This window comes from Chiloscyllium punctatum, chromosome 20 (assembly GCF_047496795.1).
Source record: "Chiloscyllium punctatum isolate Juve2018m chromosome 20, sChiPun1.3, whole genome shotgun sequence".
NCBI classification, from domain to species: Eukaryota; Metazoa; Chordata; class Chondrichthyes; order Orectolobiformes; family Hemiscylliidae; genus Chiloscyllium; species Chiloscyllium punctatum.
In genome coordinates this window covers 71,334,165-71,406,253 of record NC_092758.1, presented here as the reverse complement: position 1 = coordinate 71,406,253, position 72,089 = coordinate 71,334,165, and the positions used below count along the sequence as shown (strand labels likewise).

At 45.6% G+C, this 72,089-nt stretch overlaps 2 protein-coding genes across 3 annotated transcripts in view; one reads left to right on the top strand and one right to left on the bottom strand.

Annotated features, from left to right (window-relative positions):
- Positions 1–17,164: 17,164 nt before the first annotated feature.
- LOC140492189 (hexokinase-1-like) lies at positions 17,165–47,210 on the top strand. Its single transcript, XM_072591049.1, has 9 exons — positions 17,165–17,458; positions 17,998–18,146; positions 21,015–21,131; positions 21,295–21,390; positions 22,017–22,116; positions 30,052–30,241; positions 34,854–35,009; positions 35,209–35,439; positions 44,744–47,210. The coding sequence occupies exons 1-9, from the start codon at positions 17,251–17,253 to the stop codon at positions 44,865–44,867; spliced, it is 1,371 nt and encodes a 456-aa protein (XP_072447150.1). The 5' UTR covers positions 17,165–17,250; the 3' UTR covers positions 44,868–47,210.
- Positions 47,211–66,441: 19,231 nt separating this feature from the next.
- The window catches only part of grk6 (G protein-coupled receptor kinase 6), a 44,866-nt gene continuing 39,218 nt past the window's right edge, over positions 66,442–72,089 (bottom strand). Inside the window, exons 13-16 of one of the 2 annotated variants that reach the window (XM_072591047.1) lie at positions 70,980–71,117; positions 70,437–70,574; positions 69,941–70,075; positions 66,442–66,595 (exon numbers count right to left, since the gene is read on the bottom strand). In XM_072591047.1, the coding sequence (XP_072447148.1) occupies positions 66,452–66,595; positions 69,941–70,075; positions 70,437–70,574; positions 70,980–71,117 (555 nt within the window). In that variant the 3' untranslated portion in view covers positions 66,442–66,451. Of the gene's footprint in view, positions 69,117–69,940; positions 70,076–70,436; positions 70,575–70,979; positions 71,118–72,089 lie in introns of both variants that reach the window. The other variant, XM_072591048.1, reaches the window with a different exon arrangement.

The following is a 72,089-nucleotide window of genomic DNA, read 5'->3' as shown; positions in this document are numbered from 1 at the left end:
ACCACCTGTATTCACCTATCCTTACCTCATCACTCCGCCTCTCTCTGCATAACCCTTCCCCACCTACCTTTATGTGGAGCTCCTCTTACCCCCACCTTCATTCCTGAAGAAAGGTTATAACCCAAACGTCGACTTCTCTACCTCCTGATGCTACCTGGTTTGCTGTGTTGTTCTGCTTTGGATTCCAGCATCTGCAGTATTTTTGCCCTTATCAGAGCAGCACTCAATAGTTGCTGATAAACTGATGCTGAAGAATCATGCACAAATGGAGCTTTGGTTGACAACAAGTAGCTGATTGGTCTGTGGACTTGTGACAATGACAAAGGTCCTCTCCTTGTCAATAGCTAGATGATTAGTTCTCATGTAGCTGAACTGCTTGGGTTTGTGAAGAAGATACAGAGAAGCATCTACTGTTCTGAGGCTCACTCTCTGCTCTGTGCTGTAAGCCACTTTAAGCCAGAACAAAAAGTCAAACTTACTTTCTGCAGTTGATGTTAGGCCATGACATTTTACTGAACCAAAAAGCTCTTATAAGTGAACAAACCACCTGTGCCTCTTGCAAACCAGCAGTAGCATCTAAGAAGGGCAGTGGGAAAGCAGCATTCTGACCACCACAAGAATTATAAGAATTGTCTCTTGTGAATGAGAACCACTGAAGTGTGTGTGTGTGTGTGTCTGCGTGTGTCTGTGCCTGTGGATGTATTTGAAAGGGGATTAGAGTTTTAATTATTAGTGTTTTTGGCCAATGGTTTATAAATGTATTTCTGTAATTAGAATTAATTTACTTGTAAAAAGTAGTAATTCTAATTCAGTACAGAAACCTGATCAGTGCTTTCTGTCAACTTGGGTCTGAAAGTCAGGTGAACTCGGCAATTTTCTGAACTTTAACAACTTTAACTTAGAATCATAGAGATATACAGCACGGAAACAGGCCTCTTGGTCCAACTTGTCCATGTCGACCAGATGTTCTAATTTAATCTAGTCCCATCTGCCAGCATTTGACTCCTATCCCTCTAAAACCTGCCGATACCCATATACCCATCCAGATGCCTTTTAAATGTTGCAATTATACCAGCCTCCACCACTTCCTGTAGCTCATTCCATACACACACCACCATCTGCATGAAAAGGTTGTCCCTTAAATCCCTGTTATATCTTTCCCCTCATTTCAATCCTATGCCTTCTAGTTTAGAACTCCACTATCCCTTGTCTATTTAACCTATCCATGCCTCTCATGATTTTGTAAACCTCTATAAGGCCACCCCTCAGCTCCTGATGTTCCAGGAAAAATAGCCCCAGCCTGTTCAGGCTCTCCCTATAGCTCGAACCCTCCAATCCTGGCAACATCTTTGTATATCTTTTCTGAACCCTTTCAAGTTTCATAACATTCTTCCTATAGCAGGAAACCAGAATTGTACACTAAAGTTCTGTACACATGCAACATGACCTCCCAACTCCTGTACTCAATGCTCTGACCAATAAAGGCAAGCATGCCAAACGCCTTCTTCACTATCCTATCTACCTGCGACTCCACTTTCAAGGAACTATGAACCTGCACTCCAAGATCTCTTTGTTCAGCAACACTCCCCAGGACCTTACCATTAAATGTATAAATCCTGGCCTTTCCAAAGTGCAGCTCCTCGCATCTATCTAAATTAAACTCCACCTGCCACTCTTTGGCCCATTGGCCCAACTGATGAAGGTCCCTTTGTAATCTGCGGTAACCTTTGTCGCTGTCCATTGCACCTCCAATTTTGACGTCATCTGCAAACTTACTACCCATATCTCCTATAGTTACATCCAAATCATTTAGAAAAATGACAAAAAGCAGTGGACCCAGCATTGATTCTTGTGGCACAAGGATCTAGTTTGAAAAACAACTCTCCACCACAACCTTCTGTCTTTTACCTTTGAGCCAGTTCTGTATCCAAATGGCTAATTCTCCCTGTATTCCATGAAATCTAACCTTGCTAATCAGTGTATCATGCTGAACCTTGTCAAATGCCTTTCTGAAGTCCAAATAGATCACATCCACTGCTCTTCCCTCATCAAACCTCTTTGTTAAATCTTCAAAAAATTCAATCAAGTTAGTGAGACATGATTTCAATCATTTCAATCCTATGCCCTCTAGTTTAGGACTCCGCTATCCCTGGGAAAAGACCTTGTCTATTTAATCTATCCATGCCTCTCATGATTTTGTAAACCTCTATAAAGCCACCCCTCAGCTCCTGACGCTCCAGGAAAAATAGCTCCAGCCTGTTCAGCCTCTCCCTATAGCTCAAAGGTATGTTGGCTATCCCTAATCAGTCCTTGCCTTTCCAGATACATGTAGTTCCTGTCCCTCAGGATTCCCTCCAACAATTTGCCCATCACTGATGTCAGGCTCATCGGTCTATAGTTCCCTGGCTTTTCCTTACCACCTTTCTTAGCCAATCTCCAGCCTTCCAGCATCTCACATGTGACTATCAATGCTACAAATATCTCAGCAAAGGGCCCATCAATCACTTCCCTAGCTTCCCATAGAGTTCTAGGGTATACCTGATCAGGTCCTGGAGTCGCAGGTAAACTGGATAGTGAAGAAGGCGTTTGGCATGCTTGCCTTTTTGGTCAGAGCATTGAGTACAGGAGTTGGGAGGTCATGTTGCATGTGTACAGAACATTAGCGTTCAATTCTGGTTTCCCTGCTATAAGAAGAATGTTATGAAACTTGAACTTTTATGCATTTAAGACATCCAGTATCTCCTCCTCTGTAATATGGACATTTTTCAAGATGTCACTATTTATTTCCCCATATCCTCTAACTTCCATATCCTTCTCCACAGTAAACACTGATGCAAGATACTTGTTTAGTATCTCGCCGTCTCCTGCGGTTACACACATAGGTGGCCCTGTTGATCTTTAAAGGGCCCTTTTCTCTCCCTAGTTAGCCTTTTGTCCTTAATGTATTTGTAGAATCTCTTTGGATTCTCCTTAACCCTATTTGCCAAAGCTAGCTTATGTCCCCTTTTTGCCCTTTTAAGTATATTCCTATTGCCTTTATACTCTTCTCAGGATTTACTTGATCTCTTCTGTCTGTACCTGACATATGCTTCCTTCTTATTCTTAACTAAATCCTCAATGTCCCTAGTCATCCAGCATTTTCTACATCTACCAGCCTTGCCTTTCAACCTAACACACCCTGTCTCTGGACCCTTGTAATCTCATTTTTGAAGGTTTCCCATTTTCCAGCCACCCCTTTGCTGTGAACGTCTGCCCCAATCAACTTCTGAAAGTTCTTGCCTCACACTGTCAAAATTGGCCTTCCTTATATTTAGAACTTCATATGGATATTGGCTCTAAAGAGCTCCCCTGCTGACCTGTCTCCTGTCCCCTGCTCCCCACTTGTCCTGCCTTATTTCCCAAGTGTAGGTCAGGTTTTGCACCTTCTCTAGTAGATGCATCCAGACTGCATGAAACATTTCTTGTGCACACATGACAAATTCCTCTCTGTCCAAGCCCTTAACACTATGGCAGTCCCAGTCTATGCTTGGAAAGTTAAAATCCCCGACCATAACTACCCTGTTATTCTTCCAGATAATTGAGATCTCCTTACAAATTTATTTCTCAATTTCTCACTGACTGTTGGGAGGTCTATAGTGCAATCCCAATAAGATAATCATCCCTTTCTTATTTCTCCGTTCCAACCAAATAACTTCCCTGGATATATTCCCAGGAATAGGCAGAAGTGGGTACTGCAGATGCTGGAGATCAGAGTCAAGGTTAGAGTGGTGCTGGAAAAGGACAGCAGATCAGGCAGCATCCAAGGAGTGGGAAAATCGACTTCGGGCAAAAGCCCTTCATCAGGAGCTGATGAAGGATTCCTAATGAAAGGCTTTTGCCTGAAATGTCGATGTTCCAACTCCTCGGATGCTGCCTGACCTGCTGTGCTTTTTCAGCACCACTATAATCAGTGTTCCCAAGAATATCCTCCCTAAATGCAGCTGTAATGTTATCCCTTATCAAAAGTGCCACTCCCCCTCCTTTCTTGACCCCTTGCCTATCCTTCCCATTGCATGTATACACTGGAACATTAAGCTGCCAGTCCTGTCCATCCCTGAGCCATGTCTCTGTAATTGCTATGATATCCAAGTCCCATGTTTCCAACCATGCCCTGAGTTAATCTGCCTTCCCTGTTATGCTTCTTGTATTCTATGCCAACTCCAAGAATTGTATGGATTGATTTTCAGCACACTACCCCAGTAAGGCTTGACAAAACTAGTGATGAAACTTAATAAGGCCATTAGGACACAAAAGGTGAATTTCTGAAAGAGAAGGGAAGGCTTTGCTGAACTTGTTCTTAACCTTGGTTACAACATATGCACAGTATTCTGTCCAGTTCTGTTCACCATGTTGTAAAAAAGATAAAAGGCCCTGCAGAGAGTGTGAAATAGATTGACAAGAGTGATATCAGAGCCTAGGTAAAATCAATGACTGCAGATGCTGGAAACCAGATTCTGGATTAGTGGTGCTGGAAGAGCACAGCAGTTCAGGCAGCATCCAAGGAGCAGTAAAGTCGACGTTTCGGGCAAAAGCCCTTCATCAGGAATAAAGGCAGTGAGCCTGAAGCGTGGAGAGATAAGTTGGAGGGGGGTGGGAGTGTGGAGAAAGTAGCATAGAGTACAATAGGTGAGTGGGGGAGGGGATGAAGGTGATAGGTCGGGGGGTCGGGGGAGGGTGGAGTGGATACGTGGAAAAGAAGATAGGCAGGTTGGACAAGTCATGGGGACAGTGCTGAGCTGGAAGTTTGGAACTAGGGTGGAGGTGGGAGAAGGGGAAATGAGGAAACTGTTGAAGTCCACATTGATGCCCTGGGGTTGAAGTGTTCCGAGGCAGAATATGAGGCGTTCTTCCTCCAGGCGTCTGGTGGTGAGGGAGCGGCGGTGAAGGATGCCCAGGACCTCCATGTCCTCAGCAGAGTGGGAATGGGAGTTGGAAATGTTGGGCCACAGGGCGATGTGGTTGATTGGTGCACATCTGCTAAAGCACTCTGCTAGAAGGCGTCCAGTCTCCCCAATGTAGAGGAGACCGCATCGGGAGCAACGGATGCAATAAATGATATTAGTGGATGTGCAGGTAAAACTTTGATGGATGTGGAAGGCTCCTTTAGGGCCTTGGATAGAGGTGAGGGGCGATGTGTCGGCGCAGGTTTTGCAATTCCTGCGGTGGTAGGGGGAGGTGCCAGGATGGGAGGGTGAGTTGTCGGGGGGGTGTGGACCTGACCAGGTGGTCACGGAGGGAACGGTCTTTGCGGAAGGCGGAAAGGGGTGGGGAGGGAAATATATCCCTGGTAGTGGGGTCTTTTTGGAGGTGGCGGAAATGTTGGCAGATGATTTGGTTTATGCAAAGGTTGGTAGGGTGGAAGGTGAGCACTAGGGGCGTTCTGTCCTTATTACGGTTGGAGGGGTGGGATCTGAGGGCGGAGGTGCAGAATGTGGCCGAGATGCGTTGGAGGGCATCTTTAACCACGTGGGAAGGGAAATTGTGGTCTCTAAAGAAGGAGGCCATCTGGTGTGTTTTGTGGTGGAACTGGTCCTCCTGGGAGCAGATACGGCAGAGGCGGAGGAATTGGGAATACGGGATGGCATTTTTGCAAGAGGTAGGGTGGGAAGAGGTGTAATCCAGGTAGCCGTGGGAGTCTGTGGGTTTGTAAAAAATGTCAGTGTCAAGTCTGTCATCATTAATGGAGATGGAGAGGCCCAGGAAGGGGAGGGAGGTGTCAGAGATGGTCCAGGTAAATTTAAGGTCAGGGTGGAATGTGTTGGTGAAGTTGATGAATTGCTCAACCTCCTCGCGGGAGCACGAGGTGGTGCCAATGCAGTCATCAATGTAGTGGAGGAAGAGGTGGGGAGTGGTGCCGGTGTAATTACGGAAGATTGACTGTTCTACATAGCCAACAAAGAGACAGGCATAGCTGGGGCCCATATGTGTGCCATGGCTACCCCTCTAGTCTGGAGGAAGTGGGAGGATTTGAAGGAGAAATTGTTACGGGTGAGGACCAGTTCGGCCAAACGAATGAGAGTGTCGGTGGAAGGGTACTGTTGGGGACGTCGTGAGAGGAAAAAATGGAGGGCTTGGAGGCCCTGGTCATGGCGGATGGAAGTGTAGAAGGATTGGATATCCATGGTGAAGATGAGGCATTGGAGGCCAGGGAAACGGAAGTCTTGGAGGAGTGGAGGGCGTGGGTGGTGTCTCGAACGTATGTGGGGAGTTCCTGGCAGGAGCAAGCTGAGACAATGGGTCAACCAGGGTGGTCGGGCTTGTGGATCTTTAGAAGGAGGTAGAACCGGGCAGTGCAGGGTTCCTAGTCTATGAGGTTGGAAACTGCGGGTGGGAGATCTCCTGAGATGATGAGATTCTGTATGGTCTGGAAGATGGTGGTTTGGTGATGGGGGGGGTGGGGTCATGGTCGAGGGGGCGGTAGGAAGAGGTGTCCTCGAGTTGGCGTTTGCCTTCAGCGCTGTAGAGGTCAGTGCGCCAGACTACCACTGCGCCCCCTTTATCTGCTGGCTTGATGGTAAGGTTGGGATTGGAGCAGAGGGATTGGAGGGCTGCACGTTGTGAGGGTGAGAGGTTGGAATGGCAGAGGGGGTAGACAGGTTGAGGCGGTTAATGTCCAGCGGCAGTTGGAAATGAAGAGGTCGAGGGCAGGTAATAGGCCAGCGCGGGGTGTCCAGGTGGATGCAGTGTGTTGGAGGTGGGCGAAGGGGTCCTTGGAAGGTGGGCGGGAGTCCAGATTGTGAAAGTAAGTTCGGAGGCGGAGGCGGCAGAAGAAGTGTTTGACATCACGGCGTGTATTAAATTCGTTGATGCGTGGACGGAGGGGGATGAAGGTGAGTCCTTTGCTGAGGACTGATCGTTCATCCTCGGTGAGTGGGAGGTCTGGAGGGATGGTGAAAACTCGGCAGGGCTGGGAGCTGGGATCTGGTGTGGGTGTAGAGCTGGGAGTGGGGGCGTGGAGCCAGTAACTGGAGTGGCTGTGATGGTGGGGGGAATGGGGGTGGAGTCATGAACGGGGGTAGTGTTCCTCTCAGGGTTCTGGGGGCCGGGAATGGTGACAGTGGGATCTGTGGGGGGCGTGTCAGCAGAATACAAGTGAGTGGCGTTGGTGGGGGCGGAGATGGTGGCAGACACGGCAGTAGGGGTGGCAGAAGTCACTGAGCGTGTGACATCAGCGATGATAACAGAGCCTGTCGAAAATGATTAAATCAGTTTGGTCTCTTTTTCTCTTGGACAGAGAAGGTTGACGGGTGACAAATTAGAGATATTTAAAATATTTTGTAATGAGTAGGTCCTGCTGGGCTGAATAGCCTCATTATGTACAAGATTTCTGATATAATATATAACTTAGACACACTCAGGGTCAGTGTGTGTTCTTTACAATCTCCAATATGCAGACTGAGTAATCAGAGTTATTAAGCCATATATCTATGGGATGAATAAGAGAAACTGTGATCAAGGACACTCATAAAGTCAATATGACACAGAGATGAGGATAGTTGTCATGTACGCAATAGATGATAGTGTCGTAAATTAGCTCAAAGTTTGTTTCAATAACCAACTGGGAAGAAGCAGTTGTGATGAAACGGAGAGGTATAGCATTATCTGTGTGAGGGGTGCTATTTCTGTTTGATATACACACTTGATCATCTGTCACACACTGAACACCTGGAGAGGTGGGCCTAGGGAGACCTCCTGCTTTTTGCTTCTTGAGAAACTGCAATGAAGATGTTTGCTGACTGAAAGACTCCAACTTTACCCTCTGCTGATGTTTCCACGATCTCCGTGAAACTATCTTTCTACACAAGGTAAGACTTCCTTTTATGTAGAGCCTGCCATATCTAGCAGACATCATGTGACATCTCAGAACTAAAAGGTTATTCGTGAATGACAGTTTCACCTTCAATTAGAAGACACAGCAACTCATTTATATAGAGCAAGATCCCTAAAACAGACTCTTGCTTTATTTTGACAATGGCGGAACATTGTAAAACACAGCATTAGCTCACTGCTTTTCCAACAGTGTGGTACTCCATCAGTACTGACCTCTAACAGTGCTGCACACACTCGGTACTGATTGTTCGACAGTGCAGTGCTCCCTCAATGTTAGCGCTCTAAACATTTCATCCCTAATTGGTCTGAGGTAAAACCCTAGCCTCCTGATGGACAGTGGAGGTTGCTCCCACTGTCTGGGCTTGGCTGTCTGTTACTCTATGGGTTTACATGCAATGTGCTTCATGTTGAGTTATCCAGAATTCCAGGCTAATGCTCTGGGAACCTAATTTTGAATCTCTCTATGGCAAATGGTGAAACTTGAATTTATTAAAAATCTGGAATTAAAAGCTAAAAGACCATAAGTGTGCAAGTCTGGTCTCCTTCCTATCGGAAAGATGTTGTGAAACTTGAAAGGGTTCACAAATGATTTACAAGGCTGTTGCTAGAGTTGGAGGATTTGAGCTATAGGGAGAGGTTGAATAAGCTAGGGCTGTTTTCCCTGGGACATCAGAGGCTGAGGGGTGATGTTATAGAAGTTTATAGAGGGACATGGATAGGATAAATAGACAAGGTCTTTTCCCTGGAGTGGGGGAGTCCAGAACTAGAGGGCATAGGTTTTGGGTGAGAGGGGAAAGATATAAAAGAGACCTAAGGGGCAACTTTTTCACACAGAGGGTGGTACGTATATAGAACGAGCTGCCAGAGGAAGTGGTGGAGGCTGGTACAATTGCAACATTTAAAAGGCATCTGGATGGGTATATGAATGGGAAAGGTTTGGAGGGATATGGGCCAGGTGTTGGCAGGTGGGACTAGATTGGGTTGAGATATCTGGTCGGCATGGACGTGTTGGACTGAAGGGTCTGTTTCCGTACTGTGCATCCCTATGACTTGATGTAACCACTGTTGATTGTTGTAAAAACTCATCTAGTTCACTAATGTCCTTTGGTAAAGGAAATCTGCTGCCTTTCTCTAGCCTGCATGTGACTTCAGACCCACTGCAACATGGTGCCCCTTCTCTGTAGAGATAACCAATTAATGCTGGTCTAATCAGTGATGCCTGTATGTCATAAGCAAATAAAGAAAGTCTTGAACATTGCCCCGTGTTAAAGTTGAAATGTTGCTCTGTTACAGGAATGCCACTAATATTTAATGTCTGATCTTCTCACCCGAGAGCGAGAGATAGTTCAGTAAAAACAGTGTCAGTTCACCGAATTATCAAGTCATACAGGAGACATTCAGCCCATCGAGAGTGTGCTGCCTTTCTGAATCAACTGCTGAATGAATCCCATCCTCATATTTGGTCTTCACAACATGAACTAGGGAACTATTTTAATGAAACGAAGAACTGCAGATGCTCAAAATCTGAACAGAAAACAGAAATTTCTGGAGAAACTCAGCAGATCTGACAGCGTTGTGGAGAGAGAAACGGAGTTAACATTTTGAGTCCAGTGATCCCTCCTCAGAATCTGATGCTGCCAACCATGCTGAGCTTCTCTAGTTATTCCTGTTTTGGTTCAGAGCTACTTTACCTTTGGCACCGGCACTTTCAGGGCAAGAGAATTTTTTGACTCTCAGAGCGACTTTGGAACTCTCTGCTTCAGAAGGTGGCGGGCCATTGAATATGTTGAAGATACAGATGGATTGATTCTTGTAAGGCAGGAAATCAAGAGTTTTCAGGGCTAGAGGGGAATGTGGAGTTTCAAGCACAAACTGATCAGACATGACCTTTATGAATGGTGGAGCAGTCTCAAGGTGCTGAATGAACTAATTAGCTCCGAATTTGTGTGTTCATAAACCAATAAATGCAGCAGTGAAAGGAAATAAGGCCATAAGAACACAAACTAAGGATAAGGTGAATTTTTGGAGGAATAGAATTGATAGGTTTGTTCTGACCTTTGGTTAGAGCATGCTTGGAGCATTTTGTCCATGTTGTAAACAGGATATAAGGACCCTGCAGGAAGTGTGAAATAGATTGGCAAGAGTGATAACAGAGCCTATCAAAAATTAATTAATTAATTTGGTCTCATTTTCCTTGGAAAGAGAAGGTTGCAAATTGACCAATTACTGATATTTAAAATTATGAAATGTTTGTTGTGAGTAGGGTCAAGTGGGCGGAATAGCCTCACTGTATGAAGTCTATCTGATAGTATTAGATATAACTCATACAATAGATACATCCAGGACCAGTGTGTGTACTTTACAATCAAATATGTAGACTGAGTAATCAGAGTCATTAAACCATATATCTGTGAGATGAATTACAGAAACTCTGATCAAGGGCACTCAAAGTCAATCTGACCCAGGGAAGAAGATCACTGTCATCTATTCAATAGATTTATTCAATGACAGTCTCAGTAAATCAGCTGAAAGTTTGATTCAATAGCCAATTGGGGAAGAAGCAGTTGTAATAGAACAGAGGTAAAGCAATGTATGTGGAAGGGAAGCCGAGTCTGTTTGACACTCCACACACTCTAATATCAGTTGGACACTAAATTTCAAAACTGGGGAATTCCTCCTGCTTTTTGGCTCCCTCACTCCTCTCTTCAATACCCTCACCTTCAGGCAAAAGGCTATTCGGTTTGAGAGATTTGCAGAAGTCTGCAGCCTCTGAATGGGACATGGCCCATTACCATCTGCACTGGTTTGAACAGTAACACTGAACGAGGTGTGGCAACTTTGAGTGTCTCTGTTACATATCAGACTTCACATTGGCCCAAATGAATAATCCCTCAATGTGGGCCAGATACAGATAGGCCTGTGAGTGCTGTAGTAAGGTTGATGCAGTGGTAATCAGTCCCATGTCACAGAGTAATGGTCACTAACCTTGTCAACCTGAAGAATAGTGTGACACTACAGCTTCTTCCATGTGTTCCTGTTTCTTCACTGAGTAAGCACACACTGCATAGAACCATTAACTACTCCTAAAGAAACTTTAGGAGAGGAGAGCACCTCAGTGACGCCCCATGAGGGTCAAAGGGATATTTGGGACACAATTCAAAAGTTCATTGGGAAGCTGGAAGAGGAATGAGCTTCATCCTCATATCAGGGAGAAAGTGAGGACTGCAGATGCTGGAGATCAGAGCTGAAAATGTGTTGCTGGAAAAGCGCAACAGGTCAGGCAGCATCCAAGGAACAGGAGAATTGATGTTTCGGGCATCATCAGCAACACTTTTTCAGCTCATCCTCATATCAGTAAATGAAACATTCGGTGAACGTTCCTGTCCCAAATGAAAGGTAAAATTCCTCATCAAAACATCAGTCTTCCCATTTAACCAGCTTCCTGAGTGTGTTGGGGAGAGTTGCATATTGAAGAGTGTTTGAGGGGTAGACAGTCGGATATTGAGAAGTTGGGGAGGCAGAGCGTCGGATATTGGGGAGTGAAAGAATCAGATCTTGGAGCGTATTAATGGCACATTCGGATATTGGAGTTTAAGGGACACAGAGAGTCAGATGTTGGGGAGTGAAAGAATTGGATACTGGATCATGTTGGCAAGACACAGTTGGATATTGGACAGTGTAAGGGGCACAGAGAGTAAGATGTTGGGGAGTGAGAGACGGGGATACTGGATCATGTTGGCAAGGCACAGTCGGATATTGGAGAGTATAGGGGAGGCAGAGGCTCAGATGTTGGGAAGCGAGAGAGTTGGATACTGGATCATGTTGGCAAGGCAGAATCAGACATTGGACAGTGTTGGGGAGTGACAGAGTCAGATATTAAGAGAGTGGGAGAGTCAGGTATGGGAATTGCTTCTTTGGGTCCCCAGCAGTTTCCTGGGTTCCCAGCTAAACTTTGACCAACAGCTGAAACAAAAACAGCTTGTGAAGACCAAACCAAACCAAAACCAAACCCTGAACCTGGCCACACCCCTTTCATTGTTTAAAAAAACACTTAAAAGCTTTTTCAAGTAGAAAACTCCAGACATATCAGAACCTCTGCTGTTATAACCCCCCTAAAAATAAACAAGGACAACATAACCTTGTTACAGGAGCAGTTTCGTCACAGATTTTGGGAGTGAGAGAGGTGGCTATTAGAGAGTGTTGAGACAGCAAATCAGATATTGGGGAGTGAGAGTTCTAGATACTGGTATACCTGGTCTGCAGACCGACTCTTAACTGCTCTCTGGGCAATTAGGGATGGGCAATAAATGTTGGTCTAGCCAGCAATGGCCTCATGCTGTGAGTGAATAATAAATGAAAAGATATTGGTGAGTGTCAGACTATTGAAAACATTTGGTATTGGAGAGTGTAGGGGAAGCAGAGAGTCAGATATTGGGAATTGTTGGGAGGCAGAGAGTTTGATATTATGGGTGAGAGAGTTGGATACTGGAGAGTGCTTGTGAGACAGAGAGTCTGACATATGGCAGAAATAGAGTAAGATATTGTAGTGATTCCTGGTTAGTGGGTAGATTGTGGCTGTGAGGGAAAGTGCCATGTTGGATGTAGATGATACAGAAGCCAGTGATCAGAAGGTAGACTGTGGGCAGAGGGTTTATTCCAGTTGAAGATGATCACAAATACTTCAACCTTATCATTTACGCTGATGTGCTGTGCTCCCCCATCACTAAGATGGGCTGTCTCCTCTCCTGAATTGTTCAATTGTCCACTACCATTTACTATTGGAGGACTGCAGAGTTTAGATTTCTTGGTTGTGGGGTCACTTACCTCTGTCTCTTTAAAGCTACTTATGTTACTTGGCGAGTAAATCATCCTGTTTTGTAGCTTATTTTGGGTATACCCGGTGCAGCTTCTAGTATGTCTCTCCATTGAACCAGGGTTCAATGTGCACTCCATAGTATGTGCACTCTCCATTGAACCAGGGTTAATTCCCTGGCTTGATGATAATGGCAGAGAATGGAATATCCCAGGTCATGTGCTGGAATTCTGCTGGTGCTGATGGCCCACAGCACCAAATAAAGGAGAATGTTCTCAATGTAAAGACAAGACATTATCCCCACAAGGACTGTGTATTTGATTCTATTGTCCTGTGTAATAGAATATAGAACAGTACAACACAGGAACAGGCCCTTCTGCCCATTATGTCTGCTGACCATGATACTGTTCTAAACTAATCCCTTCTGCCATGTGGTCCATATCCCTCAATTCTCTCAGATGTCTGTCTGAATACCTCTTAAACTTTGCTTCTACAATCTCTCATGTCTGAGTCTTCCAGGCACTTGCAAATCGTGATGTTAAAAAAATTGGTGGAGTTGTGGATATAGATCAGCTGGAAAATTGGATGGAGAAATGGCAGATGGAATTTGATCTGGATAAATGTGAGATGATGCATGATGGGAGGACAAATGCAAGAGGAAACATCTTGCACATCTCCTTTAAACTTCCTCCCTCTCACCAATGCCCCCTAGTATTTAACATTTCCACCCTGGGAAAGAGATTCTGACTATCCATCCTATCCATGCCTCTCTTAATTTTATATACTTCTGTCAGGTCGCCCCCTCAGCCTCTGACTCCCTAGCAAAAATAATCCAAGTTTGCTTAACCTCTCCTAATAGCTGACAAACTATAAACTAGGCAGTATCCAGGGAACCTCTTCAGCACCATCTCCAAAGCCACCATATCATTCCTATAGTGTAGTGACCAGACTTTGTACAGTACTCCAATTGTGACGTGACCAAAATCTAACAGTTGCAAAACGACTTGCCAACTTTTATACTCAGTGCCCTGACTGATGAAATCAAGCATGCCATATGCTATTTTGAAAGCCGCTTGTGATGCCACTGTTGGGGAACTATGGACTTGGACCCTGAGATCCCTGCTGTATCAATGTCCCTAAGCATCCTGCCATTTACAGAATACGTTCCTCTTGCATTTGTCCTCCCATCATGCATCATCTCACATTTGTCCAGATCAAATTCCATCTGCCATTTCTCCATCCAATCTTCCAGCTAATCTATATCCCGCTACATCCTTTGATATCCTTCCTCACCATCCACAACTCCACCAATTTTTATGCCACCTGCAGACCTATTACTCAGAACGCCAATGTTTTCATTCAAATCATTTATATACATTACGAACAACAGAGGTCCCAGCACTGATCATTGAGAAACATAACTGGTCTCCAGTCAGAAAAACAACCCTTTTTAACTATCCTCTGTCTTTAATGGCCAAACCAATCTTGATTCCAAATTTCAAACTCACCATAGATCCCGTGCAATTTGATCTTCTGGAACAGCCTACCATAATGGACCATGTCAAATGCTTCAGTAAAGTCCATGTAGACAATATCCATTATCTTCTCCACATCAGTCATCTTCATAACTTCTTCAAACAACTCAATCATTTGTTAGATAAGACCCCTCCTGCATAAAGTCATGCTGACTTTCCCTAATATGTCCATTCATCTCAAAATACAAGTAAATTCTGTCCCTAAGATTTTTTTTCCAATAATTTCCATACCACTGATGTAACACTCATCTGCCTATAATTTTCTGGATTATCCCAGATGCGCTTCTTAAACAAAGGGAAAAGATTGGTTATTCTCCAGTCTTGTGGGACCTTACTTGTGGCTAAAGAGGCTACAAAGATCTCTGTCAAGGCCTTGGCATTCTCCCCCTTGCTTTCCTCTGTATCCTGGGTTAGGTCCCATCAGACCCTGTAACGCACCTACCTTAATTTTTATCAAAACACTGAATACCTTCTTCTTATTATTGACATGCCAGAGAAGATCAACATGCTCCTCTCAAACATTACCATCATCAATGATTTTCTCCTTGGTGAATGCAAAGTAGTCATGAAAGACCTCACCTAATTCCTCTTGCTTCACACATAAATTTCCTCCTTTAAACTTGAATGGAGTTACCCTATTTTATTTGGTTAGAGGACATGGGTTTCACTGGCTGGCCAGCATTTACTGCCAGTCCCTACTTGTCCTTGAGAAGGTGATAGTAGCTGCCTTCTTGAACCACTGCAGTCTACATGCTGTAGGTTGAACCATAATGCTATTAGGGAGGGAATTCCAAAATTTTGACCCAGTGACAGTGAAGAAGTGATTATATATTTCCAAATCAGGATGGTGAGTGACTTGAAGGGGAACTTGCAGGTGGCAGTGTTCCCATGTTACTGCTATCTTTGTCCTTATAGATGGAAGTAATCATGGGTTTGGAAGGTACTATCTAAGGATAGTTGGTGAATTTCTGCAGTGCACCTTGCAGATTGTACACACTGTTGCTGCTGAACATTAGTGGTAGAGGGAGGGAATTTGACCCTTTCCCTGCTTACCCTCTTGCTCCTAATATATGTATAAAATATCTTGAGATTCTCCTTAATCTAACTTGTCAAGGACATTTCATAGCCCCTTCTCACCCTCCTAATCTTGTTTACATTATAGAGTCATAGAGTCACAGAGATGTACAGCATGGAAACAGACCCTTCAGTCCAACATGTCCATGCCGACCAGATATCCCAACCCAATCTAGTCCCACTGCCAGCACCTGGCCCATATCCCTCCAAACTCTTCCTATTTATATACCCATTCAAATCCCTTTTAAATGTTGCAATTGTACCAGCCTCGACCACTTCCTCTGGCAGCTCATTCCATTCACATACCATCCTCTGTGTGAGAATGTTGCCCCTTAGGTCCCTTTTATATCTTTCCCCTCTCACCCTAAAGCTATGCCCTCTAGTTCTGGACTCCCCCAACCCAGGGAAAAGACTTTGCCTATTTATCCTATCCATGACCCTCATAATTTTGTAAACCTTATAAGGTCACCCCTCAGTCTTCGACGCTCTAGGGAAAACAGCCCCAGCCTGTCAGCCTCTCCCTGTAACTCAAATCCTCCAACCCTAGCAGCATCCTTGTAAATCTTTTTTGAACCCTTTCAAGTTTCACAACATCTTTCCAATAGGAAGGAGACCAGAATTGCACGCAATATTCCAACAGTGGCCTAACCAATGTCCTGTACAGCCGCAACATGACCTCCCAACTCCTGTACTCAATACTCTGACCAATAAAGGAAAGCATACCAAACGCCTTCTTCACTATCCTATCTATCTGTGACTCCACTTTCAAGGAGCTATGAACTTGCACTCCAAGGTCTTTTTGTTCAGCAACATTCCCTAGGACCTTACCATTAAGTGTATAAATCCTGCTTAGATTTGCTTTCCCAAAGTGCAGCACCTCTATTTCCATCATTCTCCTTAAGGGATTTGTTTGATTTTTTTTTCCCTGAACCTCACACATACTTCCTTATTTTTTTCTCTCATCATCCAAGTTTCCCAAATCTTGCCATCCTTATCTTTCATCTTCACATGAACATACTAGTCCTGAACTCTGGTCAACTAGCTTTCAAAAGACTCCCACATGGATTTAATCTGAAATAGCTGCCTCCTCTCCAATTTTTCCAGTTCCTGCCTAACACTATTGTGATTAGCCTTCCCCCAGTTTATCACTTTCACCTGTGGACCAGTCATATCTTTTTCCATTCAGGGATTATGATCACTCTTCCCAAAATGCTCCTCCACTAAAACTTTGATCTCTTGGCCAAGCTCATTCACCAATACTGTACAAAGTCTATTATGGCCCCTTCCTGAGTTGGACTATCTACATATTGTTTCAAAACTCCCTCCTGAGTGCACTAAATAAATTCTGCCCCATCTATACCCCTGGCACTAAGGGATTCTCAGTGAATATTGGGGGAATTAAAATCACCCACTACCACAGCCATGTTTATTTAACTTCTTTTGTGATCTGCTTACATATCTGTCCCTCTATCTCTGACTATTGAGAGACCTAAAGTTTAACCCTTTCAGAGTCATTACACCTCTCTTATTCCTGAATTCTACCCATAGTGCCTTTTTGGATGCTCCCTCAAAAATGTGCTCTTTTAGTTCAACTGTGACATCTTTCTTAACCAGTAATGCAACTTCTCCACCCTTTTATATCCCTCTCTATTTTGCCTGAAGCATGTAAACCCTGGAATGGTGAGCTGCCAGTCCTGCCCTTCTCTCAACCAAGTTTCTGGAATGGTTACCACATTGTACTCCCATGTACTAATCCAGGTTCAGAACAAAGGAAGTGAAAGGTTCTTACAACTGCCTCTTTGGTAATGCAGTCATGCAGCCGATGTTATTGTTGAAGAAATGGTTTGAAACCTTGTTTGTGTTCCAGGTTCTCACACAACCTGATAGCTGCCTGCACAAACAGGACACCGGATTACAGCCTGAGGATCTAGATTCCCCGTTTCCAGCTGGGCCACTTTCATGGTGATGACCATGAGCTGTGGAGATACCACTGTGCACCCTGAGGTTGATCGAATCCTCAGTCTGTTCCAAGTGAGCAAGGAGCAGCTACATCTGGTGATGCACAGGCTGAGGGAGGAAATGGAGAGAGGCCTGAGCAGAAACACTTACCAGGAGGCATCGGTCCGCATGTTGCCCACCTTCATACGCTCACTGCCTGCTGGTAAAGGTGAGTTCCAGCCACCCTGAGGAGATGGTGCAGATGAGACTGAGGAATGGATGATGCTGGAGCAAAGAGCAATTCTGTTCAGGGACTTGGGGAGAGTTTACCCTGTCAACTCATAACCAACATTGGTTCAACACAGACTGTGATTTGGGGCGGTGAGAGAGGGCAATCATTGGGAAGTGAAGGTGATGAGACGGTGAGCATGATTGAGGGGATCAGGATAATTGAGGAGGACTGAGGGTGATGGCAGTAAGGGTGATTGAGGGTGGTCAAGGAGGTCAAGGAGGTGAAGGTGATCAAGGATTTTTGAAGCATTGAGGATGATTGAGAGAGAGTAAGGGTGCTTGAGAGGGTCAGAGTGATCTGGACATGATCTGAGGGTAGTGGGCATATCTGGGCTGGTGCAACCAATCGGAGAGCAAGGCCTAGGGTTGGTCACTGCATTCAGGGACTCTGAGCTGACCCATGACCCTGGCAATGGGTGGAGGAGAGATGCAGACCCAGAGTTGGTACAGACTTCAATTTCTCTCTTTGATCTCCAGTAAATGGCAGCTTCCTGGCCTTGGACCTTGGTGGCACTAATTTTCGAGTCTTACTGGTGAGGTTTGGTTCTGCATGTGAAGATGCTGAGCACATGGTGTCTGAGAGTTACAGAATCCCCCACAAACTGATGCAGGCTTCGGGACAGCAGGTATTCCTGAGAACAACGTCATGGCTGTTAATTAGCTGACTGGAGATCAATAACATCAAACCAGTAATTTACTGGAACCAATGACAAGAGATGTATTCAACCAGTAATGTATTAAAATTAAAGAATTCAGAGCAGCAGTAGACCATTCTGCCCCTTGAGCCTGCTTTGCCAATGAGGAAGACTGTGGCACTTTTGACTCCATTTTCTCACTGACTCCCCAACCCTTGACTCCCTCATCAATCAAAATTATTGAATTTCAGCCTTGACCCTACACTAAATGCCACTACACTTTGAGGATATGAATTCCAGAGACTTAAGACCCTCTGTGAGAAGAAATGTCTCCTCACCTCCACCTTAAGTGGGTGATCCTTTATCTTGACACTGTGCCTCCTAGTTCGAGACTTTCACTTGAGAGGAAGCACCCACTCTGTCAAGCCTTGTCAGAATCCTGTAGCATTCAATCCAATCTCCTCTCATTTTTCTAAATTGAATTAATGTTGGCCCAAACTACTCAACCTCTCCTTGTAAGAATGATCCTTATAAGATTGAAGGATCGAGATAATCAGTTCTGACAAAACCGAAAAACAGAAAGCAGAAGCAAATGTTTGTGGGATTTGTTTATAGAAATAGTAGAGAGAATGTTGGGCGCAGTATACATCAGGAAATTAGAGCTTTATGTAATGTGAGTAATACAGTAATAATGGCTGACTTCAATAAAATTGCCTTTGATTTTAGCAATTATGACATTATGTCAAGCAAATTCTTTGATTTGAGAATTGATCAAGTGGACATCAGACTTTTAATCTATTAGAATTCCTTCTTTGACATTTCTTTTACATTTTATCTTTTCACTCAGACAGAGAGAAGGGAGAAAGATTTTTTTTGGCTCTGGATGGTTCTAGCTGCACTGCTCCTACCAACCTGAAGCAAACTGCAGCTCAACCATTCTAAGGACCATTGTCAGGTAGTTTCTCCACAACTCAAATGTTTCTGGTGTGGTATGTTTTTTATTCACTCGTGGAATGCAGGCGTCAGTGCCTTGCAGAGAGGTTTTAAGGAGAAACCTTCTTTCCCAGAGGAAGGTGGAGATGTGAAATTGTTATGAAGATGTGGGTGTACTATACCTTTAAGAGAGTTCACAGCTGGTACAGCTACTTGACACAACATCAAGTATTCTCAATAAGGTAACAACGTAATACTTGGTCAAAAGCTAAATTAGCTGGTTGCCTGGAAGTGATAAAACAGATTTGAATTTGGTCAATCAGTTTCAGGGTAAATTATACCCCCAAAAAATACCAATTTCCAAACCAGTTTGAATTGTTTATATTGACAATCTTAAAGGCCAATGACACAATCCAATGATTTGGGGATATAAGACCAGGGAAAATTGAATAGTTGAGAGGAGAACAGCCGAGCCCTAGCAGGTAAAAAGACTGCCTGAAAATTAGCTCTCTTAAAAGATACCTTTATCAATCAGTAATCTGTGAAGCAGAAATCCCTAAGAAGGAGAAAAGAAGACTAGAATTCAGAGGAAATCAAAGCTGCATGGATTTGAGATAAGAAGTTTTGTTTCGTAAATCGTAATCTGGAGTTTTATTGGACTAGTATTAGAGAAGGGAAGGTAAAAGATAGGTTAGAGAAAAGAATTGTAAATAGTTGTTAGTTAATTATTTTCTGTTATACTTTAAGAAATAAAGTTGTTAACTTTTACTTTACGTAGTTCTTGGCCTATCGAATTTTCACAGATTGCTGCATGGGATAAATCCTTTCTGGTTGCTGGGTTAAAATTAAGCAGGAGGGTTTACCCCATGTCATATCAAAATGCATCGTGTGGAGTATAGACAAGGCAGGAAACTTCACAACCTTATTATTTGGATGAGCACTTGAAATATTGTAGCATTCAAGGCTATCAGGCTACATATCAAGGTCATATGTATCTCTGGTGGTGCAGACTTGATGGGCCACAACACTCTGCTGTACTCTATGATTCTAAGAATGTGATTATATCTTATTAAGAGAGCTTGGCAGGGCAGATACTGACAAGATGTTTTAATTGGATGAAGGGTCTAAAACTGGTTATGATAGTGAGGGGATGAATTCATTGTAAAATGTTTTCTAATCAACCTATTGTTGCAAACCTCTGACTAAGTGGGACTTGAACTTGGGCTTCCTGGCTCAAAGATAGGGGCACTACCACTATACCACAAGAACCCTTTTTTTCAACTGCAAAGTAGCAGCATGAAAGAACTAAATTCCCTGGTACCTAAAACCTTTGGCATATCTTACTTTTCCAGGATAATTGGAGGGACTTTTCAGGACCAGGAGTTGAGTTTGAGTATTATACAGTAAGAAATTATCTGATCAGGGCATCCATTATCTAACAAAATGGTTTTGACATCCCTATTTCATCATTAAGTTTGCACAGTGGAAATTTAACTAATTAATTCCCAATATGCTTGTTCCCTTCAGTATCTAAGAATTTAACATCGTACTAACAGGATTAGATATTAACAGATTGCTGCCTTTTCTTCTGAACAAAATTTAGGAAAAACAATTCAAAGGAAAAGATAGAAAAAGATAATACATTGATTGTGTAATTATGCAAAATATATGTTTAATAATCTTCATGTTCCATCCTGTCCTGACAAAACTCAAATAAGATTACAACATGAACATTTCTTGGTTCTTCATTAGAACTCAAGACATCCCTCTTTAGGGTCAAGTAACCATTTGTTTGGACAAACACTTCCTTTTGCAAAATAATCCAATGACTGATGATTTGCATTGGCTTCATGCTGAGGTGATTCATTTTGTTTGGAGCTGTCTTTATGTTGCTTCTGGGACAGACTAATCTCTGCTCTTTTGTAGCTCTTTGATTACATTGTGGACTGTATCATAAAGTTCCTGTCAAACCGAAACATCAAGGAGCCTCCTCCTCTTGGATTCACTTTCTCCTTCCCCTACCAACAGACTGGCCTAGATCAGGTGAGAGCTCAAGTGACTGATGTGTCTGCCTCAATTCTGTCTCACTCAGTACATTCCGACCTGTATCAAATTATATTCAGAGCTTTACATACACCCTCTAGGCTGGTGAACATCACATTTCAGATCAGGCTGTAATTAATTTCAACTCTGCTCGACTCTGTAGGGGATCCTGCTAAACTGGACCAAGGGATTCGATATTCCAGACTGTGTAGGAAAGGATGTCGTACAGCTGTTGCGAGAAGCTATTCAACGTCGGCAGGTAATAACTTTCAGTTCAGGTGCTCAGGGTGACAGACCCAGACTCTCTGACCAGCCACCCTGGTCACTGACTGACCCAGTATCTAACTGACCAGCCATCCTGGTAACTGACTGACCCGATATCTAACTGACCAGCCACCCTGGTAGCTGACTGACCCGATAACTGACTGACAGTGCTAACTGGCTGATCCATTACCCTTGTAACTGACTGACCTGGTAACTAACTGGTCCAGTAAGTGACTGACCTTCCTAACTGACTGATTGCCTACACTGATAACAGGCTGACCTAAGAACTGACTAACCTAGTAACTGACAGACCCTGGCAACTCACCAATAACTGACTGTCTAACCCTGGTAACTGACAGACATATTATCTGGCAGACTTGCTAACTGATAGACACAGTAACTAACTGACATGCAAACTGACGGACCCAATAACTTACAGAACTGCTAACTGATTGATCTACTATCCTGATAACTGACTAAGTTGTAATGGAATGACCTTGCTATCTGACTAACCTGGTAACTGACTGACACGGGTAACTCACTGACCCACTATTCTGGTATGACTGATATGTTTCTCTGGTAATTGGATGATGTTTTCCTTGTAATAAGTGTGCTTTGCAGGAATTCAACCTGGACGTAGCTGTCATTATAAATGATACTGTTGGGACACTGATGTCATGTGCTTATGAGGATCCAAAGTGTGAAATTGGTCTCATTGTAGGTGAGTGTTGGCTTGAATGTGTCCTAGAGTGCAAGGAATGATTGATAATACAGATTAGTCAAAGCTCAGGAATCAAACAATAGGTGTTTGAGGAGTGCTGGGCTGCAAGTCCTGTGGCTTGTGGGCATGTGGGAATGTGGGAACACTGATCCAAGGATGCTGGGGACCATAAGGCTGTAAGTGACACTGGCCTTTGAACATTGGGTGACACCAGATAGTGGGCACTTGACTTTAATGAGCAGCGGGTGCCAGGCGAAAGACAGTGAGTGATGGATGTTACTTTCTGGGCAATATCAGACATTGTGCTGTGGTTGATATTGGACAATGACTATTGGGTGACATTGAGTGAAGGGTGTTCAGTGACATTGCACAGTGGTGTTGGGTGACACTGTGCTGTGGGTGTTGGGTGATACTGGGCTGTGGGTGTTGGCTGATACTGGGCTGTGGGTGTTGGGTGACATTGGGCTGTGGGTCTTGGGTGACACTGTGCTGTGGGTGTTGGGTGATCCTGGGCTGTGATTGTTGGGTGACACGTGGCTGTGGGTGTTGGGTGCGATTGCGCGTTGGGGGTTGGGTGGCACTGGGTTGTGGTGTTGAGTGATACTGGACTGTGGGTGTTGGGCAATACTGGGCCGTGGCTGTTGGGTCAGACTGGGCTGTGGTTGTTGGGTCATACTGGTCTGTCGGTGTTGGGTGAGATTAGCTGTGGCTGTTGGGTCATACTGGTCTGTCGGTGTTGGGTGAGATTGGCTGTGGGTGTTGGGTGATACTGGGCTGCGGGTTTTGGGTGATACTGGGCTGAGGGTGTTGGCGACACTGGGCTGTGGATTTTGGGTGAGATTGACTGTGGGTTTTGGGTGATACTGGGCCGTGGGTGTTGGGCGAGATTGACTGTGGGTTTAGAGTGATACTGGGCTGTGGGTGTTGGGTGAGGTTGACTGTGGGTTTAGAGTGATACTAGGCTGTGGGTGGTGGGTGACACTGGGCTGTGGGTGTTGGGTGACACTGGGCTGTGGGTGTTGGGTGAGATTGATTGTGGGTTTTGGGTGACACTGGGCTGTGGATTTTGGGTGAGATTGACTGTGGGTTTTGGGTGATACTGGGCTGTGGGTGTTGGGCGAGATTGACTGTGGGTTTAGAGTGATACTGGGCTGTGGGTGTTGGGTGAGGTTGACTGTGGGTTTAGAGTGATACTAGGCTGTGGGTGGTGGGTGACACTGGGCTGTGGGTGTTGGGTGACACTGGGCTGTGGGTGTTGGGTGAGATTGATTGTGGGTTTTGGGTGTCACTGGGCTGTGGGTGTTGGGTGAGATTGATTGTGGGTGTATGGTGACATTGAGCTGCAGGCATTGGTGGTACTGGGCTTTGGGTGTTGGATGATACTGGTCTGTGAGTGTTGTGCGATACTGGTCTGTGAATGTTGGGTTATACTGACTTGTGGGTGTTGTGTGACACTGGGATGTGGGTGTGAGGTGACACTGGGCTGTGGGTGTTGGGTGAGATTGGCTATGAGTATTGGGTGATACTGGTCTGTGGGTGTTGGGTGACACTGGGCTGAGAGTGTTGGGTGACACTGGGCTGTGGGTGTGGGGTGATAGTGGGTTGTGGACGGGGCTGTGGGTGTGGGGTGATAGTGGGTTGTGGACTGGGCTGTGGGTGTTGGGTGATACCTAGCTGTGGGTGTATGGTGATTGGCTGTAGGTGTTGAGTGGTACTGGACTGTGGGTGTTGGGTAATACTGGACTGTGGGTGATGCGTGACACTGGGCTGTGTGTGTTGTATGACACTGGGCTGTCGGCCTTGGAGAGATTACCTGTGAATGCTGGGTGATACTGGGCTGTTGAAAAGTGTGGTGCTGGAAAAGCGCAGCAGGTCAGGCAGCATTCGAGGAGTAGGAGAATCGACGTTTCAAGCATAAGAAAGACTTATGGCCAAAACGTCGATTCTCCTGCTCCTCGAATGCTGCCTGGCCTGCTGCGCTTTTCCAGCACCACACATTTCAACTCTGGTCTCCAGCATCTGCAGTCCTCGCTTTCTTCTGATACTGGGCTGTGGGTGTTGAGTGACACTGGGCTCTGAGTGTTGGGTGATAATGGGCTGTGGGTGTTGGGTGACAATTGGCTGTGGGTTGGGTTAGATTGAGTGTGAGTGTTGGGTGATACTGGGATGTTGTTGCTGAATGACACTGGGAGTAGGTGTCGGTGAGATCGGCTGTGACTGTTGGGTGATACTGGGCTGTGGATGTTGAGTGACACTGGTCTGAAGGTGTTGGGTGATACTGGACTGTGGGTGCTGGGTCACATTGGGAGGTGGGTGTTGGGTGATACTGGGCTGTGAGTGTTGGGTGACAATGGGCTATGAGCGTTGGGTGACAATGGGCTGTAGGTGTTGGGTGATAATCGGCTGTGGGTTGGGTTAGATTGCCTGTGAGTGTTGGGTGATGCTGGAATGTTGTTGCTGGATGACAATGGGTGTAGGTGTTGGGTCAGATTAGCTGTGAGTGTTGGGTGATACTGTGCTGTGAGTGTTGGTGATACTGCGCTGTCAGTGTTGGGTGACCCCAGGCTGTGAGTGTTGGGTGAGATTGGCTGTGGGTGTTGGGTGATACTGGTCTGTGGGTGGTGGGTGATACTGGTCTGTGGGTGTTGGGTATTACTGTGCTGTGGGTGTTGGGTGACACTGGGCTGTGGGTGGTGGGTGACACTGGACTATGAGTGTTAGGTGACACTGGCTGTGGGTGTTGGGTGACACTGGGCTGTGGGTGTTGGGTGACAATGTGCTGTGGGTGTTGGGTGACAATGTGCTGTGGGTGTTGAGTGATACTTTATTGAAGGGGTTGTGTGACACTGGGCTGTGGGTTTTGGAGAGATTACCTGTGAGTGCTGAGTGATACTGGGCTATAAGTGTTTGATGATACTGGGCTGTAGGTATTGGGTAGTGCTGGGCTGTGAGTGTTGGGTAATAATGGGCTGTGGGTGTTGGATGACACTGGGCTGTGAGTGTTGGGTGATACTGAGATGTTGTTGCTGGATGACAATGGGTATAGGTGTCGGGTCAGATTAGCTGTGAGTATTGGGTAATAATGGGCTGTGGGTGTTGGGTGACACTGGGCTGTGAGGGTTGAGTGATACTAGGCTGTGGATGTCGGGTGAAATGGGGCTGTGAGTGTTGGATTATATTGGGCTGTGGGTGTTGGGTGATACTGGGCTGTGGGTGTTGGGTGAGATTGGCTGTGAGTGTTGGTGATACTGCGCTGTCGGTGTTGGGTGACCCTACGCTGTGAGTGTGGGGTGAGATTTGCTGTGGGTGTTGGGTGGTACTGGTCTGTGGATGTTGGGTGATACTGGTCTGTGGGTGTTGGGTGACACTGGGCTGTTGATGCTGGGTGATACTGGGCTGTGAGTGCTGGGTGATACTAGTCTGGGTGTTGGGTGCTACTGGACTGTGAGTGTTGGGTGATACGAGGCTGTGGGTCTTGGGTGACACTGGGCTGTGGATGTTGGGTGATACGGGGCTGTGGGTGTTGGATTATATTGGGCTGTGGGTGTTGGGTGATACTGGACTGTGGGTGTTGGGTGAGATTGGCTGTGAGTGTTGGGTGATACTGGTCTGTGAGTGCAGGGTGACACTGGTCTATGGGTGTTGGGTGATACTGGGCTGTGAGTGTTGGGTGATATGGGGCTGTGGGTATTGGGTGACACTGGGCTGTGGGTGTTGGGTGAACACTCGGCTGTGGGTGTTGGGTGACACTTGGCTGTGGGTGTTGAGTAATACTGGATTGTGGGTATTGTGTGACACTGGGCTGTGGGCATTGGAGAGATTGCCTGTGAGTGCTGGGTGATACTGGATTATAGGTGTTCGATGATACTGGGCTGTAGGTGTTGGGTGATAATGGGCTGTGGGTGTTAATTGATACTGGGCTGTATGTGTTGGGTAATAATGGGCTGTGAGTGTAGGGTGATAATGGGCTGTGGGTGTATGGTGACACTCGGCTGTGGGTTGGGTTAGATTGGCTGAGAGTGTTGGGTGACACTGGGATATTGTTGCTAGATGACACTGGGTGTAGGTGTCGGGTGAGATTGGCTGTGAGTGTTGGGTGACACTGGACTATGGGTGTTGAGTGATACTGGGCTGTGAGTGTTGGGTAATAATGGGCTGTGGGTGTTGGGTGACACTGGGCTGTGAGTGTTGGGTGATAATGGGCTGTGGGTGTTGGTGATACTGGGCTGTGAGTGTTGCGTGATAATGGGCTTTGGGTGTTGGGTGACACTGGACTGTGAGTGTTGGGTGATAATGGGTTTTGGGTATTGGTGATACTGCACTGTCGGTGTTGGGTGACCCTGGACTGTGAGTGTGGGGTGAGATTTGCTGTGGGTGTTGGGTGATACTGGTCTGTGGATGTTGGGTGATACTGGTCTGTGGGTGTTGGGTGACACTGGGCTGTTGATGCTGGGTGATACTGGGCTGTGAGTGCTGGGTGATACTAGTCTGGGTGTTGGGTGCTACTGGACTGTGAGTGTTGGGTGATATGAGGCTGTGGGTCTTGGGTGACACTGGGCTGTGGATGTTGGGTGATACGGGGCTGTGGGTGTTGGATTATATTGGGCTGTGGGTGTTGGGTGATACTGGGCTGTGAGTGTTGGGTGATATGGGGCTGTGGGTGTTGTGTTCCACTGGGTTGTGGGTGTTGGGTGATACGGGGCTGGGGTGATGGGTTATAATGACTTGTGGGTGTTGGGTGACACTCGGCTGTGGGTTGGGTTAGATTGGCTGTGAGTGTTGGGTGATACTGGGATGTTGTTGCTGGATGACAGTGGGTGTAGGTGTGCGGTGTGATTGGCTGTGAGTGTTGGGTGACACTGGGCTATGAGTGTTGCGTGATAATAGGGGTTGTGGGTGTTGGGTGTTACTGGGCTGTGGGTGCTGGGTTGCACTGGGAGGTGGGTGTTGAGTGATACTGGATTGTGGGTGTTATGTGACACTAGGCTGTGGGCGATGAAGAGATTACCTGTGAGTGCATGGGCGATACTGGGCTATAGGTATACGATGGTAATGGGCTGTGGTTGTTGGGTGATACTGGGCTGTGAGTGTTGGGTGACAATGGGCTGTGAGTGTTGGGTGGCAATGGGCTGTGGGTGTTGGGTGGCACTGGGCTGACAGTGTTTGGTGATAATCGGCTGTGGGTGTACGATGACACTCGGCTGTGGGTTGGGTTAGATTGGCTCTGAGTGTTGGGTGATACTGTACTGTGATTGTTAGGTGATACTGTGCTGTGAGTGTTGGGTGACCCTGGGCTGTGAGTGTTGGGTGAGATTGGCTGTGGGTATTGGGTGATACTGGTCTGTGAGTGTTGGTTGATACTGTGCTGTATGTGTTGGTTGACACTGGGCTGTGGGTGTTGGGTGACACGGGACTGTGGGTGTTGCGTGACAATTGGCTGTGGATGATGGGTGACACTGCTGTGAGTGTTAGGTGACACTGTGCTATGGGTGTTGGGTGACACTGGGCTGTGGGTGTTGTGTGACACCGAGCTGTGGGTGTTGGAGAGATTACCTGTTGAATGCTGGGTGATCCTTGGCTATAGGTGTTGGGTGATACTGGGCTGTAGGTGTTGGGTGATATTGGGCTGTGAGTGTTGGGTAATAATGGGCTGTGGGTGTTAGCTGACACTGGGCTGTGAGTGTTGGGTGATAATGGGCTGTGGGTATATGGTGACTCTTGGCTGTGGGTTGGGTCAGATTAGCTGTGAGTGTTGGGTGATACTGTGCTATGAGTGTTGGGTGAGTTTGGACGTGGCTGTTGGGTGATACTGGTCTGTGGGTGTTGGGTGATATTGGTCTGTGGGTGTTGGGTGATACTGGGCTGTGGGTGTTGGAGAGATTACCCGTGGGTGCTGGGTGACACTGGGCTGTGGGTGTTGGGTGATACTGGTCTGTGGGTGTTGGGTGATCCTGGGCTGTGGATTTTGGGTGATACTGGGTTGTGGGTGTTGAGTGACACTGGGCAGTGAGTGTTGAGTGATTATGGCTTGTGGGTGTTGTGTGACACTGTGCTGTGGGCGTTGGAGAGATTACCCGTGAGTGCTGTGTGATACTGGGCTGTGGGTGTTGAGTGATATGGGGCTCTGAGTGTTGGATTACGTGGGGCTGTGGGTGTTGGGTGATACGGGGCTCTGAGTGTTGGATTACATGGAGCTTTGAGTGTTGGGTGATACTGGGCTGTGGGTGTTGTTGACACTGGGCTGCTGGGGTGATGGGTTATACTGACTTGTGGGTGTTCGGTGATACTGAGCTGTGGGTGTTGGGTGACACTCGGCTGTGGGTTGGGTTAGATTGGCTGTGATTGTTGGGTGATACTGGGATGTTGTTGCTGGATGACTCTGGGTGGAGGTTTTGGGGGAGATTGACTGTGAGTGTTGGGTGACACTGGGCTATGGATGTTGGGTGATAATAGGGGTTTATGGGTGTTAGGTGTTACTGGGCTGTGGGTGCTGGGTCACACTGGGAGGTGGGTGTTGGGTAATACCTGGCTGTGGGTGTATGGCAATACTGGGCTGTGGGTGTTGGGTGACACTGGGCTGTGGGTACTGAGTGACACTAGGCTGTGGGTGTTGAGTAATACTGGATTGTGGGTGTTGTGTGACACTGGGCTGTGGGCGTTGGAGAGATTACCTGTGAGTGCTGGGTGATACTGGGCTCTAGGTGTTCGACGATACTGGGCTGTCGGTGTTGGGTGATACTGGGCTGTGAGTGTTGGGTAATACTGGGCTGTGAGTGTTGGGTAATAATGGGCTGTGGGTGTTGGGTAATAATGGGCTTGTGGGTGTTGGATGACACTGGGATGTTGTTGCTGGATGACAATGGGTGTAGGGGTCGGGTCAGATTAGCTGTGAGTGTTGGGTGATACTGTGCTGTGAGTGTTGGTCACACTGCGCTGTCGGTGTTGGGTGACCCTAGGCTGTGAGTGTTAGGTGAGATTGGCTGTGGGTGTTGGGTGATACTGGTCTGTGAGTGCTAGGTGATATGGTCTGTTGGTGTTGGGTGATACTGGGCTGTGAGTGTTGGGTGATATGGGGCTGTGGGTATTGGGTGACACTGGGCTGTGGGTGTTGGGTGAACACTCGGCTGTGGGTGTTGGGTGACACTTGGCTGTGGGTGTTGAGTAATACTGGATTGTGGGTGTTGTGTGACACTGGGCTGTGGGCATTGGAGAGATTGCCTGTGAGTGCTGGGTGATACTGGATTATAGGTGTTCGATGATACTGGGCTGTAGGTGTTGGGTGATAATGGGCTGTGGGTGTATGGTGACACTCGGCTGTGGGTTGGGTTAGATTGGCTGAGAGTGTTGGGTGACACTGGGATATTGTTGCTGGATGACACTGGGTGTAGGTGTCGGGTGAGATTGGCTGTGAGTGTTAGGTGACACTGGGCTATGGGTGTTGGGTGACACTGGGCTGTGAGTGTTGGGTGATAATGGGCTGTGGGTGTTGGTGATACTGGGCTGTGAGTGTTGGGTGATAATGGGCTTTGGGTGTTGGGTGACACTGGGCTGTGAGTGTTGGGTGATAATGGGTTTTGGGTATTGGTGATACTGCGCTGTCGGTGTTGGGTGACCCTGGACTGTGAGTGTGGGGTGAGATTTGCTGTGGGTGTTGGGTAATACTGGTCTGTGTGTATTGGGTGACACTGGGATATTGTTGCTGGATGACACTGGGTGTAGGTGTCAGGTGAGATTGGCTGTGAGTGTTGGGTGACACTGGGCTATGGGTGTTGGGTGACACTGGGCTTTTGGTGTTGGGTGACACTGGGTTGTGAGTGTTGGGTGATATTGGTCTGTGGGTGTTGGGTGATACGGGGTTGTGGGTGTTGTTGATACTGGGCTGTGGGTCCCCGTTTATGTGATCCTGATTTTGTGCTCTCCCTGGCTTCTATACAGGGACTGGCACCAACGTATGTTACATGGAGCAGATGAGGAATATTGACAAATTGGATGGTGATGATGGATTCATGTGCATAAATGCAGAATGGGGAGCATTCGGAGACAGTGCGAGGAGACCACTTCAGGACATTATGAATGAATTTGACGAGCTGGCAGATAAACAGTCTCAGCATCCGGGACAGCAGATGTAAGGGTTGGATCTTTAGTGAGGGTTTGGAATGATTGCACAGCTGCTGTGTACTCTACACTTTGTTGAGTTATCCCAGCTGATTAACCTCCCCCCACAGTCCACATACACGCTTCTCTCTCAGTCATCTCAATAAAGGTGTTAGGTGTCATTTTTACCACAATCCCATTCGGTCACAGCATTTACAGTGTTTCCATCCCCTAGCATACTCACATCAGGGAGAACATTTCACTCTGGCTGAAACACTTCCGAAATATTGCTCAGTTACTTAATACAAATCCTTCACTGCACTCCTGATCCTCATTTCCTCCATTTCTGTCACTAGCCACAAGTAGTCTTTCCACGACCACTCGTTCCCACCCTCCGATGTCCTATTGGGGCAATGGTGACACTATCTCAATCTAATGTTCTACCTGTTCCAGGGTGAGGGTCTCCCCTGTTTCAGGGTTAGTGTCTCTCCTGTTTAGTGGAGAGGGTCTCCCCTGTTACAGAATGAGGGGCTCTTCTGTTCCAGGTCAATGCTGCCACCTTGTTTCAGAGAGAAGTCTCTCATGCTTGAGGGTGAGGGTCTCCCCGTTTCAGGGTGAGGGTCTCCCCGTTTCAGGGTGAGGGTCTCCCTGTTTCAGGGAGGAGGTCGCCACTGTTCCAGGGTGAGAGTCTCCTGTGTTCCAGGGAGAGGGTCTCCTGTGTTTCAGGGTGAGGGTCTCCTGTGTTTCAGGGAGAGGGTCTCCTGTGTTTCAGGGAGAGGGTCTCCTGTGTTTCAGGGTGAGGGTCTCCTGTGTTTCAGGGTGAGGGTCTCCTGTGTTTCAGGGAGAGGGTCTCCTGTGTTTCAGGGTGAGGGTCTCCTGTGTTTCAGGGTGAGGGTCTCCTGTGTTTCAGGGTGGGGGGTCTCCTGTGTTTCATGGTGGGGGATTCTCTCCTGCTCCAGGATCAATGTCTCCCCGTTCCATGTTGAGATTCTGTCCCAGTTCAGGGCAAGGGTCTCTCTTGTTCAAGATTTTTCATGCCCTCTCTTAGCTCTCCTAATCCCTTTCTTCAGCTTCCTTCTGGCAATCCTGTATCCCTCCAATGCTCTGTCTGAACCTTGTTTCCTCAACCTTATGTAAACCTCCTTCTTCCTCTTTACAAGACATTCAACCTCCCTCGTCAACCAAGGTTCCCTCATACGACCATCTCTTTCCTGCCTGACAGTTACATACATATCAAGGACACGTCATATCTGTTCCTTGAAAAAGTTCAACATTTCCACGACATCCTTCCCTGACAGCCTATGCTCCCAACTTATGCTCCTCAGATCCTGTCTTACAGCATCGTATTTATCCTTCCCCCAATTGTAAAACCTACCCTGTTGCACGCACTTATCTCTCTCCATAACCAAGGTGAAAGTCACAGAATTGTGGTCACCATCACCAAAATGTTCACCCAGTAACAAGTCCCGGTTCGTTACCAAGTACCAAATCCAATATGGCCTCCCCTCTGGTCGGACAACCTACATACTGAGTTAGAAAAGCTTCCTGGACACACTGCACAAACACTGCCCCATCCAATCTACTTGATCTAAAGAGCTTCCAATCAATATTTGGGAAGTTGAAATCGCCCATGACTACTACCCTGTGGCTTCTGCACCTTTCCAAAATCTGTTTCCCAATCTGTTTCTCCACATCTCTGCTGCTATTTGGGGGCCTATAGTAAACACCCAACATGGTGACTGCTCCTTCCCTATTTCTGACTTCAGCCCATACTACCTCCAAAGGCAGATCCCCCTCGAACTGCCTTTCTGCAGCCGTTATACCGTTTCTAATTAGCAATGCCACCCCTCCCTCCTTTTTTACCACCCTCCCTAATCTTACTGAAACGTCTATAACCAGGAACCTCCAACAACCATTCCTGTCCCTCTTCTATCCACGTTTCCGTGATGGCCACAACATCGTAGTCCCAGGTACCGATCCACGCCTTAAGTTCACCCACCTTATTTCTGATACTCCTTGCGTTGAAGTATACACACTTGAACCCATTTCTATGTCTGCAAGTATTCCCTGTCAGTGCTACCTTCTCCACAGCCTCCCTTCATTCTTGGACATCCTGACAAACAGCTAGCTTACTTGCTGGACTACAAGTAAGTTTAAACCCCCCCCCCCCCCCAAAGAGTGCTAGCAAACCTACCTCCCAGGATATTGGTGCCCTTCTGGTTCAGGTGCAACCCGTCCTGCTTGTACAGGTCCCACCTTCCCCAGAATGCAGTCTAATTGTCCAAATACCTGAAGCCCTCCCTCCTACACCATCCTTGCAACCACATGTTCAACTGCACTCTCTCCCTATTCCTTGCCTCACTGTCACGTGGCACCGGCAACAACCCAGAGATGACGACTCTGTCCGTCCTAGCTTTTAGCTTCCAGCCTAACTCCCTGAGCTCTTGAATGACCTCCCCACCCCTCTTCCTACCTATGTCATTGGTGCCAACGTGCACCACGACTTCTGGCTGCACACCCTTCCCCTTAAGGATTCTGAAGACACGGTCCAAGACATCTCGGACCCTGGCACCGAGGAGGCAACAAACCATCCGAGAGTCTCGCCCATGTCCACAGAACCGCCTGTCTGTCCCTCTAACTATAGAGTCTCCTATAACTAGCGCTCTCTTCCTCTCCCCCTTTCCCTTCTGAGCCTCAGAGCCGGACCTCGTGCCAGAGACCCGGTCACTGTAGCTTACCCCTGCTAGGCCGACCCCCCCAACAGTATCCAAAGCGGTATACTTATTGTTGAGGGGAATGACCACAGGGGATCCCTGCACTGCCTGCTTCCTCCCCTTCCCACCTCTAACTGTTACCCAGCTACCTCTGTTCTCTGGCGTAACTATGTCCCTGTAGCTTCTATCTATCACCCTCTCAGCCTCTCGAATAATCCTCAGTTCATCCAGCTCCAGTTCCAGTTCCCTAACGCGGTCTGTGAGGAGCTGGAGCTGGCTGCATTTCCTGCAGATGAAGTCGGCAGGAGCATCGGTGATCACCCCTACCTCAAACATCCTGCAGGAGGAACATTCCACTGCCTGCGCTGCCATTACTCTACACTTAGTCTCCAAAACAAGAACACTGAGTAGCTTACCTCTGGACTTTAAAGTTAGGTTAGAGGAAGAGGATGGTAGGGAGGCCCTACTTTGTAGGGCCTGGGGTCTAGAACACACCCACTCAAATATCAATCACTTACCTCCCCAATCAGCTCAGCACTCCAACTTCACTTCTGCCCAGCTCGCGCTGCTCTCTGCTGTGAAAAGAAAAGACCGTTGGCGTCGAGGTAAGTTCTTAAATATCAATCACTTACCTTCCCGACCAGCTCTGCGCTCCAACTTCACTTCCGCCCAGCTCGCGCCACTCTCTGCTGTGAAAAGCTAATGCATATGTGAGAAACATGAGAATGACGAGAACGAGGGTAGGTCTGATCAAGGAGAGTAGTGGGAGACTGTGTATTGAGTTGGAAGAGATATGAGAGGTCTTGAATGAGTACTTTTCTTCAGTATTTACAAACGAGAGGGACCGTATTGTTGAAGAGGAGAGTGTGAAACAGACTGGTAAGCTAGAAGAGATACTTGTTAGACTTGATAGATGTGTTGGACGTTTTGAACAACTTGAGGATAGACAAGTCCCCTGAGCCTAACGGGATATATCCTAAGATTATGTGGGAAGCAAGAGACTTAGATATGATGCAGACCTGGCTGAGGAGTGGCAGATGGAATTCAACCCTGTCAAGTGTGAGGTTGTCCATTTTGGAAGGACGAATAAGAATGCGGAATACAGGGTTAATGGTAGGGTTCTTAGTAAGGTGGAGGAGCAGAGGGATCTTGGGGTCTATGTTCATAGATCTTTAAAAGTTGCCACTCAGGTGGATAGAGCTTGTAAGAAGGCCTATGGTGTATTAGCGTTCATTAGCAGAGGGATTGAATTCAAGAGTCGTGAAGTGATGTTGCAGCTGTACAGGACCTTGGTAAGGCCACATTTGGAGTACTGTGTGCAGTTCTGGTCGCCTCACTTTAGGAAAGATGTGAAAGCTTTGGAGAGGGTGCAGAGAAGATTTACCAGGATGTTGCCTGGAATGGAGAATAGTTCGTTCGAGGATAGGTTGAGAGTGCTAGGCCTTTTGTCATTGGAACGGTGAAGGATGAGGGGTGACTTGATAGAGGTTTATAAGATGATCAGAGGAATAGATAGAGTAGACAGTCAGAAACTTTTTCCCCGGGTACAACAGAGTGTTACAAGGGGACATAAATTTAAGGTGAAGAGTGGAAGGTATAGGGGGGATGTCAGGGGTAGGTTCTTTACCCAGAGAGTGGTGGGGATATGGAATGCGCTGCCTGTGGGAGTGGCAGAGTCAGAATCAATGGCGACCTTTAAGCGGCAATTGGATAGGTACATGGATGGGTGCTTAAGCTCGGACAAATGTTCGGCACAACATCGTGGGCCGAAGGGCCTGTTCTGTGCTGTATTGTTCTATGTTCTATGTTCTATGTTGTTCCCAGTTGAGGCTTTCTCCTGTTTCAGGGTCAGTATCTTCCCAGTTTCAAGGCAGGGTCGCACCAGAGTTTGCATCTCACCTCTCTCTCTGTCTCCGATCCCATTCACAGCTTTGAGAAGATGATCAGTGGGTTGCTCCTGGGTACGATTGTTCAAAATATTTTGTTGAAGCTCAAGGAGAAAGGAGTTATCTTCTCGGAAATCAAACAACATCAACTCGATCATCATGGCCTCTTTGAAACAAAGTACCTGTCAGTGATTGAAAGGTAGAGGAACCATCTGACCATTGCTGTTTTATATTCACACCAACTCTGTATCTCAGAGTCATGCTGTGTTCTCTGCCTCGTTATTTCACTGTACCTTCTAGCTCAAAAACCCACTATGGTCCTCTGTCTCAGAATTAAAACGTAACTGTGTGAGTATATGTGTTGCTCTAAAATCTCACTATTCTCTGCTCCCTCTCAGTGATACTGATGACCTGCTGAATGTGAAATCCATTCTGGAAAAGTTTGATCTATCCTCTGGGATTGAGGACCGCCGTTTGGTGCAGAAAGTTTGTGAGGCAGTCACGCAGAGAGCAGCTCGGCTGTGTGCGGCTGGGCTCGCTACTGTGCTTGAGAAAATGAGGGAAGCCCAGCAACAGGATCACATGATGACCATCGGGGTGGAGGGGTCCTTGTACAGACTACATCCTCAGTAAGTCTCAGAGTGCTCCATTTACAATTAGCTTACCAACACACACTGTCCCCACTCGGTCAACCCGGAAGACCATTGGAAATAGGAACAGGAGTAGGCCATTCATCTCCTTAAGCCTGCTCTGTCATTCATTAGGATCATGGTTGTCCAACATTTGTCACGTCTTACTTCCCTGCCTTTTCCCCTTGATCTTTGATTTGGATCAATCTCAGCCGTAAATATACACAAGGACTTTACCCTACAGTTCTCTGTGGCAAAGACTCACAATACTCAAAGAAATTCCTCCTCATCTGAGTCTTTAAATTGGTCCTCCTCAATTCTGAGATTATGCTGTTCCTAGACTTTCCTAGACATGCAGGAACCATCCTTTCAACATTTACTCTGTCAAGCCCCTTAAGAATCCTTTATGTTTCAATTTTTTTCAAACTCTAGTCAGTAGAGTCCGTTACACCATAAGATATAGGAACAGTGTTACACTGTTTGAGTGTTTGAGTCTGGCCCGACATTTGATCATGGCTGGTATGTTTCTTAACCCCATTCCCTGGCCTTCTCCCTGTAACCCTTGATCTCTTTACCAATAAAGAGCCTATCCATCTCTGTCTGAAACACACTCAATGACTTGGCCTCCATAACTTTCTGTGGCAATGAGTTCCACAGATTAACTACCCACTGGTTGAAGAAATTCCTCCTCATCTCAGTTCTAAAGATTCATCCCTTCACTGAGAGGCTGTGCCCTCAGGTCCTAGTCTCTCTTACTGATAGAAACATCTGTTCCATGTCCATTTTCTCTCAGTCTTGCAGTACATTTCATCCTTCCAAACTCTATCAAGTACGGACCCAGTGTCCTCAACTGCTCCTCAAATGACAAGCTCTTCATTGCCAGTATGATTTTCATAAACCTCCTCTGGGCCCCTCCAATGCCAGGACAAAGTTCCTTAGATTCAGGACCCAAAACTGCTCACAATATTCCACATAAAGTTTCATCTACAGCCTCAGCAAGTACATCTCTGCTCTTGTATTCTAGCCCTCTTGAAATGAATGCTAACATTAGAGTCATAGAGTCATAGAGATACACAGTACAGAAACAGATCCTTCGGTCCAACTCGTCCATGCTGCCCAGATATCCTAACCTAATCTAGTCCCATTTGCCAGCACTTGGCCCATATCCCGCTGAACCCTTCCTATACATATAGCCATCCAGATGCCTTTTAAATGCTGCAATTGTACCAGCCTCCACCACTTCCTCTGGCAGCTCATTCCATACATGCACCACCCCCTCCATGAAAAAGTTGCCCCTTAGGTCCCTTTTATATCTTCCCCCTCTCACCCTAAACCTATGTCATCTAGTTCTGGACTCCTCCACCCCAGAGAAGAGACCTTGTCTACTTATACTATCCATGCCCCTCATGATTTTATAAACCTCTAGAAGGTCACCCCTCAGTCTCCGATGCACCAGGGAAAATGGCCCCAGCCTATTCAGCCTCTCTCTGTAGCTCAAATCCTCCAACCCTGGCAACATCCTTGTAAATCTTTTCTGAATCCTTTCAAGTTTCACAACATCCTTCCAATAGGAAGGAGACCAGAATTGCACACATATTCCAACAGTGGCCTAACCAATGTCCTGTACAGCAGCAACACGACCTCCCAACTCCTGTACTCAATACTCTGACCAATAAAGGAAAACATACCAAACGCCTTCTTCACTATCCTATCTACCTGCGACTCCACTTTCAAGGAACTATGAATCTGCATTCCATAGAGACCTTGGAGTGGCAGGTTCATAGTTCCTTGAAAGTAGAGTCACAGGTAGATAGAATAGTGAAGAAGGCATTTGGTATACTTTCCTTTATTGTTCAGCAACATTCTGGAGGACCTTACCATTAATTGTATAAGCCCTGCTTTGATTTGCTTTCCCAAATTGCAGCACCTCACATTTATCTAAATTAAACTCCATCTGCCACTCCTCAGCCCATTGGCCCATCTGATCAAGATCCCATTGTACTCTGAGATAACCTTCTTTGTTGTCCACTACACCTCCAATTTTGGTGTCATCTGCAAATGTGTTCATATCCAAATTATTTATATAAATGACTTGCATTTACCTCTCTAACCACCAAGTGAACCTGTATGCTAACCCTAAGAGAATTCTGAAAAAGGACTCCTAAGTCCCTTTGTACTTCAGATTTCCAAAGCCTTTCCCCACTTGGAAAATACTCTACACCTCTACTCTTCCTACAAAATTGCGTAATCTTACACTTTCCCATACTGTATTCCATCTGCCATTTCTTTACCCACTCATCTAGATTCACCCACACAAATTTCTGGTATGCTACTGGTGTTTTCCAATGTAAAAACGGATGCAAAGTATCTATTCAGTTCCTCCCTCATTTGTTTATTCCCCATTACTACAGCTCCACCCTCATTTTCCAGCATTCTAATGTCCATTCTTGCCTTTCTCCCTTACTTTTCAGATATATTAAAAATTCTTTTATATTACTAGCTCCATTCTCTCATATTTCATCTTTTCCCTACTTACTGATGTTTTTCTTATCCTCTGTTGGTTTTTAAAGGCTTCCCAATCCTCTGGAGTCCCACTAATCTTCACCAGATTGTGTACTTCATCTTCAACTTCTATGCTGTTCCTGACTTTCTTTGTCAGCCATGGTTGAATCATCCTCCTCTTCCTATATTTCTTCTTCCTTGGGATAAACTTCCACTGTGCATCCCAACCTGTTTGACCTTTGCTCATAAGGCAATTCCCCTATACCAGGGATCATCCAAGTGAACCTTCTCTGAACTGCCTCTGATGAATACACAAACGCCAGATGTGGTCCCACTAGCACCTTGTACAGTTGCAAAAAACTTTGCTACTCTTATACTTTGAAATAGGGGCCAACATTCCTTCAACCTTCCTGATTACCTGCTGCAGCTTTGCGCAAACTTTTTGTGTTCCATGCACAAATACTCCCAAATCCCTTTGTGTTGCAGTTTTCTGCCATTTCTCTCAATTTAAACAATGCTCTGTTCTTTTGTTCTCCCTTCAAAATAAACAGCTTCACATGTTCCCACATTTTACTTAGATTAAGTAGATGGGCAAAAAGTTGGCAAACTATCAATATTTCTTTGTAAACTGTTTGTGTCCTTCTCACACCTTTCCAACTATTTTTGTGTTGCCTTGCTCAGATTGTGCTTTAAGGAATACTCATGTGACTCAGAGGCTCTTAGAGTCATAAAGTACTACAACGGGGAAAGAGGCCCTTGGCCCATCGTATCCACGCCAGTCATCAAGCATCTATCCACTCAAAGCTCATTTCCCAATACTTAGCTCAAAACCCTATATGCTATGATGTTTTCTTGTTTTGCATCTGACTGTGATTTCAGGGAGTACAGAGTTTCCTGTTTTTCCAAACCTGTGGCTCCACCTGCATATGCTCAGGAAAGGCTCTTAGAAGGGACCTATGTTCATGTTTTTTGATTGAGTTTTCAGGAATGTTATTTGCCAGCATTTTCAAAAGATCTTTCATAACGTTTCTTTCTGGAGAAGCATCAATGAGTTCAGAGAAAATTGAGTCAGGACAAGTAGCTGAATGGATTTCTTGCTTGGCTTCAAGACAGGATCAGAAATTAGGAGTTACCACATTCCTGATGGGAGGAGTGGCCTGCTAATCAACAATCACATGTATAAATTAGCAATTGAATACCTGAGATGGTATTAAATCTCAACACACATTTATTCACAAGTAGGGCAGATTGGTCTGCAGAACTCTTGTGGGTGGAGAATATAGACAAGATGGAACAATTCCTGTGGATTCAGAGTGCAAACCACAAGGATCAACAATGTGTCTTTTTCCACAGTGGCAATGATAACACATGGTTGTCCACCACAAAAAGATCCTCATTTCAGTCACCAGTCAGTTGCATCAAGATTTTCGCTCTAGTTGGAAGATTTTCTTTAACTGCTGAAACATGTATTGCTGGAAAAGCGCAGCAGGTCAGGCAGCATCCAAGGAGCAGGAGAATCGACGTTTCGGGCATAAGCCCTTCTTTAAGAGTTATGATATGTTATTCATTTGGTTACCCTCACTGAAGGAGAGACACAGAAACTAAAAACAAAAATGCTGGAGATCACAGGGGGTCAGGCAGCTTCCAGGGAGCCAAAGCAAGTTAAGGTTTTGAGTCTAGATGACTCTTCATCAGAGCTCTGGGGAGTGCCGAAGAATGGAAACGTAGTCAGTATTTTTTCACTCACTCCACTCACTTCACTCACTCACTCTACTCACTCACTCCACTCACTCACTCACTCCACTCGGCAAAAGAGAGGACTGCAGATGCTGGAAACTAGAGTTTAGATCAGAGCGCTGCTGGAAAAGCACAGCAGGTCAGGCAGCATCCGAGGAGCAGGAAAATCGATGTTTCGGGCAAAAGCCCTTCATCAGGAATGGAGGCAGGGAGCTTCCAGGATGGAGAGATAAGTTGGGGGAGTTGGGGAGACGGTAGCAAAGAGTACACTGGGTGGATGAAGGTGGGGATGAAGGTGATAGGTCAGAGGGGAGGGTAGAGTGGATCGGTGGGAAGGGAGATAGACAGGTAGGACAGGTCACGAAGATGGTGCTGAGCTGGAAGGTTGGAACTGGGGTGAGGTTGGGGAGGGGAAATGAGGAAACTGGTGAAGTCCACATTGATGTCCTGGGGTTGAAGTGTTCAGAAGCGGAGGATGAAGTGTTCTTCCTCCAGGCGGGTGGTGAGGGAGCGGCAGTGGAGGAGGCCCAGGACCTGCATGTCCTTGGCAGAGTGGGAGAAGGAGTTGAAATGTTGGGCCACTCTTACCTGCCAATCTCCCTTCCCACCTATCTGCTTACCCTCCCCTCTGACCTATCACCTTCATCCCCACCTCCATCCACCCATTGTACTCTTTGCTACCTTCCCCCACCCTCCTCTCCGAACTATCACCTCCATCCCCACCCCCATTCACCTATTGTACTCTTTGCTACCTTCTCCCCAGGGCCCCCCCTCCCCGCTCCTCCAATTTATCTCTCCACCCTGAAGGCTCCCTGCCTTCATTCCTGGTGAAGAGCTTTTGCCCGAAACATCGAATTTCCTGCTCCTCAGATGCTGCCTGACCTGCTGCGCTTTTCCAGCACCACTCTGATCTAATCACTCAATCACTCCACTTGTTCATTCAATCCACTCACTCACTCCATTCACTCACTCCACTCACTCCACTCACTCACTAACTCATTCCATTCCAGTTGTGAGATCATCCTTTGTGACAACCCAGTACAGTGGATTGGTTGCTTTATACTGTTTTGAAACCCCCTAATTCAATTTAAAAACTTACAGCCCCTTAAAGGGCATTCTCACTTTATATGTGTTAAAGTTAACAGCTATGGCTTCCACCCGAATGTGCTTAACCTCAATTGATAAAATTGGTATATACACCAGGGTTGCTTTCTTTAATAAGAGGCTGATGGGAGCATTAATTGAGCTTTTAGCAAATGCCTCCTTTAGCAAGGAGGACATTAACGGAAGAGTAGAGATTTAAAATAACTGTGGAGGATTAGAGGGACCAGAATAATACTTCCATCTGGAGGGTGGTTGGAGTTTGAAAGGTTGTTATGAGCTCCAACAGTATTTGAAGACCTTTTGAAAGATAGGAAACATATAATGTGGCAAAGATTAGTGATAAACTAGAGAATTGGGAAAGTTTTAAAAGGCAACAAAAAGTGATGAAAAATACCATATAGAGGGAGAACTATATAAACAATGAAGGTAAACTTCCAAATCATATAAAGAGTACAGATTCAGTCAAGAAATATTCCCACAAAGAGGAAAGACAGGGCCAACAAATCCAGAACTCCCTGGATGAAAAGGTACATGGAGATTTAAGATGAAGACAAGAATGTGTACATATTACAGGTGTCAAGTGGGTAAAAGTCTGTTTACCATCTACCAGTACAAAGTTTGGGAGAAGATTTGTAGCTCGGGTGCTTGTTGTTATGGTTCTGTTCGCCGAGCTGGGAATTTGTGTTGTAGACGTTTCGTCCCCTTCTAGGTGACACTCTCAGTGCTTGGGAGCCGCCTGTGAAGCGCTTCTGTGATGTTTCCTCCGGCATTTATAGTGATTTGTATCTGCCACTTCCGGTTGTCAGTTACAGTTACAGGAGGCTCCCAAGCACTGAGGATGTCACCTAGACAGGGGACGAAACGTCTGCAACACAAATTCCCAGCTCAGCGAACAGAACCACAACAACCAGTACAAGACCGATTGTGATGGAATATTCCCCACTTCCCTGCTTGTAGCCCTAACAACATTCAAGAAGCCTGACATCATCCAGGGCAAATCAACTGTTTCGTTAGCACAATATCCACAAACATTTCCTCCCTCCTCCACCGATGCTCTGTAGCAGCAGTTTGTACCATTGACAAGATGCACTGCAGAAATTCACCAATGCTCCTCAGACAGCAACTTCCAAACCTGTGACCATTACCATCTAGAAGGACAAAGGCAGCAGTTACATGAAGGTTTGTAGAGGGGTTTCCCAGGATCAGTATTAGCACCTAAGCTCTTCCTTATGTATAGAAATGATCTCGACCTTGGAGTATAGTATTAAGATATGCAAATTGTAGAAATCTATGAGGAAGAAAGTGTAGAACTAGAAAAAGACATTGACAAATTGGTGAAGTGGGTAGGCAAGAGGAAGTTCAATGCAGAGGAATATGACATGATTTATTTTGTTGAAAGAACAAAGAAGGGCTGCAAAGAATAGCCTGGGAACAATAGCCCTGTCAGCCTACCATCTATGGTCGGCAAGTTACTTGAGAAGCTCTGAGAGATGAGATATACATACATTTGGAAAGGCAAAGTTTGCTTAGGAATAGTCAGCATGGCCTTGTGCTTGGAAATCATGCCTCTCAAATTTGATAGAGTTCTTTGATGATGTGGCCAGGAAGGTTGACAAGGGCAGGGCGGTAGACATAGTCTATTAGGATTTTGGAAAGAAATTTGATAATGTTCCACATGGTAGGCTGCTCTGGGAGGTTAGCTCACATAGAATCCAGGGGGAGCTGGAAAATTGGGTACAAAATTAGCTTGATGGTCAGAACAGAGGGTAATAGTGGAAGGATGCTTGTCAGACTGGAGGCCTATGACTAATAGTGTGCCTCAGGGGTCGGTGCTGGGCTCATTACTGTTTGTTACCTATATCAGTGATGTGGGTGAGAATGTACAAGGCATGATTAGAAAGTTAGCTGATGACACTAAAATAGATGGTAATGTGGACAGTGAGGAAGATTATCAGAAACTGCAGCAGGACCTTGGTCAGCTGGGGACATGGGCTGAGAAATAGAAAATGGAGTTTAATATAGATAAGTGTGAGGTCTTGCATTTTCGAAAGTCAAATCAAGGTAGGAGTTTCATAGTGAATGGTAGGGCCTTAGGGAGTGAAGTGAAACAGAGGGACCTTGGAGTTCAGGTTCACAGTTCTCTGAAAGTGGAGTTACAGGTAGACAGGCCAGTGAAGAAGGCTTTTAACACACTGGCCTTCATCAGTCAGGGCATTGAGTACAGAAGTTGGGAAATTATGGTGCAGTTGTACAGCACATTGGTGAGGCTGCACTTGTATTATGTTCAGTTTTGGTCACCTTGCTATAGGAAAGATGTTGCTAAACTGGAAAGAGTGCAGAAGAAATTTACAAGCATGATGTCAGCACTCAAGAGTCTGAGTTATAGGGAGAGGTTGGATAAGATAGAACTATTTTTCTTTAGTTCGTAGCAGAATGAGGTGGGAATCTTATAGAAATGTGAAAGATCATGTGAGACATGGATAGGGTGAACGCACTCAGTCTTTTTCCTAGGGTTGGAAAATCAAGGACTGGAGGCCATCAGTTTAAGGTCAGAGGGGAAAGAATAAAAGGGGACCTGAGGGGCAACTTTTTTACACAGAAGATGGCAGGCATATGGAATGAGCTGCTTGCGAAAATGGATGAGGCAGGTACATTAACAACGTTTAAAAGGCATTTGGAACACAGGTGGATAGGAAAGGATTAGAAGGATATGGGCCAAGTGCAGGAAATGGGGCTAGCATGGATGGACATTTTGGGCCAAAGGGCATGGCTCCATGCTGTAGGACTCTATGACTCTATGACTAACATGGAGGGACAGTACAAAACAAAGGATGTGACACAAAAGAGCATGGAGAGATATCTGGCTATATATGTAACTAAACATGACCAGACAAGTGGAGAAAGTAATTAATAAAACAAACAGTATCCTAAGCTTCACTAAGGCATGCACAGAATGGAAGAGCAAAGTGGTGATGCTGATCTGGTATAAATCAGTGGTTAGATATCATTGGACTATTGTGTATAGTCGAAAGTGCAGTGCTGGAAAAGAACAGCAGGTCATGCAGCATCCAAGGAGCAGGAGAATCGATGTTTCAGGCATAAGCCCTTCATCAGGAATCTTGATTCCTGATTCCTGATGAAGGGCTTATGCCAGAAAGATCAATTCTCCTGCTCCTCAGATGCTGCCTGACCTGCTGTGCTGTTCCAGCATCATACTCTCGACTCTGATCTCCAGCATCTGCAGTCCTCACCTTTCTCCTACCCGAAAATATAGTTTTACACAGCACAGGAGAGGAAGGATGTGAACACTTTGAAAAGAATGCAGAAGAGGTTTACCAAATTACATCCAGGAATGAACAAGGCTCACTCAATGATGAGGTTCTGGAATGCACCGTCTGAGGGTGTATGGTGGAGGCAGGTTCATTTGAAGCAATCAAAAGGGAAACAGATTTCTCGGAAAAGGAAGAATGTGCAGAATTAAAGGGAGAAGACAGGAGAATGAACTAAAGTGGTAAATTCCTGCAGAGACATAACATAGGTATGAGGGGCAGAATGGTCTAATTCTTCAGTGGGCGGCACAGTGGCACAGTGGTTAGCACTGCTGCCTCACAGCGCCTGAGACCCGGGTTCAATTCCCGCCTCAGGCGACTGACTGTGTGGAGTTTGCACGTTCTCCCCGTGTATGCGTGGGTTTCCTCCGGGTGCTCCGGTTTCCTCCCACAGTCCAAAGATGTGCAGGCCAGGTGAATTGGCTATGCTAAATTGCCCATAGTGTTAGGTAAGGGGTAGATGTAGATGTAGATGTAGGGGTATGGGTGGGTTACGCTTCGGCGGGGCAGTGTGGACTTGTTGGGCCGAAGGGCCTGTTTCCACACTGTAAGTAATCTAATCTAATCTAATCTTTACTGAAAATATTGTGTAATTCACTGATTGCTGCTCTGACTTTGGTTTCTCTCAATAGTTTTTCCAGGATTCTTGAGGACACAGTGAAGGATTTGGCTCCACAGTGTCAAGTGACTTTCCGACATTCAAAAGATGGCTCAGGGAGGGGGGCAGCGGTAGTTGCTGCCATGAACAGGTGCTAAATACCATGGCAACATAGAAATATTCCAGCCTGTGGAACACAGTCACACTGTAACACGGCACACACTGTACAGTCTGTGACACGCAGTCACCCAGTAACACAGGCACACACTGCACTGTGTGACACGCGGTCGCCCAGTAACACAGGCACACACTGCAGTCTGTGACACGCTGTCACCCAGTAACACAGGCACACACTGCAGTCTGTGACACGCTGTCACCCAGTAACACAGGCACACACTGCAATCTGTGACATGCTGTCACCCAGTAACACAGGCACACACTGCAGTCTGTGACACGCTGTCACCCAGTAACACAGGCACACACTGCAGTCTGTGACACGCAGTCACCCAGTAACACAGGCACACACTGCAGTCTGTGACACGCAGTCACCCAGTAACACAGGCACACACTGCAGTCTGTGACACGCGGTCGCCCAGTAACACAGGCACACACTGCAGTCTGTGACATGCAGTCACCCAGTAACACAGGCACACACTGCAGTCTGTGACATGCAGTCACCCAGTAACACAGGCACACACTGCACTGTGTGACACACAGTCACCCAGTAACACAGGCACACACTGCAGTCTGTGACACGCGGTCGCCCAGTAACACAGGCACACACTGCAGTCTGTGACATGCAGTCACCCAGTAACACAGGCACACACTGCACTGTGTGACACGCAGTCACCCAGTAACACAGGCACACACTGCAGTCTGTGACACGCGGTCGCCCAGTAACACAGGCACACACTGCACTGTGTGACACGCAGTCACCCAGTAACACAGGCACACACTGCAGTCTGTGACACGCTGTCACCCAGTAACACAGGCACACACTGCAGTCTGTGACACGCAGTCACCCAGTAACACAGACACACACTGTAGTCTGTGACATGCAGTCACCGAGTAACACAGGCACACACTGCAGTCTGTGACACGCGGTCACCCCGTAACACAGACACACACTGCACTGTGTGACACGCAGTCACCCAGTAACACAGACACACACTGTAGTCTGTGACGCACGGTCACCCAGTAACGCAGGCACACACTGCAGTCTGTGACACACGGTCACCCAGTAACATACAGTCATCCAGTAACACAGACGTTCATTCCAGTCTATGACAGACAGTCACCCAGGAACAGACATTCATTGCAGTCTGTGACACGTAGTCAACCTGTGACACAGACATTCATGCCAATCTGTGACAGATAGTCTGAAAAATATGTTGCCTGAAAATCACAGCAGGTCAGGCAGCATCCAAGGAGCAGGAGAATCGACGTTTTGGGCATATGCCCTTCTTCAGGAACCTCACTTTCTCCCTGTGACAGATAGTCACCCAATAACACAGACATTTATTCCAGTCTGTGACAGATAGTCACCCAGTAACACACTGTAGTCTGTGACACACAGTCACACTGCATTGTAGATACACAGTCAGACTGTAATGCAGACACACACTGCAGTCTGTGTCACACAGACCAACTTTTAAACACAGATTGTTTCCAGTTTGTGAGCGACAGTCTAACTCTAAGATGCAAGCACATATTACAAGTATTTGGGATCAGTATCAGTGGAGCAAGACTTGAGAAATGAACTGAGTGCTACTGTATGATCCACAGAGATTTCACAACCAGCAATGTTATCATAAATGTCTTTGTCCACAGTATTCACCAGACACCCAGGAAATTTCCAGACAACAAGGTTTTGTGAAGGGTGAAATGATCAGGAGCAGTTTAATTGACTAGGCTTGGAATTGCCATTAATGTAGATATTGAAGGAACATTATTATCGAGATGATTAGATAATTGATGGAGTTGATAGTGACACCATCATAAGTCTCCCGTGTGCCAGAGCCAATCCATTGCCACAGGGTTGTGCATGCATCTAGACCTTTGATAATACACCTACTCCCTCACAATTAAAAAATTATCAATGGGCACTAAATGCTGCTTTACCATTGACACCCACATCCCATGAAAGCCAAGAGCATTTCAATACTGTGGCATGGACGCATCTCTACCTGTGGAAAAGACAAATTTGGTTGGGAATTTTAATGGATATTGGAGAGGTCTGGGAGGTAGATGATCAACATTACATCATCTGTTAATCTTCTGAAAGGAGTCCAGATCTAGGCTGGAAAACCTCATCATTAAACCTGTTTAACCAGTCTCATCCTGAATGAATCTGTTTAACCACTCCTGGACTCACACCTCCTTCCTGAGATTGGTCTATATGTTTCTCTGAAATCTGCAAGGTGCCCTGGTGCCTGGTGTCAGAAGCTCACATCAATCTACACCATCATCCTCTCTCACCCTTCTCACACCAGTCCAACAAACCCAGGCTCAGTCATTATTTCTTGTTCTTTCTGAAGACTGTGTCAATTGTAATATTGTTCGTGTATACTTTGAAATAAAGTGTTATGAGTGTGATGATCAGAGTGATTCTTGCTGCAATCTGTATTTATCCATCTCTATCATAACCAGCCAGCTGGAAGCTGGGTTCTGTCAGTTATCACAAACAGCTGACTGAATCAGTCCATATTGACCATATCTGTCCATGACACTCCCAGATGGTATGTTCCTTTTAGGGTGAAAGGCAAGGCTGGTATGTGTAGGGAATGCTGGATGACTACAGAAATTGAAGTTTTGGTTAAGAAAAAGAAGGAAGCATATGTCAGGCATGGACAGGAGAGACCAAGTGAATGCTTACAAGGGTAATAAGGCATTAGGAGTATATTTAAGAGGGAAATCAGGAGGGCAAAAAGGGGACAATAGATAGCTTTGGCAAATAGGGTTAAGGATAATCCAAAAGAATTCTATCAATGCATTAAGGACAAAAGGGTAACTAGGGAGAGAATAGGCCCATCAAAGATTAACAATGAAGCCTATTGGGAAATCGCAGGAGATGTGGGAGATACTAAACAAATATTTTGCATCAGTGTTTCCTGTGGAGAAGGACATGGAAGATAGAGGATATGGGGAAATGCATAGCTACATCTTGAAAAATGTTCATATTACAGAAGAGGAAGTGCTGGATATCGTAAAGTACATAAAGGTAGACAAATCCCCAAGACCTGATCAGGTGTACCCTAGACCTCTGTGGGAAGCTAGAGAAGTGATTGCTCAGCCCTTTGCTGAGATATTTGCATTATCGATAACATAGGTGAAGTGCTGGAAGACTGAAGGTTAGCTAACATGGTGCCACTATTTAAGAAAGTTGGTAAGGAAAACCAGGGAGCTATAGACCAGTGAGTCTGACATCAATGGTGGACAAGTTATTGGAGGGAATCCTGAGGGACAGGATTTACATGTATTTGGAAAGGCAAGGACTGATTAGCGATAGTCAGCAGGCTTTGTGCGTGGGAAATCATGTTTCACAAACTTGATTGAGTGTTTTGAAGAAGTAACAAAGAGGATTGATGAAGGCAGAGTGGTGGACGTGATCTATATGGACATCAGTAAGGCGTTCGGCTAGGTTCCTTGTGGGAGACTGGTTAACAAGGTTAGATCATGCGGAATACAAGGAGAACTACCCATTTGGATACAGAACTGGCTCAAGGGATGAAGACAGAAAGGAGTGTTGGAGGGTTGTTTTTCAGACTGGAAGCCTGTGACCAGTGGAGTGCCATGAGGATCAATGCTGGGTTCAATACTTTCGTCATTTATATAAATGATTTGGATGTGAGCATAAGAGGTATAGTTAGTAAATTTGCAGATGACATCAAAATTGGAGGTGTAGTGGACAGCGAAGAAGGCTACCTCAGATTAAACGGGATCTTGATCAGATGGGCCAATGGGCTGAGGACTGGCAGATGGAGTTTAATTTAGATAAATGTGAGGTGCTGCATTTTGGAAAAACAAATCAGGGCAAGACTTATACACTTAATAGTAAGGTCCTGGGGAATGTTGCCGAACAAAGAGACCTTGGAGTGCAGGTTCATAGCTCCTTGAAAGTGGAGTCGCAGGTAGATAGGATATTGAAGAAGGCATTTGGTATGCTTTCCTTTATTGGTCAGAGTATTGAGTACAGGAGTTGGGTGATCATATTGCGACTGTACAGGATGTTGGTTAGGCCACTGTTGGAATATTGTGTGCAATTCTGGTCTCACTGTTTTGGGAAGGATGTTGTGAAACTTGAAAGGGTTCAGAAAAGATTTTCAATGATATTGCCAGGGTTGGAGGATTTGAGCGATAGGGAGAGGCTGAATAGGCTGGGGCTGTTTTCCCTGGACCGTTGGAGGCTGAGGGGTGACCTTATAGAGGTTTATAAAATCATGAGGGGCATCGATAGGGTAAATAGACAAGGTCAAGATTAGAGTGGTGCTGGAAAAGCACAGCAGGCTAGGCAGCATCTGAGGAGCAGGAAAATCGATGTCTCTTTCAGGAGCCCTTCATCAGGAATCCTGCCCGAAATGTTGATTTTTCTGCTCCTCGGATTCTGCCTCACCTGCTGTGCTTTTCCAGCAGCACTATAATCTTGACTCAGTCCTCATTTTTGCCTAAATAGAGAAAGTCTTTTCTCTGGGGTGGGAAAGACATAGGTTTAGGGTGAGAGGGGAAAGATATAAAAGAGATCTAAGGGGCAACTTTTTCATGCAGAGGGTGGTATGTGTATGGAATGAGCTGCCAGAGGAACTGGTGGAGGCTGGTGCAATTGCAGCATTTAAAAGGCATCTGGAAGGGTACATGAATAAGAAGGCCAAATGCTGGCAAATGGGACTAGATTAGGTTGGGATATCTGGTTGGCATGGATGAGTTGAATGGGTCTGTGTCTGTGCTATATGACTCTATGTACCATGGTCCTAGCACTGACCCTTGTGAACAGCACTGTCTTAACATTTTCCAGGCTGAAAAACAGTAATTCACTATTTCTTACTGTTTCCTGCCTTTCAACCATTTTTCCTACATACTAGCCTCCTCCTTTCTGTTCCTTGTGCCAATGTTCTGTTAACCTGTTAGCTCTGTGTGAAGACAGGGTATGTTGGCCTACCGTAAGCATAGAACGATACTTCGCAGGAACAGGTCCTTTGGCCCACCATGTCTGTGCCAACTATGATGCCATTCCAAACCATCCCATCTACCTGCATATGGTCTGAATCCCTCTATCCCTGCCTGTTCATGTGTCTGCTTAAATGTCTGTTAGATGTTGTTATCATTTCAGCTTCTACCACCTCCCCTCACAGAACATTACAGCCACCCTTGCAAAAAGACTCCAACTATCCAACCTATCCATGCCTCTCATTATTTTATTTACTTCTATCAGGTCACTCCCCAGCCTCTGATACTCTAGTGAAAATAATCCATATTTGTCTAACTTCTCCTTATAGCTAATGCTGTCCAATCCAGGTAACTTCCTCATAAACTGAACCAAAAATAGAAATTGTTGGAGAAACTCAGCAGGTCTGGCAGCATCTGTGGCGAGTAAGCAGAGTTAACATTTCAGATCCAGTGACCCTTCGAACTGATAAACGTTTGTGCACCCTCACCAAAGCCTCCACATTCTTCTTACAGTGAGGCAACCAAAACTACACACAATACTCTGAATGTGGTCTAACTAAAGTCTTGCGCAGTAAAGAAATGTGGCTACTGTGGTAATGGAGGAATCTACAAATGATGACATCCAAACTGCAAAGGGGACACTTCCTGACCGTTCACAGTCCCTGTATTAACATATTAATCCATATACAGGTCATTCTGCTATAACACGGGTTTCATCAATGCAAATTCACTATGACACAATTGGTGAATTGGGGACTCTGTTCCCAAAGCACAGACTTCTAAAGCGTGTATTGATTATAACGTAATTCCAGCTCATTAGTTTAAATGGTATTGCTATTACACAATTTTCTTATAATACAGGGTTGCACGAGAACGGGACTATCATGTTATAGCAGAACTGTACTTGAGTATACTACCCATTGTACACAGTCCTCAAGACCTGTAATAATCTCCACTTAACCCCACTACAGATGCTGTTTTTACACCTCAATAATCTGATTTCCTCTACAGATTATGATACTCAGTACCCGTGACAGAATTTTAACATCATTTGATGGGATCATAATTGAATCAAATATTGTTATGATTCCTATCAAGACCAAATTTATGTTATGTTAATTCTGTTAAGTTTTACTTTACAAAAACAAAATGTTATTAATCCTCAAACAGATCACGACCTAAGTTCTGGTCTTTTCCAGGATCATTATATTGTTTGGGGTCTCATGCAGAATTATAAACATCAAGGTTTAAGGGCAGAAGAACAGGAGGGGGGCATTTAGCCCATCACCTTTTATCCACAATTCAATATGTTCATGGCTGATCTGTAGCCTAACTCCATGTGTCTGCTTTGATACCTTGTTTGAAGTCCAGGTGTCATCATTGTAAATCTGCATCAAACTCCCCCCAGGACCGAAGTATCCTTTCCTAGATGTACCCAGGTCTGTAATTCTAACCTGAATTTTGTATAACTGCAGCATGATGTCTGCGTTTTTGTACACCAGCCCTTTAGGTATGACGGCCTGAAGTCTGCTAACCTTTTTGACTATTTTCTGCAGCTTTTCCTGGCATCTTAAAGAGCTCTGAACCTGAAACCACAAATCTTGGTGGACATCCATTGGATTCACCTTTATGCTTTCTAAAATAAAACCCTGATCTATCTTCTTACAGTCTGAAATGGATAACCTCACCCTTGCTTATATTAAAATCCATTTGCCACAGCTTTGCCCATTCACCCAATTAATATCTTGTTGTAGTTTGATGCTGTTATCAACACTGTCTACGATATTGCCCAAGTTTGTGTCATCAGCAAATTTAAATATTTGACTTTTAATGCCATTACCCAGGTCATAGAATCCCTACAGTGTGGAAACAGGCTATTTGGTCCGTACTGACCCTCCAAAGAGCATCCCACAAAGACCTCACCTCCCTCCCTATAACCCTGCATTTCCCATGCCTAATCCATCTAGCCTGGACAATTTAGTATGGCTAATCCACCCGAAACTGCACATCTTTGGATCCTGGGAGGAAACCAGAGCACTCAGAAGAAACCCACGGAGACGCAGGGAGAATCTGCAAACTTCACACAGACAGTTGCCTGAAAGTGGAATTGACCCCATCTTCCCTTGTGCTGTGAGGCAGCAGTGCTAACCACCTGAGCCACCATCCCGCCCAAACATTGGGCTGCTGTCAATAATTAACATTGTGAATAATTGAGGCCTGTCCCAATGTGACACCGCTACTCACATGCTGCCAATTTACTCAGAGCATGGATCAGTACTTGGGACAATAATGTTGTGGCCAAAATGGAGACGTGGGTTTCACAGGGGCAGGAATGGTTGCTAGATGTTCCAGGGTTTAGAACATTTAAAAAGAACAGGGAGGGTGGAAAAAGAGGAGCGGGTGTAGTATTGCTAATCAGAGAGTGCATCACAGCTACAGAAATGAAGGTTGTTGAGGAAGGTTTGTCTACTGAATCAGTGTGGGTGGAGGTTAGGAATAGCAAGGGAGCGGCCACCTCATAGGTGGTCTGTAGAAAACCCCCAAATAGCAGTAGAGAGATTGAAGAACTGATAGGCAGGCAGGTTTTGGAATAATGCAGATGTAGCAGGGTTGTTGTATGGGTGACTTCAACGTTTCCAATATTCACTGGAATCTCCTTAATGCAGATGGTTTCGATGGAGCCATTTTTGTCAGCGTGTTCAGGAGGGTTTCTTACTCAGTATGTAGACAGGCTGACAAGGGAGAGGCCATTTTGGATTTGGTGCTTGACAATGAACCAGGACTTCGCGGTGGGAGAATGCTTTGGTGACAGTGACCACAACTGCCTCACATTTACCATAGCCTTGGAGAGGGAAAGGAGCAGTTACCAATGGAAGATATTTAACTGGGGAAAAGGAAATTATGACGCTATCAGACAGAAGTTGGGAAGTATGGATTGGGAGCAATTGTTTCACAGAAAGGGCACAGCAAATATGTGGAGACTGCTTAAGGAACAGTTGTTGTGCATGATGCATAAATTTGTTCCTCTGAGACAGGCAAGAAGGGGTAAAATTAAGGAGCCTTGGATGACAAGAACAGAGAAGCTTCTCTTCAAAAGGAAGAAGGCAACTTACGTAAGATGGAGGAAGCAAGGATCTAGGAGAAAGTGAGGACTGCAGATGCTGGAGATCAGAGCTGAAAATGTGTTGCTGGAAAAGCGCAGCAGGTCAGACAGCATCCAAGGAACAGGAGAATCGACATTTCGGGCATCAGCCCCTCTTCAGGAATCATTCCTGAAGAAGGGCTGATGCCCGAAACATCGATTCTTCTGTTCCTTGGATGCTGCCTGACCTGCTGCACTTTTCCAGCAACACATTTTCAGAAGCAAGGACCTAGCACAGTTTGAGAGGATTACAGGCAATTTAGCACAGCCAATTCACCTAACCTGCATATCTTTGGACTGTGGGAAGAAACACACGGGGAGAATGTGCAAACTCCACACAGATAGTTGACCGAGGTAGGAATTGAACCCCGGTCTCTGGCGCTGTGAGGCATCAGTGCTAACCACTGAGCCACCGTGCCGCCCATTGTGTTGCCAGTGGTGTTGGTGGTGGAAGCAGAGCCATTAGGGACATTTAAGTGACTGTTGGACATGCACATGAATTGAGGGGTGTGTAGGTTTGGTTATTTTATTTTAGGATAGGAATAATCCACGGCACAATATCGTGGGCTGAAGGGCCGGTTCTCTGCTGTACTTTTCTATGTTCTATGTTCTAATTTGAGTATTTATCAGTAATTTCAACGCTGTTTCCTGCCACTCAGCCAATTTTCTATCCATGTCAGTAACGTGCTCTCAATTCTGCAGGCTTCCACCTTAGCTACCAGTCTCTGGTGGGGACTTTATCAAAAGCCTTCTGGAAGTCGATATAAACAGCATCCTTTGACCTACTTCTCTCCACAATCTTTATCGCCACTTCAAATAACTCTATGAGATTTGTCATGCATGATATAATCTTCATAAATCCATGCTAATGCTCCCTGACTAACTGAAAATTTTCAAGATGATCATTACCCTATCCTTGACTCTGACAATTTCCCCACCTTAGATATCAGCCTGACTGGCCTGTCATGCCCTGATTTCCTTCTGACATCCTTCCAAAAAAGCAGAATGCCTTGAGCAAATTTCCAGTCAAGATGTACAACTTCTGAATCCAGGGAAATCTGAAATATTATGACAAGGGCATTGTCAATGTGCTCTCCTACCTCCTTTAACACCCGTGGATGGGGTCTAGTAGTTTTCTCATACTTTAGTTCCATTATTTCCCCCCTTATTGATGATTTCCTTAAGCTAATTCTACCTAGACCCTATCCTTGATCCTCTGTTAAATTCTTTGGGACTTCTTGGCAAGTTATTTCTTTTCTGCTGTGATTGCTGAAGCAAAGTAATCATTCAGCATGTCTAGCATTTCCCCTGGTCATTGAGAATAATTTCACTGCTAGCATCGAGTGGGCCAATAGTACTCTTAAACAGCCGGCTTGCCCTTTATATAACTATAAAATCTCTTCTCAATGTCTTTTATGCCTCTTGTAAGTTTCCTGCCATAATCCTTTTCAGCCACTCTTCTAAGCTACTTTGTGGCCCTTCGTTGTCCCATTCTGTGGGCTTTGTGATGTTCTTTGCAATTTTGAAAGCCCTTGCCTTTAATTTTCTGCTGTGCCTTAGATGCCCTTGTCTGTTTTTTTTTATGCACTGTGTACGGGTACAAACTTCTTCTCAATAGCATTGAATGTTTCTTTGAACACCCTCCGCTGTTCCTCGTTGTTTTACCAATTAGCAAAACTTCCTAGTTTACTGTAGGCAGTCTCTGCCTCATCCCAGTACAGTTCCTCAGTTTCACTCATAAGGTAATTAGATTACTTACAGTGTGGAAACAGGCCCTTTGGCCCAACAAGTCCACACCGACCCGCCGAAGCACACCCACCCAGACCCATACCCCTACATTTACCCCTGCACCTAACACTACAGGCAATTTAGCGTGGCCAATTCGCCTAACCTGCACATCTTTGGACTGTGGGAGGAAACCGGAGCACCCGGAGGAAACCCACGCGGACACAGGGAGAATGTGCAAACTCCACACAGACAGTCGCCTGAGGCGGGAATTGAACCCAGGTCTCTGGTGCTGTGAGGCAGCAGTGCTAACCACTGTGCCACCGTGCCGCCCCCTCATTACATCTTCACACTCCATAGAAGCTTTTATTGATCAGTGCATCAAGTGTAGGAGTTGGGAGGGCATGTTGCAGCTGTGCAGGACATTGGTGAGGCCACTTTTGGAATATTTTGTTCAATTCTGTCTCTCTGCTAAAAGATGTTGTTACACTTGAAAGGGTTCAGAAAAGACTTACAAGGATGTTGCCAGGGTTGGAGGGTTTGAGCTATAGAGACAGGCCGAATAGACTGGTACTGTTTTCCTTGGAGCGTCAGAGGATCAAAGGTGACCTTATAAACTTCTATAAAATCATGATGGGGGTGGATAGGATGAATAGTCATGGCCTATTCCCCAGCATAGGGGAGCGCAGAATGAGACAGCATAAGTTTAAGGTGAGAGAGGAAAGATTTCAAAGGGACTTAAGGGTCAGCATTTTCACACAAACAGTGGTGCCTCCCTGGAATGAGCCACCAGAGGAGGTGGTGGAGGCTGGTACAATTACAGCATTTAAAAGGCATCTGGATGGGGAAATGAACAGGAAGGGTTTAGAGAGACATGGGCCAAATGTTGGCAAATGGGACGAGATTAAGTCGAATATCTGGTCTTTTTTCTGTGCTATATCTCTCTATGATGCTCAGTGATTCTGTTTCCAATCAGTATTGTTACTCCCTCTGCTGTTTTCTGTATCCCTCCTGTTAACTTTATAACATGATATGTTTAGTTCCCAGTCCTGACCACCCTGCAGCTATGTCTCCATAATGGTTACGATATCATCATTTCCAATTTGAATCTGTGCCTGCAGCTCATTTAATTTCTTGCCTGATTGGTTAACAGATGTAGATAGTCATTTCTGGGTACTTCAATATAGCTTACAGAGGTCAAATTCTCAAATCCATTGATGCGCCTGACACACTCCGTGTTTGAACTCTTTTATCTAGCAAAGAAATTGCAAGTTGACTCTTAATGTTAATTGTGTTAAATAAATAAATATCATTTATTATGATAACAAAATACACTACAAACTAACAATTTACACGATCAATCTAATCAACTATCTTGAGCTTTCACTTAATTCTGGATGATCGTATTCCACCACATGAAATCTTCACCTTGATCCAGGTGGTGATAATCTTTTCCCTGTGCTCCCAGGGATGTTTTCTCTTCTCACTGGTTGGTCTCGAGTTACTGCTCCTGAGGATGGTATTGCGGACATTCTGATACTTAGAAGTCTTTGTGCCCTTTTGGGAGGGTCTTTGTTGTGCACCAATGGATTAATCAGGGCTCATTCACGCAGATCGATTGAACCAAACCAAGTGCTGACATGTTGATGGTGGTCTTTGGGCATCCATCCCTGGAGGTGTTGGGAGCACATAGGTCAGGTGGCCCTTTCCAAATAAGGGTGTGAGGTGCCCCTTTGTCTGGTAAACAACTCAATGTTTCCTATTGTCCTGGGGATGGCATTCGGATCAATTCCAATTCAAGTGTATACTGTATGGTCTGCAGCTGCTGAGTCAGTTGTAAACTGCCTGTCTGTAGCTGCAGTCTGTCTGGATTCTGCGGCACGTTTATTTCAGAGTCTTTGAGCATGGCATGCCTCAATTTCCCAGCACACCTCATTTCATAAGTCCATCATTTTGAGTGGCCTGTCTGGCCACACTATTGTTGGGGAATTGGATACAAGTTGGATTTAGTAACTCTATTAATCTTCTGATAGTCGATCTCTGACCCTTCATTGTGGAACTTCTGTTAACGTGACTTGGGTCAATGATGTTGTTGACTAGGTAAAATCTCATTTCCATTTTAAATTGAGCTGATGATCCAGGGTTAAGCTGTAATATTTCACACATGTTGAGCTCATGGTGTTCACCCTGGTTTATTATGACATAACGCCATATATTTCACAAGCAGCTTGGCCATGATTCCACAGACCTACTCTTGAAGTGGGGTAACATTCTATGCATATTTTGCTACATCCCATTATTGGCTGACTTTGGGAGATTCAATTGTAGAACCATCCAGATCTATCTCTCCACCAATGTCCTCCAGTGGGCTCATTTCCCCTTTCCTTACCCATAACTCATTAATGGACTCGCCTCCCAGTGATTGTACGGTTTTATCAAATGGACACAGTGCACTGATTGGTGTTTTCTATCTGGGGTGCTTTTACATCATTGACTATTGTTCTGACTTCAGAAGATCCACTGAACCTCAGCAGGGTTATGGAAGAACCCAAATGAAAACATTCAGATTCTGTGCCTTTCCTGCTTGACTTTTAATTATTTCTTGCAAAACTCCAGGATGTTTCCAAACTACACCACGAGCTTTCAATTGTTTTTTTAAACATTGGACAAATGTTGGGCTCTTTCCTTCATGGCCATGAATCTTTTGTTCCCACATTTCATGCCCATGGATTCACTCAAAGTGAGTGGATCTAATTGTTTCTAACAATAAAATCTAGACTCCTTTTTCCCAATCCTCAGAACCTTCCAGGCAATCATTCAATCATTTTTAAGAAGGATTAATGGAATCTTTCGAAGCTCCTTGAGAATGGGATTGATATGCAGTCTGCTTTACTTCCACATACATGGCCTCCTTAAACACGATTTGGAAATGCCAGTGTTGGACTGGGGTGTACAAAGTTAAAAATCACACAACACCAGGTTATAGTCCAACAGGTTTAATTGGAAGCACTAGCGTTCGGAACGATGCTCCTTCATCAGGTGCTATCACCTGATGAAGGAGCGTCACTCCGAAAGCTAGTGCTTCCAATTAAACCTGTTGGACTATAACCTAGTGTTGTGTGATTTTTAACTCCTTAAACACGATTTGCCATAAAACATGATCCCTAATCTGACCAAACCTTCCGAGGTAACCCATTCCTAGTGAAAAACTGCGAAAACTCAGTGATTATCACCTCCATAGTGCATAGGGAAATTTAACATTTCAAAAAAAGGTTAGCACTGTTGCTTCACAGCGGCATGGACCTGGATTCAATTCCAGCCTTGGGCAACTGTGTGTGGAGTTTGCACATTCTCCCCGTGTCTTTCACAATCCAAAGATGTGCAGTTTAGGTTGAATTGGTCATGCTAAATTGCCCATAGCTTTCAGGTATGTGTAGGTTAGCTGCATTAGTTGGGGTAAATGTAGAATAATAGCAGTCTGGGTGGGTTGCTCTTGGGAGGTTTGGTGTGGACTTGTTGGGCCGAAGGGCCTGTTTCCACACTGTAGGTGTTCTATTCTAATATCACATAAATTTGGTGTTTACAAGAAACCTAATATCATTTGGCAGGCTGGCCCTGCTTGGGTCGTAGCAGATTCGAATGTGATGGTAGTTAAAATCCTATCATTGAGTTCTGAGCATGACATGCTGAAATGGAATGCAAATTAATGAAATGTATAGACATCAGCTACAGTGGAGTTACGTAAAGATGGTGCAGACTATAATGTTAATACGGGAACTGTGGATTCCTTCAGGATATTGCCTCTGGGAAATGAGTGGATGAATATAAAATAGTCGGAGGGCTGATGCCCTGTTTTAATTCTATGTAGGAATCCTACTCAATCTACCTGGACTATACTAAATGTTTCAACAAAAGTGGGAATTGAGATTAATAGTGGATGGTTTAACTGATCGCTAGGACTCTCTGTCTCTCTCTCTCCACCCCCCACCAGCAACAGAGTATTATTATAGTCCCAGGTGATCTCATAAGAATCCCCAGTGATGCCTCAGAAGAAAGACCTTGATGAACCTATCGAGCCCCTATCGAGGGGTCTTTGAGCAGCTCTCCACTTCCTTATGAAGAGGCCATCTTGATGATAGGTATATTGTGAGACACTGTCACTCTTCAACATACACCCACTGTGACAGCTCTGTAAAAGAGGGTCTGCCTTTTATCCTGTAACCAGGGAACTCATGATACATAATTCTGCTTCACTCTGGTCAGAATCTTTATTGTCATTCACCTTCCCAGAAATGCCCCATTAAATTGAGTACTTGAAGCATCTTCCTGCTCCTCCCATTTAACCTTACAAGATTGACCGCTGGCTATCACACACGTAAGTGAGGATTATTTCAGGATGGTCCTCATAAAGAATTGCTATTTCTCCCAACTCATGTTGTTATCCTGAAATTCTCAGATACATGGTCACTTTAAAACCTGCCAAACTCTGCCCAGAATGAAACCCATTCATTCAATAGGTTACCTTAGAACAATCCCACTTATTTAAGAGACTTAATAACTTTGCCATGGTAACAGGTTCATCAGTCCCTTCCTTACTCACACTTAACACTTCCGTAGACTCTGGGAAATCATGTTCATTGGCCACCACCAGCCCATGTCCCATAAAATTTTAAATTGTTTTCTGGTGGTAAAAGGAAATCCATCTTTACCCTCCTGTACCTTTGCTCACTCCATTTGTACTCCCAGAGGGGCAAAAATGCTGACCCAACCAGTAACATTTGCATCCAGGAATGTATAAAACTTTAGGTTGAATGAATAAAAGATTCCGCCCTTGTGTGCCTGTCTGTGTCAGAGTTGGTCAGGTGGGCAAATGGTATTTTACCTTTATGTGGAGGAGCCGGTGTTGGACTGGGCTGGACAAAGTTAAAGTCTTTTCTGAAGACTCCTTCCACATTTTTGGTACCGGTCTATTATTCCGCTTTCAGTAATTTGCTTTTATGTTTGGTAGAGGGGTCATAGGACTCAAACTGTTAACTCTGATTTCTCTCCTCAGAGACTCCAGCTGTTTAATAGACAATGCATGAGGGAATGCTCGGAGCAACACCAGGCATTCCTGAAAATCTGGTGTCAAGCTGGTGAAACTAACAAACAGGACTATTTGCATGCCATAACAGTATAAGTAACAAGTGATAGACAGAGCTAAGTGATCCCATAACCAATGGATTAGATGTAAGCTCTGCAGTCCCGCCACATCCAGTTGTGAATGATGGTGGACAATTGAACAACTGGTTCCACAAATTTCTTCATCCTCAATGCTGGAAGAGTGTAGCACATCAATGCAAAAGATAAGGCAAAAACATTTGAATCAACATTAGAGTGGTGCTGGAAAAGCACAGCAGGTCTGGCAGCATCCGAGGAGCAAGAAAATTGACGTTTCGGGCAGGAGCCCTTCATCAGGAATGAAGCTGGGAACTTCTGGGTGGAGAGATAAAGCATTTGAAGCAATCTTCAGCCAGAAGGCCACATGATTGTTCTGTGGTCAGCACTGCTGCCTCACAATGCCTGGGACCAAGGTTTGATTCCAGCTTTGGGCGACTATCCGTGTTGGAGTTGCTCAGATGGGCAAATGGTATTTAACCCTTATGTGGAGGAGCCGGTGTTGGACAGGGGTGGACATGGTTAAAAATCACACAACACCAGGTTATAGTCCAACAGGTTTATTTGGTAATACAAGCTTTTGGAGCACAGTCCCACAACCACCTGATGAAGGAGCAGTGCTCTGAAAGCTAGTGCTTCCAAATAAACTGGTTAGAATATAACCTGGCGTTGTATGATTTTTAACCTTATTTAATCCTAATAAGTGTCAGGTACAATTCTTTAGAAGAAGAAACAAGATGAGGGAGTATTTAATGAATAGCAGGACACAGGGCAGCTTAGGAGAACAGTTACTGGGGTAACTTTTCAAAATCCTTGAAGCCAGCAGAGCAGGTGAGTAGGATAGTTAAGGTAGCACATAGGATACCTGCTTTCATCAGTCAGGGCAATAAGAAGGTATGTTGGAATTGTACAGTGTACTGTATTTGTACTCCACAGCTGGAGTACTCTATGCATTCTGCTCACCTCACAACAGGACAGATGTAATTGCACTGGAGGGAGTATAGAGTATGTTTCCTAGGATGGAGAAATTGTGCTGTATGGCCAGACTCGATAGGTGTGGATTGGCATCTTTACAGCAGAGAAGACAGAGGGGACACATGATTGGGGCATCACAATGGCTCAGTGATTCTCACTGCTGCCTCGCAGTAGCAGGGACCTGGGTTCGTTTCTACACTCCGGTGACGGTTTGCGTGGGTTTTCTCTGGGCGCTCTGGTTTCCTCCAAACTGGTGCAGGTTGGGTGGATTGGCCAGGCTAAAGTGCCCATAGTGTCCAGGGATGCGTAGGATAGGTGGGTTAGCGATGGGAACTGCACGTTTACAGGTATAGGGTAGAGATGGGTCTGGGTGAGATGCTCTTTGGAGAGTGGCTGTGTCCTTGATGGGTCAAGTAGCCTGCTTCCACACTGTGAGGATTATATGATGCTATAAAGTGCTGAATTGATGGTCCCCAGCACTACAGTTACCAGTCTTCAGCCAATTCAATTCATTCCACGTGATATTAAAAAACTGTTGGAGACACTGGATATTGCAAAGAGGACAGGCCCTGACAACATTCCGGCAATAGTGCTGAAGACGTGTGCTCCAGAACTTGCTGCTCTGCTAGCCAAGCTCTTCCAGGACAGTTACAACACTGGCATCTACCTGATAATGTGGAAAATTGCCCAGGTATGTCCTGTATATAAGAAGCAGGACAAATCCAACCCAGCCAATTACTGCCCCAGTCTATGCTCGGTCATCAGTAATCAACAGTGCTATCAAGCAGGGCTTGCTCAGCAAAAACATATTCATTGACACCCAGTTTGTGTTCCACCAGGGCCACTCAGCTCCTGACCTCATTACAGCCTTGGTTCAAATGTGGACAATCAAACAGAATTCCTCAGGTAAGGTTAACATCAAGGGCATTCAACCAAATGTGGCATCAAACAGCCCTAGTATAACTGGAATCAGTGGGTATCAGGTGGCAAACTCTCCACCGGATGGAGTCATACCTGGCACACTGGAGGATGGTCGTGGTTGTTGGTGGTCAGTCATCCTAGCTCCAGGACATCTCTGCAGGAGTTCATCAGGGCAGTGCCTTAGGCTCAAATCATCTTCAGCTGCTTCATCAGTGACTTTCCCCCATCATAAACTGAGAAGTGGGGATGTTCACCAATAATTGCACAACGTTCTGCACCATTCACAACTCCTCAGATACTGAAGCAGACCATATACAAATGCAACGACAAACGGACAATATGTAGGCTTGGGCTGACAAGCGGCAAGTAACAGTCATGCCACACCATCACCAATGAGTGACAATCTAACCGCCATCTCTTGATACTAAATATGGTATCACCATCACAGTTTCCCCCACTATCAACATCGTGGGGGTTACCATTGACCAGAAATTGGCTCATAGTTGTCAAGTATCACAGTTTTAACAGCCTGCTCTTAACGAAACCATTTTAACTAAATTGTTTTAATTCAGTTTCAACTTAAGCTGAGGTTTATTCTTCTGAGAGACCAGGAGAAACTGAGGACTGCAGATGCTGGAGATCAGAGTTGAAAATGCATTGCTGACGAAGAGCTTATACTCGAAAGGTCAATGCTCCTGCTCCTTGGATGCTGTCTGACGGGCTGTGCCTTTCCAGCACCACACTTTTCAACTCTTCTGAAAGACCATATGATCATAAGAAATCAGAACAGTCTTCTGCCCTCAAATATACTGCACCATTCAATAGGATCACAGCTGCAATCCTCACCTTTACATTCCTGCCTTTACTCTTGATTCCCCTACTGATCAAGACTTTCTCAATTTCAAATATACACAAGGACACTGTACCAACTGTACCCTTATATCTGAGACAATGTCCTCTGATCCTAGCATCTGCCTTGAGGGGAACTGTCGTCTGAAATTCAAATCTTAAGGCTCTTGATGATAAATACTCAGTGAAATCACCTGTCACTCTTCTAACCTCCAGCAAGTGGTGCCCCAAACTGTTTCACCTTTGTTCATAAGACAATCCCTCCATACTGGGGAGTGATCAGAGTAAACCTTCTCTGAACTGCCTCCAATGAAATGATGCCTTTCCTGCAATAAGGGGACCAAACCCGCTCTCAGTTCTCCAGATGTGGTCTTAACAGCATCTTGCAGACTTGCAGTAAGACTTCCCTACTCTTACACACCAACGCCCTTTAAATAAGGGCCAACATTCTATTAGGTGCAATAGGTAATCAGGAAGGCTATATGCTGGCTTTGTGTGCTTCATGCAGATAACTGCCATGGTTGTGGGTGTGTTTGCTGAGCTGAGGAGTTGACTTGCAGACATTTTGTCCTCTGTCTAGGTGATACCTTGAGTGCTTTGGAGCCTCCTGTGAAGCACTGCTGTACTGTGCATTCTGGAATTTATTTGGTTCCGTTCCTGCTGCTAAACAGAAGACAGCCAGAGAATTGAGAGAAGCGTGGCACTCACCCACAGACTCCATCAACAAGCACGTTGCCCTACACCCAGCCACTGCAATAAACAACCAGAAGCAGCAGAAATGAAACTAAATAAATTCCAGAATGCACAGTGTTGCACCTTTCTGCAGATTTTCTCCATTTAAATAATACTGTTCTTTTGTTCTTCCTTCCAAACTGAAGACAGAAAACATTTGTTACTTTATTTGTGAGAACACTTTTGCATAAAAGTCTGTGAGTCTTCACTTCTTAAGCAACTTTCTCAAGAAAAACAAAATCATTCTCCATGGTTTTCATAACGTTAGGAAGGAAAGGAAGAGCTCGATACATTTAACTTCTGAATGGTCTTCCCTCCTCACCTGAACTAGGTTCTCTTGCTGCCTCGAATGCAAGGTTTTCTTTATCCAATTTATGATTCTTGCTTTCTTTTCAAACATTTGACTCTTACGTTTTATTTCAAGCTGCTTTGTCGGTGATCAAAGATGATAGATAGATATATAATTTAAATATTATTAGCACTTAAATTTCAAACTAATTTATTAGTGTTGGTTACTTTTGAGATGAATTTGAAAATGAAAAAGTCAGAGTCTGGAACAGTGATCTAATCCAGAATAGGGCAGAGATCAGGTTCTCTGACTCAATGCCCCTGAGTGTTAATGGAAGATTGTTGATACAGTGGTGTTTACAAGGAAGTGGAAATATTGTTGGCTTTCATTTAGAATAGAACGTGGAAAGTGTGCCCAACAGGCTGAGATAAAAGGTAGGGAGGAGGGACTTGGGGGAGAGGCGTTGGAAATGCGATAGGTGGAAGGAGGTTAAGGTAAGGGTGGTAGGCCGGAGTAGGGGTGGGGGCAGAGAGGTCAGGAAGAAGATTGCAGGTTAGGAAGGTGGTGCTGAGTTCGAGGGTTGGGACTGAGACAAGGTGGGGGGAGGGGAAATGAGGAAATTGGAGAAATCCGAGTTCATCCCTTGTGGTTAGAGGGTTCCCAGGCGGAAGATGAGGCGCTCTTCCTCCAGCTGTCATGTTGCTCTGGTCTGGTGATGGAGGAGTCCAAGGACCTGCATGTCCTTGGTGGAGTGGGAGGGGGAGTTGAAGTGTTGGGCTACGGGGTGGTTGGGTTGGTTGGTGCGGGTGCCCCAGAGGTGTTCTCTGAAACGTTCCGTAAGTAGGCAGCCTGTCTCCCCAATATAGAGGAGGCCACATCGGGTGCAGCGGATGCAGTAAATGATGTATGTGGAGGTGCAGGTGAATTTGTGGCGGATATGAAAGGATCCCTTGGGGCCTTGGAGGGAAGTAAGGTGGGGGGGGGGAAAAGAGGTGTGGGCGCAAGGTTTGCATTTCTTGCGGTTGCAGGGGAAGGTGCCGGGAGTGGAGGTTGGGTTGGTGGGGGGTCTGGACCTGACGAGGGAGTAATGGAGGGAGTGGTCTTTTCGGAACGCTGATAGAGGAGGGGAGGGAAATATATCTATCCCTGGTGGTGGGGTCCGTTTGGAGGTGGCAGAAATGACGACAGATGATACGATGTAAATGGAGGTTGGTGGGTGGTAGGAGAGGACCAGGTGGTAGGTTCTGTCCTGGTGGTGATTGGAGGGGCGGGGCTCAAGGGCGGAGGAGCGGGAAGTGGAGGAGATGCGGTGGAGAGCATCGTCGATCACGTCTGGGGGGAAATTGCGGTCTTTGAAGAAGGAGGCCATCTGGGTTGTTCGGTATTGGAACTGGTCCTCCTGGGACCAGATGCGGCGGAGACGAAGGAATTGGGAATATGGGATGGCGTTTTTACAGGGGGCAGGATGGGAGGAGGTGTAGTCTAGGTAGCTGTGGGAGTCAGTCAGTTTATGAACTCCGATTTCTCCAGTTTCCTCATTTCCCCTCCCCCCACCTTGTCTCAGTCCCAACCCTCAAACTCAGCACCATCTTCCTAACCTGCAATCTTCTTCCTGACCTCTCCGCCCCCCCACCCCCACTCCGGCCTATCACCCTCACCTTAACCTCCTTCCACCTATCGCATTTCCAACACCCCTCCTCCCTACCTTTTACCTTGGCACACTTTCCTCATTCCTGAAGAAGGGCTCATGCCCGAAAGGTCGATTCTCCTGTCCCTTGGATGCTGCCTGACCTGCTGCACTTTTCCAGCAACACATTTTCAGCTCTTATCTCCAGCATCTGCAGTCCTCACTTTCTCCTAGAAGATTTAATTTAGAATAATCGAGGATTGGTTCTAGCTTAGAAAACCAAAATGTTTTATAGTAGTTTGAGGAGAGCTGACTGGTTTGAAAGAAATATAGTTTCACTCCAAGAAAGGACTGTAGAGATCAGTGCAAGAAACACAGTTTCATTGGCGCAAAAGCTTCGTTTGTGGATTCTCCAAACCAAGATGTGGTTGGTTAGAAATCTACAGCTTAGTAAAAGCTAGAAAATCTAACCTTTGAGCTTGATGATGATTTATGTAAGAAATTTCACAGTTCACAGGACAGACCGGGGAGAAGCAGTTAAGGAGGATAACTTCTCTTTATTTGAATCACTGTAAAGTGATACTATTTGGTAATAGATGAGACTTTGAAATATCTTAAAATACTCAGTCAAGCGGACTGTATAGTATATGTAGATAGCTTGGTTTTATGTATAATAAGCTCAGATTTTCATTGTTTTATTGTTAATGCCTTTGTGTGCTTATGTTTCAGTGAATATCATGTTCAATTAGAAAAAAAAAGAACATAAAATATAAAAATACTGTAAAAACTGAAACAACTGCAGATGCTGTAAATCAGAGACAAAAATAGAAATTGTTGGAAAAGCTCAGCGGGTGGAGCAGCATCTGGAGAGAAATCAGAGTTAACATTTCGGGTCACTTGGCCCACCTCATTTCCAAGGATCAGTCCCAACAACATACCTTTCCTTGTTGGGCTGGACAGGTGCTGCATGAAATTCTCCCGAACACAATCCAGAAACAGCAGCCTCTATACCCGCAATATCCTAGTCTATATCTGGGTTATTGAAGTCTCCCATTAGAATTGCTCCACAGTGCCAGCATTTCTCTAATATTCCTGCAGATTTGTTCATAAACTCAAATATCACACAGTTTGTAGTTAAAATATACATCCTAGTATTTATATATTAAATGTACAAATATGTGCAAAATTGTAAACAGCTTGGGTCCTTTGGCTCAGTGAGGAATGGTCCATTGAAGGGTTTCAGAGGTTGGTCTGGGTCCAACGGTTGGCGATCTTCTCCTGTCTTCTGGCAATTTCCACAGTCAACCTGAAAAAGGAGCAAGGGCAGGTGGGAGCAAAGCAAAGCAAGGCCTTTGACAAGGAGCTGGAACCAATAGGAGAGGCAAACACAGGCTCAGCACAGACAGGACAACAGGCCAACCATTGCTGTGACCACATAGAAGTACAATACAGCACTGGGACAGAAACTGAAGTGCTACAGCAGATTCTCTTGCTCTCTCCCGATTATCAAGATCAGAAAAGATACAATAATCCTTCTCATTTTGGCCATTAACAGTCAGACTCTGAATTGTGGACCAACCTAGCACCTCGTCACCCCCTCATTAACCAGACACTAGCCCATCACCCAGTCACTGACCAGATACTCCCTCCCCTATCACCCTCTCACTGACCAGATAACCCTCCTCCCCATCATCTCATTAACCTGATCTTACCCCTGATCTGATCACACTCACTGATCAGATACTTACTATCATCCCCTCACCTGACCAGGTACACCTCTTCCCCCAGTCACTTCCTCGGTAATCAGATACAGAGTGTTACAAGGGGACATAAATTTAAGGTGAAGGGTGGAAGGTATAGGGGAGATGTCAGGGGTGGGTTCTTCACCCAGAGAGTGGTGGGGGCATGGAATGCGCTGCCCGTGGGAGTGGTGGAGTCAGATTCATTGGCGACCTTTAAGCGGCATTTGGATAGGTACATGGATGGGTGCTTAATCTAGGATAGAAGTTCGGCACAACATCGTGGGCCGAAGGGCCTGTTCTGTGCTGTATTGTTCTATGTTCTATGTTCTATACAGTCCTCACTGACTAGATATCTAACTTTCACTCAGTCACTAGCCAGACATCTACCACATCACCTCCTCACTGATCAGAAACCCCTTTCCGCATTAGCCCCTCAGTGTGCCGTAGACTGACTCTGGTTACCTCATGCTGCCTGGTGCTGCTTAGCCAATAGGCCAGGTTAGTCTCTGGAGTAGAATTGTGGCTCACTGCTGCAAGTCTCTAAAAACGGGGAGTTCATGAGATTCATGATGTTGCAGCATTCACTAATGACAGCGGTTAGTTACAGCAGTAAGCAGCACCCACTAGTTACAGTGATAAGCGTCCACACTATTTACAGTGGTAAGCAGCACAGGTTAGCAACAATCCACTTCACACCAGTTCTAGTAGTCTGTTTACCACCATGAACAGTGCAGGGTAGTGACACTTGTGCTCTCAGGTTACGCAGGTTAGCATTTGTGAGAAGCAGTGTAGGTTTAGGAGGTTGGACAAGCTTAACAGTGACAGGAATTTGATTCAGCCATTAACACTGCAGGAGAATGAGGACAGACACTCTTGCTAGTTATGGGGCTAACTAGTGCTTTAGACAAGGCTTTCAACTAAAAGAGGAGTGAAGGTCCATGCACAAGGAGATTAGAAATCTGGAAAAGTTGAGGCAATGTAAGAATGCAGCAGTGAGAATAAATGTGAAATGGAATAGGAAGGATGAGAGAGTTTAGTGGAAATGGTGCAGTGAGTAAGATCATTGCAGGGAATAGAAGTAAAAACATGGAATTAAGATGTTCTTTATCTCGATGACCAGATTATATACTGAAGGATAAATTGAGGTCAACGGTTTAAATCTAACTAACATCGCAGAAACATGGTTACAAGATTACTAAGCATAGGAAACAAATAATCCAGGATACACAATATGTCAGAGAGACAGACAGAATGGCAAAGAAGATAGCTCTGATTGTAAAGGTGAGTAAGGACATTCTTATGAAAGGAACTGGCCTCAAGTGCATGAGAAACACTCACTCAGTCCGGGTAGAAATTCACAATAGCAAGAGTCAGAAAATGGCTGTTTATAAAGGTCCTAACTATAGCGACATATTGGACGGAGCATTCTAGAAGAATGTATTGGAATTTCTAATAAAAGAAATGGAATCATTGTGAGGATTTAAAACAAAGCACACTCTCAGGGTAAGAGGGCAATCATTTCAGACTGAAAGGAGGAGAAATCTCTTCACGCAAGGATTTGAGAATCTTTGGAATTCTCTGCCCCAAAGGTTACGGAGTCACCATTGTTGAACATATTTACTGCTGGGATCAACAGATCTTTGGTCTCTGGAGGACGGAGGGGATTTGGAACACTGATCGGCAAGTGGAGGTGAAGCACGAGATCAGCCATGGGTAAGGTAGTGGGCTCAATGGTCGACCCAGATTCTCTCTCAGGCTGTAGTATAAAAGTGGTAATGTTGAGTGACAAACTTTGTTATGATGACGTGGCACTTTAGTGAGAACTTTTCACTAGTTAGTTAAGTCAGCTAGCTGGTTAAAATTGTAAGCAGTGTACGTTAGTAATGGTGGCCCTGTTGCTGTTATGGCAGTTAGTAACAGTGACAAACAGTGTAGGTGAATGACAGTGGACATGTTGATAGCTGTAGCAGGTAGTAGTGGAATGCTCCTGAAGATTAACTTTCTTGGTTTACTGAGTCTTTCACCAAAGGCTTGATTGTGGGATTATCAACTTGTTTTTAGTTATCCCGTATTGAGAGCTCATTTCTGCAGGAGAGAGAAGGAGATGGGCTCAGGGACAAGGCGGAAGATTCTCAAGAGCTGATAATCAGGTCTGGGGTCCTGACTGGCAGAAACTTTTTCACCCTCAGGTCTTTCCACAACTGCCTCAGATTAACAGATATGCCCAGACAACATCCCTGTGACCATGTGGCTAGCTGAGAAAGAAATCCAGGGATTGAGATGGTATACTGGAGGCAATGGGGCTGGGGATGACAGAAAGGAGGGGAGGTAGGGTGGAGAGGAAGGAGGGAAAGTGGGGGGGGGGGGGGGGGGAAGAGAGAAAGTGGGGAGGGGAAGGAAACAGGAGAAAGGGGGATACAGGCTAAGCATGAATGCAGGGTGAAAGGGAGGGTGAGACGGGGTGAGGAGAAAGTGCATGCCAGGAGGTGGGAGAGGTGCAGGAGCTAGAGAGAATTAGGTGAGAAGTGGGGTGCAGTGAATGCAGGGCTTCTGACAGAGACATGGCTGTCAGCTGTGAGGGGTTGAAAGTGTGTGGAGGGTGGGTGAGAGCAGTGAGGGCGATGGGGAATGAAGGGGAAGGATTGATAAGTAGAGTTAAGGAGGATGGGAGGGGGACGAAAGGAGACAAAGGATAGATTAGAGGCATGGTGGGGCATGTGGAAATGGATGTGTTGGAGGCAGGGTGGGAGATTAGGAGTGTGCCTGGGATTGACTGAATAATTCCTGAGCTGTTGTAAACCAGAGAAAAGGAAGCAGCTCATTTCTCAAGCACCTTACTCCAACATGGATTGGAATGACAACCAGCAGGGTCAGAATGACCGAGCTCTGACCTCTTGCTTTTCACTTACCTGGCGACTGAACAGTCTCTGCAGTAACCCCTTCCTGGGTGGGGGCTCAGCCTGACCCCTCCAATCCAGGTCCGGGGGCACTGAACCATCACTCCCAAAGACATTCAGCTCACTGAAACATTCTGTCTCGATCATCTGGAAGACCAAAACACACTTCATGAGGAGACCAACACAGCAACCAAACAACATCAGAGTGACATTGGAGGGTGAAATGGGTGTGGGTACACCCTGAGGGACATGGGTAGAGGGAAGAGTGGGTTAACTTGGAGGGACTGAAGGTAGGAATGAGGGCGATGACAAGGTGGAGAGATAAGCAATGCCAGGGGTTCAAGCTGTGTATAGAGCTCGCTGCAAACACTGGTGAGAGTTACAGGACCCCTGGATGACTAAACACTGCAATGAGACCTCCTGCAAAGAGGAACTAGAGAATGTTATTTGTGCAACGAATGGGGTATTGGCCTTTTTCTGTGCAATCGGATTGTATTACTTGAATTACCTCATTCTGCCAGGGGATGGAGACAGAGCCTGTGGCAAACCTGGCGTAGAAATCATTATCAGCAGGCCCCAGTTCCACTCCTTTCACTGTAGAGAACTGCTCAATATCCAACACGTCCTTACAGTAGATTGCTTGTGGCTGTGGAAAAACAGAGTAATTGAGTCAGTGACTGAGGACCAGTCTTCATGTGGGATACAGGAGCAGAGCAAAACCAGCTTAGAGGGATGTAACCCCCCCCCCCCCAGGAAAACCTTTGGCTCCATGTTTATTGATCAGTAAAATGCCGTATAAACAGGTACCCTAAATCATTCTAATGCCAAAAAGGAACACTGGCATTGCATTGCAGAGATTGGGGTTCAGACCTTTGCTCTGATTCAAACATGGTGGGTAGCTCTGAGCACCACACACTCAATACTTGTCTCAAAGCAAAATGTAGTGCAAGGTAAAGGAAGATAAGCCAAAGCCTGAAGAGAGTGTGAGAGCGCGAGCGCATTGGAGCATGGGTGAGGGGGTGGGGGCGGGGAGGAGGTTTAAAGGACTTACATCAGGTACGAATGGAGGCTGCAGCATTCCTGCCTCAAGCCGTTTGAAGTTTATGTCTTGAAATAGGGGATGCTCCTTAACCTCATACGAACCCCTTCCACAGCAGCCTAACCGCTCCTCAGGGGCTTTCCTCAGTAACTATGGAGACAGAGCTCATGATCAGCTACCACACTCACAATCGGAAATACCACAACAGTCAGATACCCTGCATTTACACCCAGACACACTCCCCTACCTCTACAAAGCCACTTCCACCATCTCCACACCCTGACAGGTACCCATAACACATAGGAGCAGAAATTAGGCCATTCAGTCCATCCAGTCTGCTCCACCATTCAATCAAGACTGATTGGGTATGAGAAACCTTTCTCCCACCTTCTCCCTGTAACCTTTGATCCCCTTTATACCCAAGAACCTATCTCAGTCTTAAAATGACCTGGCCTCCACAGCCTTCTGTGGCAATGAATTCCATAGATTCACCACTCTCTGGCTGAAGAAGTTTTCCTTATCTCTGTTCTAAAAGGTCTTCCCTTGACTGTGCCTCGGGTCCTAGTCTCTCCTATCAATGGAAACATCTTCCCAACGTCTATTCTATCCAGGCCATTCAGTATTCTGTATGTTTCAATTAGATCCCCCCTTATCCTTCTAACTCCATCATGTATAGACCCAGAATCCTCAAATGTTCCTCTTGTGTTAAGCTTTTCATTCCTGGAACCATTCTTGTGAACCTCCTCTGAACACGTTCTAGGGCCAGTACCTCCTTCCTCAGATATGGGGCCCAAAACTGCACACAATACTCCAAATGTGGTTTGACCAGAGCCTTACAGAGCCTCGGAAGTACATCCTTGCTTTTATATTCAAGTCCTCCTCAAAATAAATACCTTCATTGCAAGTGTCTTCCTGAAAGTTGTCTTCCTGCAGTGTCTCAACCTGCAAGTTTACTTTGAGAGAATCCTGGACCAGAATTCCCAAGTCCCTTTGCCCTTCAGATTTCTGAATTTTCTCCCCATTAGTCCATGCCTCTATTCTTCCTACCAAAGTGCATGACCTCACACTTTCCTACATTGTATTCCATCTGCTACTTTGCCCATTCTCCTAACCTGTCCAAAC

Coding starts and splice junctions, on each gene's coding strand:
- LOC140492189 (XM_072591049.1), top strand. CDS start 17,251: ATGGTGATGACCATGAGCTGTGGAGATACCACTGTGCACCCTGAGGTT. Junction 21,132..21,294: donor AACAGACTGGCCTAGATCAG/GTGAGAGCTCAA, acceptor TCGACTCTGTAG/GGGATCCTGCTAAACTGGAC. Junction 35,010..35,208: donor TACCTGTCAGTGATTGAAAG/GTAGAGGAACCA, acceptor GCTCCCTCTCAG/TGATACTGATGACCTGCTGA.